Source organism: Papaver somniferum, chromosome 6 (genome assembly GCF_003573695.1).
Source record: "Papaver somniferum cultivar HN1 chromosome 6, ASM357369v1, whole genome shotgun sequence".
NCBI lineage: Eukaryota > Viridiplantae > Streptophyta > Magnoliopsida > Ranunculales > Papaveraceae > Papaver > Papaver somniferum.
The window spans coordinates 145143858-145215946 of record NC_039363.1 but is presented as its reverse complement, the minus strand read 5'-3'; the positions used below and the strand labels follow the sequence as shown (position 1 = coordinate 145215946).

Here is a 72089-nt window from a genome sequence, read left to right as displayed (position 1 = left end):
TCACTGTTAACAGACTCCGTTTTGTGTGTGATCGATCATTAGTGGATTTAAGTTATGTTGTGCAGGTACAAAAGAAGGAAAATTGAAGATTTTAAGACAAGAAGATTTTTTATTATTGGTTTTCGTATCTCATAATTTTTGCACATATCTTGATCATCTGGGATCCGAGTTTGATCCGATTTATCTTTGATAGAATTGAACATATAGTCGTTTTGATCGACAACTATCATTTGGTAGTATTCTTCAATATCCGAATATGATAGTTGTGAATCCGAATCTAATTTACTGATTTGGATAGATCTAACCCGACAAAGGAGGTTACTAGTTTAAACGGAAGAGCCTTTGTCAAAACTCAATGAATCTTTTTCTAAAAGATTATTGGAGTAGTTACCAAATAGCTTTGTTCCTTTACTGTTTGGAAGACGATCAAAAGGAGTTGGGTGCTTAAGACTTTACATCGATAAAGCAACTCAAGATAGTGATTTTTGTCTTGGGATTCATGTGTGTGGGGTTACTGAGAGAACTACGTAACTAGAGGAAGATTAATTGGTCTAAACTATATGAAGTTTGCTTTGTTCTTTATATAGCGACTTAATTCTGAGAGTATTCAAAACTGGACTAGGTCCCGAGGTTTTTCTACATTTGCGGTATCCTCGTTAACAAGATCTTGTTGTGTGATTTACTTTTACTTTCCATAATTATAATTTTTTAATTATAATTAAAAGTAAATACACTAGTACGCTAATCTTAATCACTTGACATTGATCTTATAGTCAATAGGTCTTGTACTGTAACTATTGTCAAGTGAATACCTTGTTGTTGTATTGCCTCGACTTTGTACATAGACGATCAAACTTAGTATCGTACTTATAGGTTGAAATGAAAATATTGTTGTGTACTTGGGTACCCTCGTCATTTCAATTGGTATCAGAGCAGGCAAACACGAAAATATCTAACAATTGGTGTTTGATGCGATCCAACCTATACGATTTGAATCAATGACTGATTCAGTTAACATACTATCAAGATTAGATGGTCTTCAACGCGACTTATTAGCCGTGAAAGAAAGAAATTATGTGCTACATACAATGTTAGAAAACAAGTTGAGCAAAGCAAGTTATTTGCTGAAGAGATTACCGATATCTTGGTTGGTAAGAAACTTGTCAAGAACCTTTGAAACTTTTCGAATATGAGTCTCTTTTAAGTTCTAATATGACAACTAGTTATGTAAAACCTAATAATTCATTCTCTCATAAAAGACTGAATGAAAAAGGTAGTCACACAGAACATCTTCAAAAAACATGTAAAGTTTTTAATCAGAAAGTTTGTTATACAAAAACTATGATTAGACGTGCTAAAAAATTGTTTGGTATATTCAAAAACTTTACTAAATCTCAGAAAAATCATTCTAATGTTTTCTCTAAGAAAGGACATGTAAATTCTGTTCATAATAAGGGTCCTGTTGAAAGTTGTCTAGGTGCTTTTGCACTCAAAACCACCTCACTATTTTAATGATTTCTGGACAGTAGTTGTAGTAGACGTATGACAGGAGATCTCTCATGGTTTATAAAGATAGAAGATTATAAAGGGGGATCTGTAACTTTAGGAGATGGAATAAGCTACCTCATCAGCAATAAGGGAACTATCAGACTTCTAGGTATTCCTGAAATCCATGATGTTGTCATGAAAGACAACCTTCTTTCAATAAGTCAAATTTATGATAAAGGTCACAAGCTTATATTCAATATTTTAAGGTGTGATATTGAAGATAAGACTGGGAAGATAATCTTTCGAGGACGACGTAGTATGAATAACTGTTATCTTCTTGATCTTGATATACATTCTAATTTGTGTTGTAACCTGACCCAAGTAGAATCAACTCACTTATGGCATGAACATTTTGGTCATATCAACTACCAAATGCTTGGTAAGCTCATTAATCGTGAACTTGTCAGAGGCGTTCCTAAAATAAATACTAAAGTAGAAGGTGTACGTGGTGCTCGTCAAAAGGGTAAGCAAGCAAAAGTTTCACACAAACTTTCTCGAGATATAGCCACTTGTGCTCCTATCTATATTACTCATATGGATATTTTCGGTCATATCCAACAAAATATGGTTGGTGGTAAGAAATATGCTTTAATAATGGTTGATGACTACACTCAGTTCACCTTGGTTTCTTTTCTAAAGAACAAAAATGATACTCTTGAGGAGTTTAATATTATTATGAATAGAATTCAAAATGATCAAGGTCGCAAGCTAAAGAAAATAAGAAGCGACCGTGGTACAGTTTCAAAGATACAAAGTCTATGAATACTGCAATTAGTTAGGAATCTATCATCAATTCTCTGCTCCCATTATACCTCAAGCAAATGGTGTTGCTGAAAGAAAGAATAGAAATATTCAGGAGATTGCTAGAGTAATGATCCACAACAAAAATCTACCACTAACATTCTGAGGAGAAGCTGTTTTATAGCTTGTTATCTCATAAATAAAGTCTACTTGAGATTGAAAACTCTCAATACTCCTTATGAATCATGGTATGGAATAAAACCCAATCTAAGTTATTTAAGGGTTTTCGTAAGAAAATGTTATATCCTTAAGGCCTATTCCTGCACACATGCCAAGCATCAGATTTTGCCATATATGCATCCACTATGGGTATGCCAAACTGCCAAACGTATATGCCTATATGTCAATTATAACATATAGGCATACACGACAGACTTTCCAGTGAGCGATAGAGTGTCCATCGCTAGATGGTCAAAATATCGCTCGCTAGTCTTTCCAGCGTCAATGAAGGTCACTATGTCGCTCGATGGCCTGATCATCGCTTATCAGTTCCTCATCCAACGGCTACCATTCCCCCCATCCCTTTTATAAATACCTAATTTCAAACTCATTTCAACCCACACAAATTTTCTAAATCTCTCTAGAATTTCTCAATATCCAATTATTTTCATCACTCTTCCAATTCCTCAGAGAGCATGGCTGATAATATAAACATGGTTGAGTTCGTAGCATACGAACATGCTGCCGAGAATCAAAGAGTTGTTAATCGTGCCAATATGGAAAGTGAAATTAGGAGAAGTCAAATTAGGAGAATACTTTAGGAGGCGATTACCAAAATTCACTACTGCGGAAGATGAATGTATTTACAGGAATTATATTTCTTTTACTAAGACTTTATTCGGAGATGCATTACATCCCCAAACATTTTGGCAAAATATTTTTAGGAAATTTCAAGAAAAAACAATGAACCCCAACAATCGTGATGTTTCAGAGTTTAGTCATCGCTTCACCATAATTAATCAGGAAGTTACTAGGTGTATTGTTCTACTTCAGCAAAAAGATCCAAACATGAGGCATGGTGAAACCATGATGGAACTTCAACAAACGTAACCTGCGGAATATCGTCACATCGACGAAAAAAACTTCCAATTTGGAAGTTATTTTGACATTTTAAGATATTTTCCCAAATATTGTCAAATATTTATGTTTTAATTTCTTAATTGTCCACTTAAGTGTCTAAGTATTAGGTTTTAACATTTGTTTAAACTATTAGGTTTTTAATATTTTTCTAAGTATTAGGTTTTTAATGTATCTCTAATTAAAATGTAAGATTGAATTAAAAATAGAATTAAGCTTAATTTTTAACAATATTCGTCAAATTTTCAAATTCATTAAACTTCGATATAATCATTAATAGTCATTTCACAAGACATAAAACTAGACAATAATAATTTGAAATATAGACTTTAAAAAAAAATTGGGATAATGTTCTTTATCTTGTTAATCTTCTTTATTTCACAAAACTTCCAATCAATGCGCTCATGAACAGAGTTTCCTTTGTTTATCTTCTTCTTTGGCTTCAAATTTGTTTTGCCTTTATTTTCCTTGCCTTGAACTTTTCTTTGCCTTTTCTTAGTTGCGGTTTTGACTTGGTTAATATCCAAAACTTGAAGACTTCTTTGCTTCTTACCTATTTCTTTATAACTATCACATCTTCTTAATGAAACCTTCAAGCACTACTCCAGAAAAATCAAGTTGTGTTGCCGAATCAAGTTGGGTTTGAAATTGTGCTATTTGGGAAAATTCGAAAAAATAAATTAGATTGGGAAAGAGAGAAATAGAGAAATTTAGATTAAGAAAGGGAGAAATAGATAAAAAAAATTGTGTAAATTTTTTTTTGGGTAAGTTCTGAGTTTGAAAATTACCTATTTATAGCAATAAACAACTAGATGTTGGCGCTAGAGTCAATATCGACCGATATTCATGACAGCGCTGGCGATATTGTCAATATCGCTCGCTAGAAACTCGATCGCTCTGTGGTTTTCCCATAGTGGCGCAATTCGTTTCCCATGCCGCCTGGTATGCCAAACAATTTTTCTTTTTGGCATGTGCATAGGATTAGTCCTAAGGACAAAAAACATAGAGGGAAATTTAATTCTAAAAGTGATGAAAGAATTTTCCTTGGATATGTATATGATAGCCGTTCTTTCAGAGTATATAATCTTCGAAATAAAGTTATGATGGAATCAATCAATATAGTTATTGATGACATTAGTGACTTTAGACAAGATAATCATATTGGAGCTGAGTTACCTCCTTCAGAAACTGCAAACAAAACTCAACGAGGAAGAATCTGCAGTTATGCCTACAACATGTGATCCAAATGATAAAGATGACACTGACAATGTTGTTGAAACCCCTAACTATATTGAAAGTGAAACTCACAAACATACAAAGTGGCACATCTTAGACATTATGAAGAAGATATCATTGGAGATATTAATGCCAAGGTAACGACTTGCGGGGAACTTCAGAATGTTTGTCATTACATATGTTTTGTTTCTTCCATAAAGTCGAAAGATGTCGAAGAAGATATTAATGACCCTGCTTGGGTGAACTTAATGCATGAGGAACTCAATCGGTTTGAAAAGCAAGGATTTTGGGAACGCGTTCCAAAACCAAAAGAGGTCAATATTGTCGGGACAAAATGGATCTTCAAGAATAGATAAAATGAATATGAAACTGTTGTTCGAAACAAGGCCAGACTCGTTGCTCAAGGATATTCACAAATCCAAAGTATTGATTTCGATGAAACCTTTGCTCCGGTAGCTCGCTTAGAATAAATTATACTTTTACTTGCTTATGCTTGCAATCTTAAATCAAACTTTTTAAATGGATATTAAATCTTCATCTTGTAATGGAGATTTAAAAGAGAAAGTCTTTATTGCTTAGCCTAAGGGATTTTAAGATCCCATATTTCCTGATCATATTTTTAGACTCAGAAAGGCACTCTATGATCTAAAACAGGCTCCAAGAGTTTGATATGATAAATTGACATCCTTTTTACTTTAAAAAGGGTTCTCTAGAGGTGGTACTGACAAAAACTTTTTCACCAAATGGAATGGAAAGAATGTTCTAGTCGCACAAATCTATGTGGATGATATCATCTACGGATCCACTTCTAAAAATCTCACCGATGAATTCTTAAATTTCATGAGTAGTGAATTCGAAATGAGTAATGTGGGAGAACTGTCATACTTCTTGGGATTAAAATCCAGCAACAAATAGACAACAGTTTTCTATCACTAGAAAAATGTGCCAGAAATCTTATTGAAAAAATTGATCTAAAGGAAGTAACTCTTATGGCAACCCCAATTCCCACCACTAGAAAACTTCAATCTGATGCCAATGAAAGATGTGTTGATCAGAAACTTTTTCGGTCCATGGTTGGGGGTATGTTGTATCTAACTGCAACCAGACCAGATATTGTTTTTAATATAGGATGATGTGCTAGATTTCAAGCAAATCCAAAAGAATCGCATCTCAAAGATGTGAAAAGAATCCTTAGATATGTCAAAGGAACCACTGACTATGGTTTATCATACTCCATGGACACAAATAACAGTCTTATCGCCTACTCAGATGCTGACTCGGCAGGATGTGTAGAAGATCGAAAAAGCACCTCTGGTGGTTATTTATATGTTGGCCAAAATCTTGTATCCTGACACAGTAAAAAAACAAAATTCTCAGTCTCTTTCAATCCGTGAAGCTAAATATATTGCTGCCGGCACTTGTTGTATACAACTATTTATGGATGAATCAAATGCTCATTGATTATGACATTAATATTCAACTATAAATATTCTCTGCGGTAACTCTAGTGTTATTCGACTAACAAAGAATCCGGTTGAACATTCTCGTACTAAAAAAATTGATATTCGGTATCATTTTATTCGAGAATTGTATAAGAATAGGATTATTAAGCTAGATTATGTTCCCTCTGAACGAAAACTAGCTGATAATTTTACCAAACCACTAGACAGAGCAACTTCCGAAAATATTATAAAGTCCATTGGTATTTTCAAGATTCATTAGTATCTTGTCAGTTTGGGGTTAAGCTTTTACTATTGGCACGTATTAGCTAAGACCGGTTTTAACCTTTCTCTGGTAAAGGTTGTTTTTGTTGTTGTTCTTTTGTTTTGCAGAGGAAAAACAACTAACACGGGAGAGTTCTTATTAAACTGGTGCTTAATGATAAATATTTGTGGGGAGAGTGGTTGTGGAAACCAAGGGAATAATTATGCTTATAATCTTTCCTGATATGAAAACTAAGTTAATTCTGATCTTAGTTTGTCATGTCAATGAGTAACGTACGACTTTTGTGTTGATTAATCGTTTATCCTGTTAAGAAAAGCTTATTTAATTCCCTATTGTTTTTTCTTTTGCTTAATGAAATTCAGGGCAATTGTTATATTTCCATTTAATGTATGGATTTCTGTGATTCAATTATTTTCGGTTAAGAAAAACTATGTCGATTCTAATTTTATTTGATTGGTATAAATTGTTTTTGCTTAACTAAAAATGAGGTTATTTGTTTAGTCCATTTAATTTTGGATAAGTAAAATTGAGTTAATTCTTAGACTTGTCGAAATTTAGGATTCGATTAATCAAATCTAGTCGATTCCTTGATGAGAAAAACAAGTTAACTAACCTAGTTTTTGTCTCGTCGAAAAGAATGTTCAATTGTTTTAAGAATAATTGGAACCTGATAAGAAAAATTGAGTTAATTCTGATCACTTTAGAGTCTTATCGAATAAAGCGATTATACATACGTAATCGGTTCAGTCTGTAATTAAGTTATCTTAGTTGACTATTCAGACAAAAGGAAAATTGCTCAGGGAAATTGTTTCCTTGATGACGTACTAAAGCAAGATTACTTAGGTAGTTTCAGTTTTATTATTGGTTATCTAAAATGGTATGTGAAACCTTCCTGCTTAACTCTTATAGGTTTTGTTAGAGCATTGCTCGGTTGAACTCGCAAGCGTTGCTATCTCAAGCTTGTTTGTCAAGTTTAGTTGATCAAAACTGTAGTCTCGATTTCTAGTCTACTTATAGCTATGTCTCGGATTAGGATATAATGTATAGTTGATCTTTAGACTTCACGGAGTTCATCGATTGAAGACGAAGATCTACTGAGGAGAGCTTGGGGAAACTTCATCAACAAAAGGTATGTGGAGACTAAAACTTATCTATCACTCAGAAGTCTATTCTATCTCCTAATGAGACTAAGTAGTATAGCTATATAGGATTTTATATTATACACATTTGATATTTCGAGCTAAGTTTATCTCGGTTATCTATTTCTCGAAATATGTGTTGGAAGATTTTTGCTTTAACTATGTTCATCATTGTTATTGACGAGTTTAGTTGAAAACTAAATATTAAGTCAAAAGATGATCATGTGAAAATTGCCTTGAAACATCTTTATATGATTTGTGTGAGTCAATCATTTGATGTTGACTTGGAAAGTTTCGTATTGATCATTCGATCACTTGAAAATTACTTGAAGCTAATAGTTTGTGTGAGACAGCTATTGTCGTCTTCTAAGGATGTTTCAATGATTGAAATGGGAGTTTAGAACAATTGACCATGTCTGGATACAACACGGTATGCATACCTAGTATGTGAACTGTATTGTTATGATTCAGGTCTGGGAACCTTGTTTGCGTACCTAGTATGCGAACGGTTTTACCTGTAAAGGTATGGGAACCTTGTTTACGTACCTAGTATGCAAACGGTTCTACCTGAGTTAGGTCCAGGACTGCTGTTTGCTTACCTGGTTTACGAACGACTGAACAGGCCAAGGTCCGGAGCTGTTGTTTGCATACCTGGTTCGCGAACACAGTGGTTTAAGTTCTAAGATCGGTTAAGTATGATTCTCATACTCATGAACAAAATATTTATGAATTAAATAATACAATCTCTGCAAACTGTGGCTTAATGTTCATGAATTGATTCATGTATAAGTACTTTGTACAATTATGAATCAATCCGATTTTGTTTCAATTGGTTCATATATATTTCTATGAGATAGTGAACAATTGAAGAACTGTATTTGAAACACAATTATATTCATATGATTATATTTCATGATTGATTGATCATCATATTTGATCTAGAAGTGTTAAATGAATATGGTTGAGACAAAAGTGTTTCATATGGATAACTTCAGTTAATTGTTATTGAGCTAACTAAATATACACGTTTAGGTACAGTTACCCATATCTAAATGAAGGTATATTTCATTTGTGTGTAACAAGCTAAGACCATCTAACGGTGGAGATTGATTGCTTTATTTTAAAGCATACTTAGCTTGAATCTTAAATCTGGTTTTCATCTAACGGTGAATAATGAATGCTTTGTTACTAAGCTATCTTAGCTTTGACTTTAAGCAAACCCTGATTTGAAAGACTATATAAGGGAGAACTATAGCAACTGAAAAACCTAATCCCGGCACTGACCCGTGTCCTAGTTGCAAACTAGAGTCGATTCTCCTTTAACCTAGGTTTTTCCAAACCCTATTAGGTTAACGAATTGAAAACTTCATTTGGGATTCGTGAAGCCAGACCCAACTATTTTCTCTGTAGTTGCGTGTTCTGATCTTAATTGTTCTTTCGTGTTGAGTACTATCTTATCTAAGATTTGCTCGAGATTTATCTCCAATAGGTAAGATATAAAAAGTAGCACAATGTTCTTCGTCTCAGACTTTTTGATTCTGCAGTAACTTCTTCTACTACCATATATTTAAGTTATTGTGAGGTGATTCATATTTCTAGGATGCTCTTCAGGAGTATAAGACCGGATTATCAATTGGTTCATGTTCCCCTTTATTTATCATAATACATAACAAAACTTCATATGTACTTCTGGAGGAGACAGATTTATCTATCAGAATGGACTTATCTATGGGAGACAAATTTTTTTATAAGTCTTCGACTTTGGGTCATAGCAACTCTTAGTTGTGGGTGAGAACAGCTAAGGGAATCAAGTCCGCAGAATCCGTCGTGGTTCTAGAGGCGTAAGGAATGCGACTATACCTTAATCGGCGTGAGACTTGGTTAGGGCTCAATTACATTCCAGTTCGAAGTTAACTTGTAGTAGGCTAGTGTTTTTTGCGTATTTATACAGTGTAGTGTTCAATCTGTACTAGGTCCTAGGGTTTTTCTGCATTTGCGGTTTCCTCATTAACAATCAGGCTCACAGATTTCTATCTGTTCGGTTATAGATTGTATTGAGAAATTAAGATTAAGCTCTTTGATATATCTCTTGATTGAGCTCGCTTTTGAGTTGGTGCTCTCAGAATTATCTTGGAGTTTTTTCATACAGACTGCCAAACGAATTATTGGGTGTGGTTGTTATACCCATGCTTTTTCAGGTTGTACAAGTCTTATGGATTTGTAAAATACTTTCGGTTTGCTCCTATGCCCATCCGTTTCTTTGTCATTTTGTGACAAAAGGGGGGGAAATATATGGAGTAAACAAGTGATTTATGATCACTAGGAAAGGATATATGTGCTTAAATTGTTATATCTGACGAAATAGTAAAGCATAGACTAAAGGGGAGAAACATATCATCTTGTTGTGTAGTATTTCATACTATAAATGGGGAATAACAAAGATGTTAGGATTGAATATATACCTTTCTTTCCTTTAGGGGGAGTGAAGCTTTTGTTATTCAAATATAAACAATGGCATTTATTTTTTGAACATGTGCAGGATATTGTGTTGTTGAACTTGGAATCAAGCGTATGAAGAATGGGTTATTTTGTAATTCATTTATCCCCATATGTATTAGAGTTTTGTCACTAAAATTGACAAAGGGGATATTGTCAGACCATTGCTTGGTTGAACCCACCAAGCATTGGTATGTCAAGTTTGGTTGTCATATTTTAGTATCAAAACTCAATTAGAGTCGTTTGATTAAATGTACTAGAATCAACTTCGTTTAGGTTAGACTAGAAAATCTAGGAATGTTGAGACATACAAGTATTACCTTGAAGATCGTGAAGACGTATCGACTACAATGAAGACATCATCCTTTCACTTGAGGTTAATGATAATGACTTGACTTGTTTTCATTCCTATCGTTGCTTTCAATTTCTTTAAGAACATAACATGCGAGGTTATATTTAATACTCTAGTATTAGACTTGATCATTTTATTATGATCAAAGTATCAAGGAAGAATATTTTATTACGAAGTATAACGTTTATCTTTTGAACTTCGTAGATGTGACATCGACATAATTTATGTAACTCGTTACTTGATTATGTATTGTATGTGATTTCATCCTAGGAAAATATGTTTAAAGGAAGTACATATATGAAACTTGTTTCTTAATCGAAATCAATAGGCGTTTTGGTCCGGTTTTCATTAAAGATCCATTGGATGACCAATTCGAACATAGGAAAGAAATTTGGTGAAACCGATCTTGACTTATGTTGAGAATCTTGGTAGAACCGATCTTTACCTAGTTTGGGATATACGGTAGAACCGATCTTGACTTATGTTGAGAGTCTTGGTAGAACCGTTCCTTACTTATATTGAGATAAATGGTAGAACCAATCCTAGCTTATGTTGGGAGTCATGGTAGAACCGATCCTTACCTATTTTAGAACCGATCCTAGCTATTGTTATGAGTCATGTTAGAACCGATCCTTACCTATATTTGGAGAATTGATAGAAGTGATAGTAACATATGTTAGGAGTCATGGTAGAACCGTTACCAATCCTCTACATTCACATATTACTTTATCGTTTTGTGTGAGTTTGGAATTAGGGTTTGCTAAATAGGAAAGTTCCAGATGTCAACATAATTTGAACATGAATATGTTAGAGCATTTCTCGGCGAACTCGCAAGCGTTGCTATCTAAAGCTTGTTCGTCAAGTTTAGTTTCCAAAACTATAAGTCTTGATTTCTAGTCTACTTATAACTAAGTCTCAGATTAGGATAGTAAGTGCAGTTGAGCTTTAGAGTCCACGGAGTTCATCGAATGAAGAAGAAGAACTACTCGAGGGAACTTGTGGAACTTCATCAACTAAAGGTATATGGAGACTTGAACTTATATATCACTCAAAAGTCTATCTGCTCCATCTCCTATTTGAGACAAAATTCGTATTGCTATATAGACTTCAGTTATACATATTTGCTATTTCGAGACGAGTTTATCTTGCTTATCTATTTCTCGAAATATGTGTTGGCAAGCTTTCGCTTTAGCCAAGTTCATATTTACTCGTGATGAAAGTCATATTATTTCAATAACTTGAAAATCGCTTTGATGCTAATAGTTTGTGGATAACAACTATTTTAACATCCTCTAAGAAAGTTTCAATGATTGAAATGAGAGTTTAGAACAAGTAACCAAGTTTGGATATAAATTAATATAATGTGTTTCTCACATTTGGGTAAAAGTCCAAAACCGGGAACCTAAAGTATGTGTACCCGTACGTGTACTGGCGGTTGTTGGAAATCCGGGTAAGTATGCGTACCCGTACACATACTGGCGGAAGTTTCACGTCCGTGAATTTCTGCTGGATTTTGAAAGTAAAATACAAACTCAATCCGGTTACTTAAGTACGCGTACCCATTTTCATACTTAAGCAGGTTAATTTCTGAAATCGGTTTGTTCATGAACTAAAACATTTATATAATAAGGAATGCAATCTTTGAAAACCGTGGGTATAATGTTCATGAATTGATTCGAGTGAATCAAAATCGATTTTGCTTCGATCGTTTCTTGTATACTTCTATGAGATCTAAGCAATTGAATAACTATCTAACTAGTTTCATTTGAGTCATTTGAACTAGTTATGGTGAATATGAATAAGGTTGATATGAAAGTGCTCATATGGCTAACCATTGATTAACTATTGTTGAACCGACTAAGTGCACACGTTTAGGTACGGTTACTCAAACCTAAATGTACGTACATTTCATTTGTGTATAACAAGCTAAGTTCGACCTAACGGTTGAAAGATATTAGCTTGAATATAATCAGGTTTTCATCTAACGGTGAATATTGAATGCTTTGTTACCAAGGTAACTTATATTGCAAACTCTGATTTGAAATTTATATAAAGGAGAACTCTAGTAACCGGGGAATATAATCCCCACACCTCCTGTGTGATACTAGTTGTATAAGCTAGAGTCGATTCTCCTTTAACCTTAGGTTTTTCATGAGACCCTGTAGGTTAACGACTTGAAGACTTCATTGGGATTGTGAAGGCAGACCCAACTATTTTCTCTGTGCGTGACCTGATCTTGTTGTTTTCTATCGTGATTGAGTACAATTGTAAGATTTGCTTGAGATTTATATCTCTGATAGGGAAGATTGAAAAGTAGTCACAAACATCTTCGTCTGATTGTTTGTGATTCCACGATATCTTGTTTCGTTAATCGATTAAGATAATTGTGAGGCGATTGATAATACTAGGCTGTTCTTCGGGAATATGTCTGGTTTATCAATTGGTTCATGTTCACCTTGATTTATCAAAAGACGGAACAAAAACTCGTAGGTGTATCTGCGAGAAACAGATTTATCTATTCAAAAGACTTTTCTGTGTGATACATATTTGTTTATTAAGTCTTCGACTTTGGGTCGTAGCAACTCTTAGTTGTGGGTGAGATCATCTAAGGGAATCAAGTGCGAAGTATCCTGCTGGGATCAGAGACGTAAGGAACACGACTGTACCTTGATCAGTATGAGATTTATTAGGGCTCAATTACATTCCAGACCGAAGTTAGCTTTGTAGTAGGCTAGTGTCTGTAGCGTCTTAATACAGTGTGGTGTTCAAATCTGGACTAGGTCTTGGGGTTTTTATGCATTTGTGGTTTCCTTGTTAACAAAACTTCTGGAGTATGTGTTATTTCTTTTCCGCAATATATTTTGTTATATAATTGAAATATCACAGGTTGTGTGTTGAATTGATCAATTGGTAAATCCAACCTTTGGTTGTTGATTGAAATTGATTGATCCTTGAACATTGGTCTTCGTTATCGTTCAAGTTATTTCTCTTATATTCAATCAGGCTCGCAAATTCTTATTTGTTTGATTGTGGATTGAATTGAGAAATTGAGATATAACTCCTTGATATACTTTTCTTAAGATTGAGTCTAACTGTCTAGTTAATTCTCTTGAAAGTATATTGGAGTTAGTCCATACAGATTGCTAAGAGAAATATTGGGTGAGGTTGTTAGACCCCCGCTTTTTCAGAATATAATTCTTATCTTTTATTATTCAAAGATATTCCTTGACACTCAAGGTGATCCCAAATCGAAATATTAAGAATATTTTAATTAAGATTTTCGATTATATGTTTTTGATTTTCCAGCATTCAAAACATATCTCGTAGAAAGTTATATTAATTAAGTGCTATATTTTCTAATGAGAGATTTCGGAATTACAGGTTGGATACTAGTTGGAAATATGAAAACTAAAATTATGTACTTATTGCATATCTTGAGAATATTTCCGGTTTTGGATTTTCCTTGTTGTCCTAACAACCTTGGTCTATAAATAGTTGAGTTTGCATGAATCCTAAGAGCCAAGCAAACTTTATTTGTGTTATTTCTGGTGGAGCCGTCTATCCGAAGAGGAAAGTACCCTAATTAGGCGAAATCTCTTACATACGCTCATTTAAATACTTATGTGGGATCAAGAAGCTTTACGAGTATCGTTGGTTGGAAACTAGATAATTGCGTTGTTATTTTAGTTTTTGATTATTGATTTGATTGACTAATGATTGTTGAAACTTTGATTTCACCTCGTATGATTATTCTTGAGAGCCGTCTCTTCGGACATAAGGGTCATTCAAACTAGATCAAAGTATTGACGGGATCTTCAATACTATTTTTATATTTAAAGACAACTCGTGATTATCTATTGTTAACAAACTCTGTTCTGTATATGATCGATCATAAGTGGATTCAAGTTGTCTTGTGCAGGTACAAAAGAAGGAAATTAAAGATTTGAAGACAAGAAGATTTTTTGTTATTGGTTTTCGTATCTCGTGATTTGTGCACACATCTTGATCATCTGGGATCCGACTTAGATCCGATTTATCCTTAATAAATTTTATCATATAGTCATTTTGATCGGCAACTATCATTTGGTGGTATTCTTCAATATCCGATTCTGATAGTTTTGAATCCGAATCTAAGTTACTGATTTGGATAGATCTAACCTGACAAAGGAGTTTACTAGTTTAACAGAAGAGCCTTTGTCAAAACTCAACGAATCTTTTTCTAAAAGATTATTGGAGTAGTTACCAAATAGCTTTGTTCCTTTACTGTTTGGAAGACGATCAAAAGGAGTTGAGTGCATAAGACTTTACATCGGCAAAGAAACTCAAGATAATGATTTTTGTCTTTGGATTCACGTGCGTGACCAAATGATCATAGAGGCAAGGATACTGAGGAAACTAAGAAACTAGGGGTAGATTACATGGTCTCAACTATACAAAGTTAGCTTTGTTCTTTGTATAACGGTTTAATTCTGAGAGTATTCAAAACTGGAATATGTCCTGGGGTTTTTCTGCATTTGTTGTTTCCTCGTTAACAAAATATTATTGTGTGATTTACTTTTACTTTCCGAAATTATAATTGTTTTATTATAATTCAAAGTAAATACACTAGTATGTTAATTCCTAATTACTTGACAGTGATCCTATAGTCTGAAAAAGTAGGGGTCTAAAAACCACACCCAATATTTCGTTTAGGCAATCTGTATGGACTAACTCCAATATATTTCCAAGAGAATCAACTAGACAACCAGAATCAATCAAGGAAAATACATCCAAGAGTTATATCTCAATTTCTCAAATCAATCTGCAATGAAACAAATAAAAATCTATGAGCCGGATTAATATGAGAAATAACTTGGATGGTACCAAAGACAAATATCCAAGCGTCAATCAATTTCAATCAACAACCAAAGGTTGGATTCACTAATTAATTGAATTGCGCACAACCTGTGATATTTCAATTATATAGAAAATATAATGCGGAAAAGAAATAATACAAATACAAGAAATTTTGTTAACGAGGAAACCGCAAATGCAGAAAAATCTCGGGACCTAGTCCAGATTTGAACACCACGCTGTATTAAGCCGCTATAGGCTATAGCCTACTACAAGTTAACTCCGGACTAGAATGTAATTGAGCCCTAACCAATCTCATACTGATTAAGGTACAGTCGCATTCCTTACGCTTCTGAATCCCATCAGGACTCTACGCTCTTGATTCCCTTAACTGATCTCACCCATAACTAAGAGTTGATACAACCGAAAGTCGGAGACTTGATAAACAAATATGTCTCACACAGAAAAGTATTTTGAATAGATAAATCTGTCTCCCACAGAAATACCAACAAGTTTTTGTTCCGTCTTTTGATAAATCAAGGTGAACATGAACCAATTCATACACCTAAATTATATTCCCGAAGAACAACCTAGTAATATCAATCGCCTCACCATGATATTAACCATATGGTAGCGGAACAAGATATTGTGGAATCACAAACGATGGTAAGAAGATGTTTGTGACTATTTTGTATCTTACCTATCGAAGATTGAATCTCGAGCAAATATTAGAGAAGATAGTACTCAATACGATTGAACAAAGTAATATCAGAACACATAATTACAGAGAAAATAGCTGGCTTCAGAATCCCAATGAAGTCTTTAAGTCGTTAACCTATAATGGTTTTAGAAAAACCCAGGTTAAAGGAGAATCGACTCTAGTCACAACTAGTATCACACATGAGGTGTGGGGATTAGGTTTCCCGGTTGCTAGAGTTCTCCCTTATATAGTCTTCAAATCAGGGTTTGAAATCAATGCTACCTTGGTAACAAAGCATTCAATATTCACTGTTAGATGAAAACCTGATTAGATTCAAGTTGGGGTAACAATTTTCAGCGGAAAATAGAAATCGGGGTGAGTTGATGAGAGAGACGCGCTCTGAGAATCCGTAACTAAAATCAGTTGACTTTTTTCTTCGAACTTTTAATTTGCAGGGTGAATTTCAATACTGAATCTAATGACAGGTGTTGATTTTCATACAAATTTTTCTTTCTTATCATAAATATGTCTAAATTAGATTTTTTAGCTGGTAATTCATCAAAAAATAGTTCGATTGAAAATCATGCTAGATCGAAAAAATTTGAAACAACTTTTGATTTCTCAAAAGTTTTTGTAGAAGAAAAACATGGTGATGAACCAGAGGTTTGTATCTCTGATGATGATATTAATGAGTGTCTAGAGGAACGGAGGTTCAGTCTTATTGGTAGATTGGATTTTTGAAACTTTCTTTAGAAGTTGCTGAGAAATCACTTCGAAGTCAATGGGTTTTAAAGGGTGATTGTAAAATTATACCTCTGGGTAAGTTTTTTTTTTGTGATTAAACTGGATAATATAAATGATAAACATTATATTTGGTCTCAATATTGGGAAGTTGAGAAGCAGAGCCTGAGGCTTCGTAATTGGGAACCTAATTTCAAAACGGAGAATAAAAAAACCTCAAAAACTTTTGTATGGTGTCATCTCCTTGGTTTGAGTCTTGAATACTGGAAGGAGAAGATCATTATGGATATTGGCAAAGCCTGGGAAGACCTGTGAAAGTGGATGATACTACTTTAAAAAGGAAGATTTGGTACTATGCTAGTGTATTGGTAGAAGTAGATCTTAACAAAGAAATTCCTGATAAAGTATGGGTGAAGAACAAATATGGTGGTTTCTTACAGAGAGTTCAAATGCCCAAAACTCCAAAATTATGCAACCATTGTAAAGTTGTGGGGCATTACGTGGCTGAATGCTGGGTAAAAAGAAAAGAAACAAATCAAAAAGAAAGTGAAATGGCAAATGGTGCTAAAGTGGTCAATAAGTTTAGAAGGAAGAATAAAAACAAAGAAGATACTGAGATGGTAATTGGTTTTGATATTTGTTATCCATAACCAAATAATATAGCAGGCAATAGGGGGGAGACATTACTATCACCTTCTTTAGTTCAGATTGAGGAGAAAATGGAAGAAGCTGAAATACTATCTAGTAGATTTGAAGCTCTTAAAGACCATGAAGACAATATGTTTAGTTCTCAATAAGAATTTCCTCCTTTGGAAGTGGTGAAAATGCTTGAGATAGGATCTACTTCTAACATAAATGTTGTGAATGTGATCCCACCTGTGGTGAGAAAGGAAATAATCTTAGAGGTTCCAAAAGTGTTAACTTCTCAAGGTAAGCCTGTTATCACTACAAAAAGACAAGTTTCATGGCAAAAATGATGCTGGGAATAGGGGCCCTGCACCCCCAATACCTCCTTCCAAATGAGAGTTTTATACTGGAATGTCAGAGGCTTGAGGAGAACTAAAGCCAAAGACAAATACAGAGTTTAGTTAAGAATTTTAGGCCTTCTTTAGTTTGGTTAATTGAACCAAAAGTTAGTGCTACTTCTAAATATTCCAGAATACTGAGGATAATTGGTATGAAGTGTAAGATAATTCATAATAGTAGTGATGAGAGAACGAGTAATATTTGGCTATGCTGGATGATGTCATTTTGTAGTGGTAAGTAAATTGTTCGTTTCTCGGACTTGTTGAGACTGATTTCAGATTTAAAAATAGAAAACAATAAAAATAAAGAAAATATATACACAAGGTTTGTCACAATGTCGAGAGATTACTGAGACTCAGGATTCCACCAAACTTCATATCATGTGGTTCAACAATCAATTCTTAGACAATTATAGCTCTAGTTTATTGACTCTAATTCTTTGTCAGGGTAGATTTTAAAAAGATTAACTGTATGTCACTAGAATGATGCATCAAAAGCACTTAGACCAAGCATACATCATCATACGAAAACTAATTAAGAAAAATCATAAAACGATTAAATTAATGCAAAAGTCATAAAAAGAATTAAATATAATTACCACACACATGAAATATGGCTTTCTCCGTCATCCCAGTGTTGGGGTTTAGCTCCTCATATCGAAAACACGTTCAAAAGATTTTTCCATTGCTCATAAGGTGTTTACAAAGGTGAATAGACTCAAAAGGAATAAAACAGTTCAATCGCAACGTCTATATGCGTTGCAGAACGACTGTTACAAGGGGAACAACAATAATAAGACTGCGGTAAATAAGTTTGTCTTCTCAGTCGTAGTTTTCGCGACCGTCTTCGCTGGTTCAATGTTCTTCGTGCCCTTCTTCTTTGGCAGCAGCAGAGAACTTCTTTGCAATTATTTTTCTTCGTTCCTGAGCCTCTTGTTGGCTCCCCAACTCCACCTGCAGCTACCCTAACACCTATGCTCGGTACCCAAACTCTCCACAACCCCCTGAGAGTCTAATCGATGCTTTAATGTATATCACATGACCAAAAAATCCGAGAATATTTTCTTCTCTTTCCCCGGAAGTTTCGGCCTAAATTCTTTCCTTAATTATCTCTTATACGCGTCCTCCAAGTTATCTGATCTTTCCATCCTCTCCGTAGATTACCTACGAACTCGATAGACTCAAATCTCCTCATAATATCTTCTTCCAGGACGAGTACTACATGCCCTGTTTTATCGAGGAACATATAACAACTTCCCTTTTTTTCACGATTCTTACCCAACTACCAACCCTGTTCGGACATAACAATTCCAGCAAATCAATACCAGTCCATATCCGGGTCCAAATCCAAGAAAATATCGACCCAAAATCCTTCCAAAGTAATACACGGTGATTGTATGGTTACGCAGGTAGAGTTGTATTTTCCCGCCAAATTTCAAATAGGAAACGATGAAGTGTCCCTATCCAACTCCAGGGTTCCTTTAACACTTGGGGTGTCCTGGGTGTAAATAGCAAGTGGTTTCCCCTTAGTAATTTAGTACCCCTTATCCAAAATGGGGGTCCGTATAGTAATTTTCTCCCACGAGCGCAAATACCACTTTTCGAGCCAATTTTCCCGCACAAGCTTATTTCTCCAAAAACACCTACAAAGACACAAAAAGCCATAATAAATACAAAATCGAGCACTAACAATATATACAATTGAGATTATATCAGACACAAAAATGTGTCTATCACTGGAGTGCATCCATCTCTGATCCAGTGGTGGTTTCAACAACAAGGCAAGCAATTACAGTTAAGATGGGTGAAGTAATGGTGACTGGTGTGCATGGTGCTAACCTAACTATATATAGAAGAGAATTATGGCAAGAACTGGAAGCAATGAGCTCTTTTAATCTTTCATGGCTTGTCATTGGAGATTTTAATGTTGTTCTTAGTATTGATGAGAAAAAAGGTGGCAGAGTCCTCTAAGAATTTCAATGTTGGAATTTAATAATTGTATTAATTCATGTGGCTTAATTAATGCCCCGAAGTCTGGTCTGGAATTCTCATGGTGCAACAACAGAGCAGGGATGACAAGAATACTTTGCAATTTAGACAGGGCAGTGTATAATGATAAATGGTTAGAAATATATCCAAACTAGGAACCAGAGGGATTTCTGATCATAGCCCACTGTGTGGAGCACATACTTCAATTCCAAAGCCTCATAATACTCCTTACAGGGAATTAAAGGTCTGGATAACACACAAAGATTTTCTGAAAACTCCTATTTTTATTATCATGACAGAGTTTAAAAGTTTGAAGTTAATACTGAAGAAGTGGAATTGGGAAGTATTTGGAGATATAAGTGCTAAACTTTTCAAAGATGATAATGATGTAATGTAAGAAGCATTAGCATCTGACAGAAATTCATATGATACAAAATTTTTGAATGATCTTGTTACTTCCAGAGGAGTGTAAGAAATTATTACAAGCTAACATAATGCAATTATTTTCCAGAAATCAAGAACTAAGTGGCTGAAAGAAGGAGCAACAAATACAAGATACTTCTACATTATAATGAAGATCGGTCAAGCTCAAAACTCAATCACTGAACTTGAAGATGAGAATGGAAATATTGTATCCTCACGACAAGAAATATCAGAAATTTTAGTAAGAAATTATGCAGATAAATTCAAATTTTAAGAAGTCCAAATTTCAGATAACATAACGAGGGAAGTTCAGAAATTCTTTCACAAGGAGATAGAGCTATTATTGATTTAATACCAAGTGCAAATGAGATTAAAGCTGTTGTGTATGATCTTGATCCTGACAGTGCTCTAGGACCTGATGGATTTGGAGGCTGGTTCTATAAAAAATGCTGGGAAATCATTGGGCAAGATGTGATAGCTGTAATTCAATACTGCTGGAAAGGATGCTACATACCTAATGGATTAAACTCCAATTTCTTGGTATTGATCCCTAAAACTCATAATGCAAAGAAAGCTAGTCAATTTAAACCAATTGGTCTCTCAAGCTTCTTTTTTAAAATCTTCACCAAAATTATTACTATGAGAATTAGTAGCTTGATCAATAAAATTATATATCCTAAGCAGGGTGCTTTTATAAAAGGAAAAATTATTCAAGAACAAATATTCTTAGCGTCTGAAATGGTGAATGAAATAGTGAATGAAATGGAAATAAATAGAAGAGGTGGAAATGATGGGATGAAAATAGATATTTCACAAGCTTTTGATTCTCTTAGTTGGGAGTTCTTATTTAAAGTTATGCAGAAACTTGGTTTCTCTGACAAATGCATATGTTGGTTAAAAGTGTTATTCAGATCAGCAAGAATATCAGTTATGATAAATGGAGGTCCTTCTGGTTACTTCTCTGTGGATAGGGGCTTAAGACAAGGAGACCCATTGTCTCCCATTCTTTTTATTACTGCTGAAGATGTATTAAGTAGAGATTTATGGTGGAGAATAAGTTAATTCCATTGGTAAATAGGAATTGGGTATGTCCAACTCACTTTTTTTTTGCAGATGACATGTTTTTATTTTGCAATGGAGATAGAATAAATGTGAGAAGATTAATGCAAACACTAGCTGACTACTAAATATCCTCTGGTCAAACAGTAAGTGTAATCAAGAGCAAATGCTTTATAGGAGGTACAACACAGCTCAGAAGAGAAGTAATAACTGGAGATTGTCAAATTTAGTTGGAAAGTTTCCCAGATAAATATCTTGGTGTAATGTTATTCCATGGCAGAGTGAAGACAAACCATATATGGGAAAGAGTGATTTTAATTAAAACAGTTCTCAGCAGCATACCCATATACAACATGTCAATCTACAAATGACCAAAGAGGGTGATAAGAGAATGTGAAAGAATTATCAGGAATTTTCTTTGGACTAATGATCCAAGTTCAAGAAAACTTGTCACTTTAAACTGGGAGAAAGTTTGTGTACCATTTGAAGAAGGAGGACTGGAAATTAGGAGTTTGGAAGTGATTAACAGAGTTTTATTAATGAAACTTGTCTGGAAGATTCAACAAGGAAATGAAGAATGGGCTCTTTTGTTTCAATCCAAATTCAAGATGAAAAATGGTGAATGGATTACTTATCATAAACAATTATCTATTTGGCTGGGATTAAAGTGGGTAATGTCAGATGTCAAAACAAATTCCAAATGGGTGGTGGGAGATGGAGAAGATGTTCATGTCTGGAATGATATATGGATTAAAGATAAAGCTCTGAGCACATTATTTATAGGCAATGAATATATTCAGCAACATAAAAATCAGAAAGTTAGCTCTTTTATCACTAATAAAGAATGGTACATTCCCTCTGAGATGCTATGTTTTTTTTATACTCGTGAGTTGCCAGTAATAAATGGAAGAAAAGACAGGCTTATATGGAGTGGGACTATCACTGTGGCTTCTGCAGCTCAACGCATAAGAGGTAAATACCCTGTCTTGAATACTTATAAAAAAAATATGGAAAGCCTGTGTACATCCAATAATATCCAGCAATGTGTGGAAGCTTGCTAGGGGAATTTGTGCAACTGATATAAAGCTCAAAACAAAAGGATTTCAAATGGCTTCCAGATGTTATCTGTGCAATCAAGAAGAAGAAAGTCTTGATCATGTTTTATGGTTTTGTAACTTCAGTCTCAACTTATGGTGTTAGATTTGTGACATTTTCAAATTCAAGAAATTTACTTCCTTCCAAGATGTTTTGGGGATGGCAAACCTCAAGAGTTCAGTGATCCAAGAACTATGGATAGCAGCAGCTTTCATCATTCTAAGAGAAATTTGGTTCACAAGGAACATAGTGGTGTTTGAAGAAGAATCTGAAAGTATTGATCCGGTAAAGAATAAAATCATATTTCTGACAGGAGATTGTGAACATAGATTAAAGGGAAAGATGAGAAATGCAGCATATGATCTCCAGATATTAAGCTTCTTTGGTATTAAATATAGACAAACTTATAATTGCACAGTGGTAGAAGTATTCTTCACTCTTCCTAAGCCCCTTAAAATACTAATATGCTGTGACGGTTCTAGCAAAGGAAATCCAGGATTGGATGGATATGGTTTTGTAGCAAGAACGGGAGGAAGAGGAGATTTTTCGATAGCAGTTGCTGGTGGTCTAGGGGTTGCCACTAATTACTTTTCAGAAATAATGGCCATAGTATGTGATGGGGAATGGGAAATGCAACATCAACATATGGAGGTAGTTTTCAAATCTGGTTATAAAGATGCAATCCTTTCTTTCCAAAAAAATGATTTGCCATGGTTTATAACTGCTAGATGGAACAAGATATGTGACAGCATCGGATGCATAGATTTTGTCCACTGTTATAGAGAAATAAACTTTACTGCTGATAAAATGGCAAAGGAAGGTAGTGGAATGAGTATGGGCAGTGTCAAATCTGGTTCTAGAGTTCCCATTTCAAACATACTACAGGTTTTGCTAGTAGATTTCATTTTAAGTATATAACCTTTAAAGGTTTTTTTGTAATATATTTTGTATTGATCACTGATTAATAAAATTTTACATTGATTGAGCAAAAAAAAAAGATTAGATTCAAGCTAATATCTTTGAACCGTTAGATTGAACTTAGCTTGTTATACACAAATGAAATGTTCATTCATTTAGATATGGGTAACCATACCTAAACGTGTACACTTGGTTGGCTCAACAATAGTTAACCAAAGTTAGCCATATGAACACTTTCATATCAACCTTGTTCATCTTAATCACAACTAGTGCAAATGACTCAAATGAAACTAGTTATAGAGTTGTTCAATTGTTTATGTTCTCATAGAAGTATACAAGACATAATTGAAGCAAAATCGATTTTGATTCACTCAAATCCATTCATGAACATTGTAGCCACGGTTTGCAAAATATTGTATTCCTTATTATGTGAATGTATTTGTTCATGAAAAAACCGATTTTAGAACTTAACCCACTCAAGTATGCAAACGGGTAAGCATACTTAGAGTTTCGGACTTGGTATGTCCGCCAGCATGCGAACAGGTATGCATACTGTCGTTCACGACCGAACTCAGTTGAATTAGTATGCAAAAGGGTAAGCATACTAATTTCCCGGACCTGAACTATAAAACCAATGCGTATATGGGTATGCATACTGTTCCCGGACTTCAACTGTTAAACCAGTACGCATACGGGTATGCATACTATGGTTCCTAGACTTGGAATAACTTGCAATAGTTAGCATACAAGTACGCATACTGTGCTATATCCAACCAATGGATAATTGTTCTAAACTCTATTTTAATCATTGAAACATTCTTAGAAGACGGGAATAGCTGTCTCACACAAACTATTAGCTTCAAAGCAATTTTCAAGTGATCAATAGATCAATATGAAACATTCCGAGTCTACATCAAATGACTGTCTCACACAAATCATGTAAGATATTACCAGGCTATTTTCACATGATCATCTTTTGACTTTCGTCAAGAATAAAAGATGAACTTGGTTAAAGCGAAAGCTTACCAACACATATTTCGAGAAATATGTAAGCGAGTTAAACTCAACTCGAAATATCAAATGTGTATAAAGTAAAGTTTATATAGTTATACGAATTTTGTCTTAATAGAAGATAGAATAGAAAGAGACTTCTAAGTGATAGATGATTTCAATTCTCCACATACCTTTTGTTGATGAAGTTCCACAAGCTCCCCTTAGTAGTTCTTCGTCTTCAATCGATGAACGCCGTGAAGTCTAAAGCTCAACTACACATTTTATCCTAATCCGAGACATAGCTATAAGTAGACTAGAAATTAAGACTTATAGTTTTGGTAACTAAAATTGACAAACAAGCTTGAGATAGCAACGCTTGCGAGTTCGACCGAGCAGTGCTCTAACATAGTCAGTCGGTCTTGTACCGTAACAATTGTCAAGTAAATACCTTATTGTTGTATTTTCTCGACTTTTTCCATAGACGATCATACTTGGTATCAGACTTATATGTTGAAACGAAAAGATTGTGGTGTATTTGGGTACCCTCGTCATTTCAACACAAGGTTCAAGTATTTTCCTTCGATACTCAAGGCGAGATCTCGAAACCAAAACTCATATATTTTTTTAGGATATTCAAAAATATATGCTTACCATATCCCAGAGGTTTGCATATCTCCGGTTTTTATATTAGTAAAGTATTTTTTTTGAAGCATTAGTAAAGTATATGTATGTGTGCGAGCTAATATTAGTTGACAATTAAGAGTGATTTCAGTTTACGAGTTGGAATACAGTTGTTATTATATAATTTCAAAAAAAAATATTCTTCGTATATCTTTGAGAATTTCGGAAATGGAAATACCTTGTCTTTCACTCAAGCCTTGGTCCTAGCATTATAAAAAATGGAGAATTTATTCTTACGAACTCATCCCTTGACACATTACCTAACCGTTTTTATGGGAAGCCAACTCGTCGATAGAGACGAGTAATTTAATTAGGTGAAATCTCTTGTGTTGCCTTCATTTGAAGTCTTCTTTGGAATCGAGAATCTTTTAGTAGTACCGTTGGTCGGAAACTAAATCGTAATGTTATTTTATTTTTTTAATATTGATTTTTGAATAATGGTATAATTTTTCTAAATAAATCAGACTTGGTTATTCCATGATCCTTCTCTTCTTATATAAGGACACCCAAGTTTTTTTGAGGATTGATTATTACAGATCTTTTGATTTAAGATCTATGGATAGAATTCGTGTTTATCCAACGATAACAGACTCCGTTCTATGTGTTATTGATCATTAATAGAAATCAAGTTGTTTGTGCAGGTTATACTTCGAAGATTTGACGACCAAAAGACTTTTTCTTTTTGGTATTTTGATCCATGTGATACTTCGTTTACACTTGATTCGTTGGGATCCAAACAAGCAGTTTATTTTGGTAGACATCAGATTTGTTGAAACATAAAATAGATTATGTAGTTGTTTCTTTCTATATTGTTTGGATAAAGTTTTTCACTGAGAAATATTATTTTATAATCTTTTTCTTAGTTTGATCCTTGACCAAAGGAATTTATATTAAATAAACATAAGACTTTATATTCAAAATTATGCCTGATCGTTGTCGGATTTGGGAGGTATACAATGAGGTGGTTATCGAAACAGGTTAGTCCTTTACTGTTTCGGGTTATGATCCAGAGGAGTTGAGAGCAAAATTCCTCATAGCAGATGAAGCGATTTGAGATAATTGACTCTATCTTGGGATTCATTTGCATAGACCGGATTGGTTGTAGGTGCATGACACTGAAGGAACAGAGCAACTAGTAGTAGTTTACTTGGTCTCAAGTCTCAATTATACGAATTTGCGGTAGCCAATTTGTATAACAACTTAATTCTGAGATATTCAAAACTAGACTAGGTCCCCGGGTTTTCTTGCCAAACAATTCTCCTCATTAGCAAAATTTTGTGTGTCATGTGATTTACTTTTACTTCCGCATTATATTGTTTATATTTATAATTGAAGTATATACACTTGTATGTTAATCAAAACTTGGCACAATCACATAGATTGGTTCGGTCATGAAGGTAAACTGTATACCAAGTTACATCTTGTTGAAGTAATCTTTTGGTAGTTATTGATTTTGTAGGATTGTACAAGGTACGTCTATAGTAGGTTGATAGGAAAAGATAGAGGTGCACTTGGTATCCTAGTCATTTCAAACCAAAACGGTATTGGTATTGTGTTGCGTGATCATATAGGTCATTGTGGAGACATCAAAACATATGTAGTTGAGTCTCAAGCCCTCAATAGGGAAAATGCGTGGGAGTTCGTGAAGTATTAAGCTTGGCTAAGTCAATGCAACTCTACAGAGTTCAAGTGGAAACATATGCAAAGTTATAGTTATTTCAAACAATAACAAGTGATGTTCCTCTGAGTCATTGGGAGAGCATAAACATCATCAAGGAATTAACCACCTTTTATTAGAGCTTCATTTATGTTATTTTTCTTTTGTGAAGATGAAGACAATCAAGTAACGACACAATTTCTAAAAATGTTTAAGAAACTACAAGTAATTTTGAAAATAATGATTGTTTTTCTTCTCTAATTTGCTACTTAGAAATCGGAACTCTATTCTTTTAATTAATAAATGTTTTTTATGAGTAGAAAAGAAATTTTGAGGAAATGAAATGGGTTTGTATAAAATTTTGGGATGTGATATACAACGGCTACAAAACCCTACCGTAAACGGCTAAGTGATGACCTATCGGTCATCTGTTCAATAGTTGCTCGATAGTTGCTATGCCTCTGGATAATTATTATCCTTTTTGATTTTGCTATATGGTAGATCTTTATTTATCGATCCACGTGGCTTTTAAAAATCGAAAATTTGGAAACGGAATTTCCCTTGAAAATAAAATAAATAAAGTTGCAAATTAAGTGGCATGGCATATATTACAGTGTGATGACGACTGGTAGTTAACACGCCGTTTTTAGACAAAAAGGAGAAAACGAAGGCATTGACAGTAAGTGTTAGGTTCAGACCTAAGCGGTTAGACAGACCCAACACACCTCATTAAATCTAGGGTTTTTGTAAGACACATTTACTGTGTCAGACCACTAAAAAGAGTACAGTAGTAGTAGCAGTACTTTATAGATTAAAATTTTCGGCAGAAGAAGAAAAGAAGAATTTACAAAACAAAAATTCTTTTCTATTTTTTAATTCCAGAAACCAATCATTCACTTCCAGCGAATTCTAGGGTTTTACAAAGACTACTTGTCTTGCGCCGATTAATCGCTTTCTAATTTTGATTTAGCCAAAAAAAAAAAAGAGAAAACTTTCCTCAAGGTTTTTAATTTTGATGGCTTATCACTCGATTTCAGGTGGTCCTGGATCATGGTCAGGATCAAGTTCTAATTCAGGTCTTCAGTTCCTGAATTCCCCTTTTGGTGATACTACTTATACTAAGGTATTTGTTGGTGGATTAGCATGGGAAACACAGAGTGAAACTTTACATCATCACTTTCAACAGTTTGGTGAGATCTTGGAAGCTGTTGTTATTACTGATAAGAATACTGGAAGATCAAAAGGATATGGCTTTGTAAGTGTATTTTTTCATCTTCTGTTGTGGGTTTATGTTACTTTTTCATAATCCTGATCCAATACTGACACCTGTGCTTGTTTTTCTGGTTATTAGGTTACTTTTAGTGATCCTGAAGCTGCAACTAGGGCTTGTTTAGATCCAAGTCCTGTTATTGATGGTAGGAGGGCTAATTGCAATTTGGCTTCGCTTGGCCGGCCTCAGCAATCTCCGCAGCCAGTCGGTATAATTCTTCAAAACCCATGTTGTGATTTTTGTTTTTGTTTTTTCGTACTTTTCAGTTTCGATTCGCTTGGAAATGACTGTTACCCTTGAATTTGGATGATGAAATCATTTTTCTTGCTATTTTTTAAAATATTTAAGCTTATGAAATTTGCTTTGATTTATAATTGAACCAGGTACTTTGTCGTTACAAACTGATAAAACCAATTTACTGTATATCCTTGAAGCTGATATACCTTGCCGTTTGGTTTGCTTCCTACAGGAACCATGAGGGCAGTAACTCCCTTCTACGGTGGAGTGCAGGGTCTCCGTGTGCCGTACATCGCAAACCCCACTTACACCCAATCGGTTCCATACAGCTACCAACAAGGGTTGCCATACCCTCCATATGTGTGAGTCATGGCTTCCTCAAACAGAGTTTTCTCTTTAATTCCGACTCCTGGATTCCATTTGGTTCAATTTAATTGCCTCCCATGTAAAGCATCATTTTATTTATTTTTGTAAGGTTTGAGGCCTCATGAAGTTTTATAGAACGTACTTAAGCTGTACATGTTTCTTAATGTGTTTCTATGTGTTGCAAGGAAAACCTTATTCTTCTTCCTCTCAGTTAATGAAATGTTCTCACTTGGATGCTGTAATTTTCTTTTATCTGCAGATACACAACATATGGATCAGAATACGCCTACCCTCAGGTTAGAATCTTCAGAATCACGTCTGGTTTCTCATTGCACTTTTTATTTGGGAAGGATAACGACGGCAGCACTTGGTTATTTTCCTGCCATATGATTTTCTCAAAAGTTGACCGTTCTTTTCTCCAGGGTCTCTATAGTCCTAATATGGGGCAGCATTACCTTCAGATGCATGGAATGCCAGGGGCTGTTAACTCGACTATATATCCATATGGTCAATTGCGTCAACCTCTTTCTAGCCCTCGTGCGTACACAGCAGTTCAAGGTTATACAATGCCAGGACATCATCTAGTGCAATTTGGCGGTTACAATGTTGATGGGATAACTGCAGCCCGTGTTCCTACGCTTACAGTGCCATATCCCACAGGCAAGTATATCTTTGTGGGATCATATCTATTCACAAGTTGATTCATTGATTTGTTTGTGGTGGTTTCTTAGAGGGGAAGGGAGGTGAAATAGTAGTACTTTTCACATTTAGAATGGTAAGCTGTAAGCATGCATCCTTATCTGGCTAATGAGATACTCTGAACTACAACAGCTTGTGAAGACAGTTTTTGCTCCAAATGCTTGTTTCATTTATAATTTCAACTGAGTACTTGCTTAGAATCTGAATTAGGTTAGTTGATTGATATTATCAGTTGTAGCGGCACCACTACCAGCACAGCCTCGGTTTATAGTTCCTGCTCATTCTCCTAAGTTAACGCATGATAGCAGTTCTGGTCAAACGACAAATTGAGGGGTAGATTTGAGATGAGTCGCATCTTGAGGTAGAATAATGTTCTGTTACTCCTTACTACAATTGCCAATGTGTTTGATTTTCATATGTTTCTTCTATGTTTGTTTTTGCAGGTGTCCTTTAATTGCAGCTAAGGCTAAGAGCACCAGTTCTGCTACGTAAGTGGCAGGCTTCAAATTCTAGCCTGCAAGTCATCATCTTTGCATTCTAAAAGGTAAACTAATACTTGAATCTGTATAGTAGGCATGTGACGTCTTTATGATGAGATGGTCCTCCCCTGTGCTAGTAGGAGGAAAACATCAGTAGCTTATCCTCTAACTACGGATAAGCTATTTTTAATTTTGCAGGTCAGTTCGTAGTCATGGTCACTGAGATACCTCAAAGTCAGATGTCGGAGTCACTTCAAATTCTGGAGGAGCCAGAAACAGGGAAGAACCCAAATTCTGCGGTAGTGTCTGTAAAAGCACTCATGCCCTGCCAGGAATCAAAATGACTGGGCGGAGATAATATTTATCGCGACAGCTAGGGATGCTGGAAGCTGGTTTTCAGCAACCTTTGATGATCTGAAGTGAGTACTTCAAAACACATTGGAACCAAAATATGGTTTCTGTTGGTCTTGAGGCCCAGGAAGGAAACAGGGTCTTTCATAGAGTCTGTTATCGTATATCTTTTTGTCTTGTTGGGGGAATGGAGAAGGGTCTGTGTTCTCTATGTAACAACTCATTTGTAAAAGCGTAGCAACAGTAGTGTTCATTTCAGGGTCTGCGTGGGTGGTGTGTGCATGTGCATGTTAAGGGCTCTGGCTGTTGGGCAAGGTGTTTCACAGTTCTTTGTGTCTTTTAACTAAGCATGAAACAACTGACGGGAAATGGAATATATATAATTCAGTTCTGAAAATATCTATTTTCAACATGTTTTGCTATTTTAAATTTTTCTCTTCTACGTGTGGTATACTAATTTCTAAGAGAAGCAGCCTAGTGAAACAAGTACAAGTTGTAAACAATTTATACTGCAGGGTTGTGCTTAGATGGCTGCAAAGCTATCGAATCCTTTTGAAAGATTATATATACTCAGATTGTTTGTGCTGTACATTAAATTAAGAAATACGTTTTTGGCTTTGGCTAAATCTACGAAACAAAATAAAGAAAATCTCGGGTGGACTCACTCTCTGGCCAGCCGACAAATATCAAAAATCAGACATCCAATGTCAAGAGATCATAATTTCATCATCACTATTGGACCTATATAAGATAGGAACATGTCCCTTAACACATACTGCACTTCTGTAGAGCTGTGCTCACTCTTAACGAGGTCCACAATTAGTGGGAAAACACGAGATGCATGTTTGCTGAAGGAGTCCCTCTCCAGCCCACACAATGCTCTCAACCCAGACAAAACTAAAGGTGTACGCGCTGCCAATTCTTCCTTCTTTGCTGTACCCAGAGGAAGAGTCCAGTGTAGTACTTTCTGATGATTTTCTGCTTGCTGCTGTTTGAATCGATTGCTTCCTCCACCTTGTGCACAGCTTAGGTATATCTGTATTGCTTTTTCACATATGCTTATAAGTGTAGTTTCTATGCCCATCTCTTCAGAGAGGGATGGGTTGTTTGACAGTAATGCTTTCAAAAAGTTGATATAACTTTGGTACGATTCATTTTCAAAGTGAACAGTAGGTGGGTCTGACACCTCCAGCACAGAGCACACTTTCTGCAGTTTCAGCTGTACAAGAGTTTGAGAACTAAGTTCATGGGCATGCGATGCAACAGATGAGAACATCTCCAGTAGAATTGTTATATTCCCTGCTGTCAAGGATTGTTGGTGCGTCTGATATAGCTCAGTTATTACCTGAAAAGATGGAACAAAACAACATTGTTCAAATTATTCCAAATAAATCTTGTTGCAGTGCGCTTGCGAGAGAAAGTACCTGAATTATAAGGAGCTGTACAGCTATATGATCTTTCATTCTAGAAACAACATAAGAAGCTGTTTGCAATATATCATCCTCAAGATCATCGCTGTTTAACCCATGGTCTGAAAGTAAATCTGCATCTGTCTGGGCTTGAGTGAGATAAGGTATGTCAATGCTATCCATGGTTCTGACGACCTTCAGAAATCCAGGGAGAGTTGACAGAGCTGCTTCTTTCAAAGAAGAAAATACACCTTTCCATTCATCTTCAGACAGCCTGCTCCCCAACTCAGCTGCCAAACGCACCAAAGCAGCAACACCGACACTAGCAGGGGTATGGCCATGACTTAATATTAAACTAGTAAGTACCGAGACAACAGTAGGTAACTGAGACCGGACCACATCAAAGAAATTGATGAATAGATCCACTAGGCATTGTGATGCCACAGTACAAGTTTCAGAACTCAACATGTGACCCTCGTGGCTTTGATATCTAGAAGGTGACTGACCATCGCTCTCATCTTGTATATCTCTCTTGCCTTGGGTGCCGCTGAATATGGGAAAAATAACAGACTTGAATATACCAATCCAAATCGGGCGTGAGAAAAGATGTCCATGATCCTTCAGAATGTTGAAAAGAACCTCCAGAGCACTCTTTCTGATAGCGGGTCTTGGATCAGATGTTAGTTTTGATAAACCTGAAAAGCATTTGATGAAAGATGCATATGTCAGACATTACAGTCCATCTTGAAAAATCATAAATCATTAACATGAGACATTTCATGGAGTTCAAAGCCCATCGTGGAACTGCTTGGATAGTCAAATAGGTCCACTCCACTTTTGCTCTAAACAAGAAGTATCTTACACTTACTCATACATACTGCTAGGTGGCTAATTAACAATTATGGAAGAAATTTTTACCCGTAAGCAAAGGGGCCCAAAAGTAAACATGATCATCCTTCTCAGTGAGTGTATGCTCGTCTGAAGTGTCTTCATTTTCTACCGGACCAGATGGATCACCTTCCTTGTTTTTCTCGTAGCAAACAAGCCCACCATCGGCAAGCTTGACAGCACAGAATCGAAGAAATGCAATTGCATTGAGGCTAACATCACTGTTGAATCTGCTATTGGTAAAGGTTATAAGGCATTTTACACAATCGGTAAAGGTTGTTGTTTCAGTCTCTGTTATGTATGGGAAATAATCTCGAACTATTTTCTCCATTGTTTCAAAAGCCAATAAGACTATATTCTTGCGTTCATCAGCTGCTGCAATCGTGAAGACCTGAAAATAGAATCACAACTCAATCAATTAAAGAAGTATAATGCATTGCACAAACTAGTAACTCAGGAATATATCCACACGGAATGACATGAACTTAATACTCTGTGATGGATATTTCAATATTAAATTAAAACTAAAGATCTCCACTAACCATAAAAACACTTTTCCATCCGGATTTCACATTATTGACACGGCTGAGGACCATCTGCGAGACACAACGAACAATCAGCTCCCTTATTTCTGCCGAGTTACTTTTCTGCATAACAATCGCAAAAGGCCTTAAGAATTCATTCTGGAAGTTGTAATTTGCCAGCTCTTCACGCTCCAAAAACTTCATAGCTAGCTGTCTCAATGAATCCATCACAAAGATTGCTACTGAGAGATTTTCTGATAACCCCACTGAGACAAAGAAGTCTGAAAGAACATTCCATATGCGATTCCACACCAATCTGATGCGATTCATATTGTAGTGCCTACAGATGCAACGTAATATTTAACAATATAACAAACTGCAGAAAGACAAGGACTATACACTTTATGCATATTACTTAGAACTGCAGAAGAATGCAAAACCTATTACGTAAAAATATCACATATGCTGCATATTACTGCATATTACTGAGCCGTCTCCCTAATCTGAAAAAATTAATAAGATCATGTTTACAGCAACACGTACAAAAGATTACTCGTAAGACGGAAGGATGAAGCTATCAAAGATTTTCCTAACTGAATTTAGAAAATAAAATAAATGTCTTACGCAATTTCAACTATTTTAGTAAGGCTGAAGACACGAGGATCTGTCGGAGACTGCAATTCTACTATGGCTACTTTGCAGAGGGCCTTTACAAACGCTACTATTGCTTCACTGTTCAACCTTGGGCTATGAGCAAATATGTGGTTCAGCTCGAAATTCCCAATTTGGTCAAGCAGATTCAAATTGGAAATAAAGTTATTAATTTGCTCTGGAGTAACTGGTCCACTATTAACTCCAACAGTAGCACTATCATAAGAACCCCCTCGAACAACAGCCATTACAGCTGAATTTTGGAGAGCATTTCCTTTTCCCTTGGCAGATTTCTGCATTTTCTCTTCTGTTTCAGTGCGTGAAGCTGTTAAGAAGGACGCATCAGATGGTGCACCCTCTCCCAAAAGTTGTAAGTGCTCAAATCTAGATAGACATGTTAAGATGTGCTCCCAGGCTTCCTGAAGATGATTACCATCTTCAATAGCAATGGATATCATTGCCTGAAAAAGCAAAGTATATTTACATATATGAATATCAGAGGTAAGGATCAAATAGGACAACCAACAAAAACATAGAGAAACAGTGAAATACTATAAGCAGATTTTCATGTTCATATTCCTGGATGAGGCTGAATCTGTTGGTATTTAAACTTAATAGCGGCGGCTTAAGCTGATAATTCATAGTTCAATTATTTGACACACTTACCTTTACTGCATCAACATTTTTTTGCTTCATATCAGCAGCACAGTGGAGGTACGTAAACTTTGCCACAGATGTAACAAAAGCATCCCGCTGTGTCTGCAATCCCATTACTGCAGTAACATGCACAGCATATCGGAAGCCTTGCAAGCTTTGAAATGCTGCAACTTTGTCATTACTCTGGTCAAGAGTCACACTGAAAGCAGCTAACATTGGGGCCCAGCAAACCTCCACCATAAACCTCAATATTGCTGCATCTGTCACAGAATAGTAGATTGACCTGCAATTTCGATGTTGAGAATTAAAAACTGGATTGATACAGATTTATGAAGAAGTGACCTACAGAATAATAAATAATCCTAACACCATGAGAGTTTTAGAACAAAAGAGGCTCATAGTGCTGAATTAGCAAATCTTTTAGGTTCCACAATTGAATCGGGTGGTACACCTCTCACTTGCAAAATGATGATGAACAAAACCAACCTCATAACCTAGATATACTCCAAAAAAAAAAAAGTCAACCACGGAACATGGTATTAGCAAACTTACTCTGGTGATTTGCCTCTTGTTGCTTTAAATTGCTCTTGAATGTCCCTAATCAGAAGACCGTTTGCTCCCAAAGGTTTTTCTTCAGCCTGCTTCCATGTAACAAGATTGAGAATACCTTCGAGGCCTAGTAGCTTATTCAAGCTGTTCGCCTGTTTGTTCTGTGGGGCAGAAGATTCAGCCTTCATCTTTATTTCATTTTTCACAATGTGATCATATACGGAGCCCAGATACTCCTCAGGTAGATCTTTCCCGTCATCTATCCCTCGGTTATTGCGTATGAAATCAGCTTTGGACATCTATGAACATATTACCAAACATCAAAATTCCAATACTAATAATAGTTTCAAGATAACTTTCATCTCCGTAGTAGTAAATCTTCTCAAAAATTACGATAGTAATTCCTAGAATAGGAGTTAGGTTAACACAATCTTTTGCATTAATATATTTGTTTGTCATACGTTTTCAGTTTTAATTTCCAAACGAAAAGGCTTCTGACAAAGACACATAATGCTTCTAGATATACTTTGTCCTACATAAATTATTCCAAGAACTAGACTCATGACTACAGTTCAAGACTTGCTCACCTTGTCTTTTACCATGTTGTTGTGTGCATCTGTATTGAGCATTATCACAGAATAAGCAAGAACATAAACAGTATCTGCACTTGTAAAAGAATTTGGGTTACATTTACAATAGCGCTCTGCAAACTTTTCCATGATTCGGTCAATCTTCTGGGCCTCTCCTGGCAATCTGAAGCCTTGTAAAAAATATCTTATTGCTTCACCAAATTCCATTGCTTCAAAATTAAATGAATCGACATAGGCATGCATTACTTTCAGAGAGAAGTCATCCCTTTCACCCAAATAGTCTCCTATCATGGTTTCATTCAGGCCTGAAGTACTTTTCAAGAATGAAGCAATTTCTTCGGGTGAGTTACCAACTTTCTTTGCACTTATTAGAAAATCGATTCCCTTGGAAGGTTTTCGATTGAATAAAGCAATGCCTTTCTGCATGTAAATTATTAAGTTGTCAGTGCACATCAATCATAAGCTAAAAAGCATCACATTTTATCTCTTAAAGCTAAGACTAACCTGGAATTCTATTTTAAAGGCACGGCGTTGCTCAAGAGTAGCAGCTTCTGAATGTTCAGAATTGGTTTCAGAATGCAGGTCATAATCAAGCCCAGTTCCTTCTTCTCCATGTGTGCTATGAGACTCTGTTGACATATCACTTTTTGGACTCCTTGGTGGATTAAAGTCATCACTTCCCAACTGTTGGTCCATCCAAGCTCCCATGGACTTGATGATACAAACCAAACACTTAACAGCTTCAAGCCGGAATGTCATATCTTGCGCTTGAGACAATGTTGTTGTAGACCCAGTTGGTGGGCCTAAAGCAGTCTTTAGAAGGCCGTTCACAGTCCTGCAAATATCTGATGGAATTAAAAGGCTTTTAATAGATTTTACTTAAGACTGCTGCGTACAAAAGGCAAGAAAAGTAGGGAAATGTATGGACTAATTGATAGAATTTACATAAGTGTGGCCTCTTGAGCCTTCCAATACATTTACAGCCAATGGGTATGACTGACGTAGAGGGATATCAGTGCAATCCTATACAGGTTATCTAAGAAGCCTTCAGGAGTGGGTCAGAGGTATTTTCTACTGGCCATATCTGCAGTTCCAGTCCCAACACATTCCTGATTGGGTACTACAACTCTATTTTCACCCAAATTATATTATGACTTCTCTAATTATACAATTTCAAATATGAATCTTATCATATTAAAAAAATAGAGGAGATCCTGACTGAAGATCGGTACCAATTTAAGGAAGATCTTCTAGAAGCTCACGGCAGACAAACCCATCCGATTTTGAAAGGGCATTTGATATGGTGATAGCACCAGCAACAAGAGCATGAGCCAAGATCAGCTACAGCTCGAGGGGTTTTATTTTTCTTGAAGATCCCAAAGGAAGTGAGGGACCCATTCTGATTTGGAACCCTCATGTCTGTTTTGGCTTGTGGGTGTCTTGGACCTTTTGGTCTTTCTCAGAATATCTTGTTGGTTAGTTCGTTATATTTCTTGAAGTGCTAAGGCTTAGAAAAATTTCCCTATCTTGCAGGCACTTGTCAGTCATGGTATGAGTAAAATCGAAGGAGTTTCCAGGAAAAGCAAGGAGTGTTGGGCTATCAATGGATTGTTAATGTGTAAGATAATTATTTTGGGATCAATCAAATGTCACTTAAGGATATAGATAGACAGTATGAAGCTTAGAATATCTTCAGGTAGAAGCTGGACTTTGTCATTTACTAGATAAGCTATTTCTAACAAGTGTACAGTTCAACAAAAAAACAACTTGAAGAAACACAGGGGCAGTAGGAGGATACCTTTCAAACAGGTTTGGTGCTTCCACATCACAGTCATAATTGACAAACAGGTCGATGATGATTTGTGGGTCCTGGGAGATCTTTTCCAGCAAGTTGAGAACTATCATTTTCTGTAAAAAACTGGGCTGAAGCACATTTTCAAGCACTCTAAGAACAAGCATGGGGAAAAAAACACCAATTTCTGCCTTCAATCCTGATCTGAACTTTGTCAACAAGCTCATGAGAATAGAACATAGGAGCTGGAAAATACTCATAACAGATAACGCACTATTCTTCAGCAACGATAAACAAAGAAACTGCTTGACGCTAATGAGAAACCTGTGCCAGGAGAAGATCATGTCAATATCTTCATCCAACTACATGGGTTATTTCACAAACTGTGTTCTGTTTACCCTCAAAATCACGAAGAATACAAAATGTAAGTCGACAAATAACGCAACTTCTGGAGTGCATAAAACATTTATGGTCTCTTAACAGTGACTATCAATATTAGCAAAAATAATAGACTTGCCTTTCATTAGTTCGCCAAATCGGACCACCATTATCCATCAAAAGCTTTAAAAGCTCCAACGAAAGAACTTTTCCCCTGATGAGCAGTGGGTCTTCAGGATTCTCTTGAGTCGCAAACTTCATAGAAAATTTGCACAAGTTTTTGAACAAGTGAACCCCATCTTCCCTTAACTTACTATCCCCACCACCTGATTCGACTACTTCATTTGACTTCTCATTTTTCTCAGCACCATCACCACCCTCGGACTCAGCCTTGGCCTCCGAAACAACATCAACACCATTTTGCAATTCCTTTGCCTCCATGACCTCATTAATAAAGCTTTGAACAAACTGAACCAAAGTCCATTCACTCAAATTCTTATCAGAAAACTCCAACATCTCATTGACAGAAATAGTTCTAATTTTAGCATCCATGCTATCTTCTTCAACCCTAGTAAAAACAATCAACACAATCTGAGCTAAAACCACTTTAGCACAGATCTGATTAGTCCCACTCAAACTGCCTAAATACACATTATAACATGTTTTCACAATATTAACCAAACAATCTCCTCTAATTATCAGAAAAGGAGACCGAACCGCTGATACCAACACTTTCAATACAGCTAGTTCAATTCCTTCATCTCCGAGACCGCCACACTTGCATATCGAATCAACAATTCGATACAAAACTGATGATTGTTTTTCATTATCGATTTCGCCTCGGATTAAACCTTGAGAAAGTAATTTGAAAACACATTCTAATGCTGGATCAACAACTTTAACAGAACCAGTATCAATTGCTTGAATTAAAGGTTGGAGAACAAATTCAGAATCAGAAAGAGAGAATTCATGAATCGGTGAGTTTAGATTTGTTTTAGGATCTGATGATGATGATGTATCAGTTAATGTTTCTAGCTTGTCTAAAACAGATTTACAAGATGATACAAGGTTAGTATGTTTTCTCCAAGCTACATTTTTAATGATCTTATCTAGTGATGGACCTAGTATTCTACCAGGTCTTGAAGTTCCACCTAGGGTTTGTGATGATGACATTGTTTAGCTCTAGAACAGAAGACAAAGATAATCAAATTGGAATCAAATTTTGATAGAATTTACCGAGATCTGGACGATTGGAGGTGAAGAGATAGATCCATTAATTCTAAGGTTTCGGGAACTTTATTCCTCCATTTTTTAAACTTGAGATTAAAGCAGCCATGAAAGCAACAGAAGAAGAAGAAACGTTATTCTTCTAAATTTGTTCTTTGTCTTTGAGTCGTGCTTATGATTTTGACTTTTTCGCTTGAATCGCATTGGAAGAAGGGTAATTTTGCCATTTTACTGATTTTGGTAGGTAAGAGCAACTGAAGTGGTGCGATCAAAACCAAAGATCAAAGATAAAAAAAAAGACCAAATTTTGGGTTTAGTCCGTGTTGTGACGCAACGGTACATGATTAAAATTTCGTCAGGCGGACTTTAAAAGTCCGCCCCATTTTTTTTTCGTAAAATTTCATCAGGCGGACTTTAAAAGTCCGCCCCATTTTTTGTAACTTTCATCAGGCGGACTTTAAAAGTCCGCCCCATTTTTGGTAACTTTCATCAGGCGGACTTTAAAAGTCCGCCTCATTCTTTTTCTTTTTTATTTAATTTGAATTTTCATCGGGCGTAATTTAAATCTCCGCCCGTTAACAAGCGTACTTTAAATTTACGCCCAGCAACAAGCGTACTTTAAATTTACGCCCGACTATATTAGAATTTGGGATTTGGTCGCGACCATATTTGGTCTGGAATTTGATCTTTGGTTGGGATTTGATCTTTACTCCGTCCCACTGTGTTACGATCTCATCCCAAATTTTTGGTTATACTCGCCCACTGTGGATGCTCTAATGAAGCTCATTATGGTCCGAGGACCTTGCCCGTGGCCGTGGCTGCTATAGGCTCAGCTTTAAATCCTGTCAATGTCCAGATACGTAATTGTTGCTTTGCCACTCGCATGCACGAACAGTAGACTCAGTTTGTGTTATTTGTTTAGTCATCAACCACGACGGACTATAATGACCAATTCCAACGCAGAATATCACCAATTTGCACTTGCTTACAGCAGACATTTCAAACGAATCTGTAAATAAAATAATGGATATACATGCTAAGTAAAGTCTGAAACTGAAAAGTACAGTGAAAGTCAAGAAATAAAGGACAAAAAGTTTAATTATGTCCGCATCAGAATCTCTTGGAAGAGTGTTCCTAAAGCTGTAGTGTATTTTCTAATTAATTTCTAGAATTTATTTTTCTCTTAAAATTCCTAACGAACAAAACTTAACTTTGGCAACTATACTCTTAGGAGTTAGGACACATCAAGGCTTAGCCTGGTTAGCTGTGGGGAGAAAGCAAAATCCGGTAAAAAATGTGGAAAGAACTCTGTGAAATTATGCAGTGGTAGCAGATGGTGATTCTAAAGTAGGCTGATCTTCTTTATTGAATGCTTCCCAGTCGATTTCCCTCAACACTTTAATTCTTTCATCTAATGTTACAAACCCTGCTTCAGCAGCAACCACACCACAGCTTCCAGCTTTATGGAGTAAGATGATGCTGGAAAGTATGTCTGGCCCATGGAGTTTTCCTGTCAGCAAAACTCAAGAGGCATGAAAAGAGATTTACCCTGTGCCATATATAAACATGAGAAATGTAAGATATTATCACTAAAAGTTAAGATGACTGGAGTAGGAAACTATGAAATGCTTGAAAAATCATCTCCTATTATCTATAATAAACAAACCTTGCGTTTCGTCGATTTCCCAAAGTTCTTCACCCAGTTCTTCCAACCAGCATGACCTTCTTCAAGTGCCACACCCAGCTCTCCACTGTCATAAGCAGCGAGCAAGCTGGTGGCAACTTCCGAAAGCTTGTCTTCTAAAATAGGTTTACCTTCAGGACTGCAAAATATAAGAACCACAAAACACACCATTATATTTATCTATAGTTTTATGCTGAACAGTGTCCATCTCAAGCATGTAAATAATGAAAACACATTATTAAGTTTAGCTTGCAACTGTGTCTTTTTTTTTGGAAGCATTGCAATTGTGTCTAGCAGATGTCACGATCATTAATGTGATAATAAACGCGAAACATGCAAACACCTGGTCGAAGGGTTTTCACCATCTAAACTTTGCATGATCTGTAGTTAAACACCGCCAGTTAAAACAGATAAGCAGAATTCAGAAGAGAAAGAGAAAGACGGACATACCTAGCTAAAGTAGCAAATAATGGATAGGAGAGCAAATTTGTGAGTGCTTTGTCTGCATCCGGTACTAAGTCAATACCATCCTTGAGCAGTTCGGCAGCTTCCTGTTTTAGGAGGAGGATTAGCACATAATCACATATAAAGTTTGTATGTACACCAAGCAATTAAGATTCTTACGTTCACAAACTCTCCTTCTGATTCTGTGACGATGCCAGTGGTTTTCCAGCGTTGAGCCAAAAACTTGACAAAATCTCCGGACGGGAGAGCTTTTAAATGTTGACCATTCATCCACCTTACATTTACAAATTATAAGCAGAAAAACAATGTGACTTCAGCAAACAAACGCGGTGAATCACTATGCTAAACTGACATGGTGACTCAAACAAGAAAGTTGGAACCCTAAACTAATTTGTGGCAAACGAGGCAACAAGAAGCTCAACAACCAGTTGGTTAAACAAGTCTGAATGGGGGACTTCAGCAAAATGCAGAGAGAATCGGAGACAATTTACCTTAGCTTTGTTAAATCAAAAATAGCTCCACTCTTGTTGACACGATCAATAAATGAAAAAGAATTCTCATGAAAAACTAAATCACAACTAACACGAGTTGTCTATTTGTTAGTTATTTATATTATACATCATATCTCAAATCCTTTCCATTATACCTTACCCACTTTACTTGGCTGCAACTTAGTTTTCCAGAGTAGGTGAAAAAGCACACAGAAGATCTGCGCAAAGTAATTCTAATCAATCGTTGTTTATCTGTATGAAGGCCATGACCAGCAAACTTATTTGGCTCTGCTGGGAAGAACTCTGTTCCATAAACAAGTATTTCATTGAGAGAGATACAATACTTTGAATTTTGTGGGAATTATGGGTCGGCAGGTTCCTTTGTTAATGCATGGAATCACTTATCACTGTATAACGTTTCTCTGTGCTCTGTAAAGCAGTAATCTACATAATATCGAATACCTTATTAAACCACAGTTGTTTAGATTGGGGACTTATCAGTGAAATGTGTAATTTTATTGGGCCCTATTAAAATTATTTTTATTCCTATTATATAAGGAGTCAGACTGGAATTTAGGCTTAACCTAATTAATCCTAATGTGGTTATTGACATTCATCGCATGTTTGCAGAATTGGTGTTGCAAATTTATTGATGGTTGGTAACTCTTTCCTATCTACTCTTTCCTTTTTTTTACCATTTTCTTTGAGTTGTCGATTAAGGTAATGTGAAGCTCATGAATTCTATTGACAACCAGTGGTACGACACAATGGTGTAATGCAGCTTATGGGGTTATAGCAAACAAAGTTACTATTTTGAAACCGGTTATGTTTGACGACTTTCATTTTCATGAACTTGGTTGTTGTGAAAAAGAATGTGCTAGCGAAAGAGAATTATATGTTAATAGCGTGGCTGAAAATGAGGATGAGATTGCTACTATTTTTTAATCTTGAGAAGATATTTCCAGGTAATGTTGTCGTCTTGCACTGCAACGGGACACAGACAAATGTAAATAGGAAAATGTCAATTCTTAGTTAATCTGAATACATGTTTAATTTTCGTTAATTGGGTTTATATTTTTTTCGATTGTTGAGGTTGCTGAGTATACTGTTTTCTTGGTTGCAAGCTAGCAAGGGGTTGGATTCACTCATGGCGTATACAGATAAAATTGAGGGTGTTGGCTCATGAAATATCGCACCACTCTCATCCACGTCAGGAGCTGCAGAAATGATCTTTTTGAAGATGACAGAATACAACTACTAGTTGAATGTGTTAGAATTTGTACTTCTAATTGATTTCAGTGCTCTAAGAAGCATCTGTAATTAGAAATAGAAATACTAACTCAATTTCTTTTATTAGAAAACCCAAACGAGTTCATCACCAGTACGGTGACGACCTTTCCATCGTGTAGTTGTTGAAGGTAAATTCATCACTTTCCTTTTTTCATTTGTTATTTCTACCCAACACCCAGAATATACTCGAGTTATAATCACTTTCCTTTTTTTTATCGGTGTTTCTTCTTATATGATCATTAACTGGAAATAGTATGCAAATCAATCTCAATATATTTATTAGGCTCAACTTTGTTGTATCATTATTAGTCACCCGATCTTATAAAACTATGAACTTGGTGGCACATCTAGATGAATGATAAACTTTGAACCAAACCTTTACTTCAAATATGTCTTAATTTCACTAACCTGCTCCATTTTGTTTATTCATGATCAGCTACCATCTAAGAGGAAAAAGTTAAAAATAAAAAACCAATCTCATCTGAAGTAGATGTTGTGCTAATGGCTCCAATAGATTGCTTACTGCAGAGCTATTGCTGGATACTTTTTCTCTGAGATGAAGAGAATGAAAGTATATGTCATATAAGAAATCCAAATCCCAATCATTTAGGTGAAAAATAAAAATGAAACTTCGGTATTCTTTAATTTAAATTCTTTAGATATATTTGTTTATTTCTCTTCTATTCAGTTGATGACATAACAAAATGGAGATCTTAACAGTAACAACATTTTTTTTTAGGTATGTATCAGGATATTTAAGGCTCAAATAGAGGCTGCAGACTTGGATAGGTGAGTGCTTTGTTGGGTACGGAGCTGAGGGTTAGAAGCCGACTGCTCTTGATTCATGGATATTCTTTTAAATGCTACAAGGTCTAATTCTGTTTTGCTTTCATGTATTTACTTTTGAGCTGGTAGTTCAAATTGAACCTAAATGAAAAAGAATTCTCATGAAAAACTGAATCACAACTAACACGAGTTGTCTATTTGTTAGTTATTTATATTATACATCATATCTCAAATCCTTTCCATTATACCTTACCCACTTTACTTGGCTGCAACTTAGTTTTCCAGAGTAGGTGAAAAAGCACACAGAAGATCTGCGCAAAGTAATTTTAATCAATCGTTGTTTATCTGTATGAAGGCCATGACCATCAAACTTATTTGGCTCTGCTGGGAAGAACTCTGTTCCATAAACAAGTATTTCATTGAGAGAGATACAATACTTTGAATTTTGTGGGAATTGTGGGTCGGCAGGTTCCTTTGTTAATGCATGGAATCACTTATCACTGTATAACGTTTCTCTGTGCTCTGGAAAGCAGTAATTTGCGTAATATCGAATACCTTATTAAACCACAGTTGTTTAGATTGGGACTTATCAGTGAAATGTGTAATTTTACTGGGCCCTTTTAAAATTATTTTTATTCCTATTATATAAGGAGTCAGACTGGAATTTAGGCTTAACCTAATTAATCCTAATGTGGTTATTGACATTCATCGCATGTTTGCAAAATTGGTGTTGCAAATTTATTGATGGTTGGTAACTCTTTCCTATCTACTCTTTCCTTTTTTTTACCATTTTATTTGAGTTGTCGATTAAGGTAATGTGAAGCTCATGAGTTCTATTGACAACCAGTGGTACGACACAATGGTGTAATGCAGCTTATGGGGTTATAGCAAACAAAGTTACTATTTTGAAACCGGTTATGTTTGACGACTTTCATTTTCATGAACTTGGTTGTTGTGAAAAAGAATGAGCTAGCGAAAGAGAATTATATGTTAATAGCGTGGCTGAAAATGAGGATGAGATTGCTACTATTTTTTAATCTTGAGAAGATATTTCCAGGTAATGTTGTCGTCTTGCACTGCAACGGGACACAGACAAATGTAAATAGGAAAATGTCAATTCTTAGTTAATCTGAATACATGTTTAATTTTCGTTAATTGGGTTTATATTTTTTTCGATTGTTGAGGTTGCTGAGTATACTGTTTTCTTGGTTGCAAGCTAGCAAGGGGTTGGATTCACTCATGGCGTATACAGATAAAATTGAGGGTGTTGGCTCATGAAATATCGCACCACTCTCATCCACGTCAGGAGATGCAAAAATGATCTTTTTGAAGATGACAGAATACAACTATTAGCTGAATGTGTTAGAATTTGTACTTCTAATTGATTTCAGTGCTCTAAGAAGCATCTGTAATTAGAAATAGAAATACTAACTCAATTTCTGTTATTAGAAAACCCAAACGAGTTCATCACCAGTACGGTGACGACCTTTCCATCGTGTAGTTGTTGAAGGTAAATTCATCACTTTCCTTTTTTCATTTGTTATTTCTACCCAACACCCAGAATATACTCGAGTTATAATCACTTTCCTTTTTTTTATCGGTGTTTCTTCTTATATGATCATTAACTGGAAATAGTGTGCAAATCAATCTCAATCTAGTTATTAGGCTCAACTTTGTTGTACCATTATTAGTCACCCGATCTTATAAAACTATGAATTTGGTGGCACATCTAGATGAATGATAAACTTTGAACCAAACCTTTACTTCAAATATGTCTTAATTTCACTAACCTGCTCCAAATTCTTTAACCTGCATATTTTTTTTGTAGTTTGGTAGTTTAGATTTTGTGTTTCTGTTCTTGGTTTTCATGTGCATCGATTGTGACTTATAAATGGAGGACTTCGTTTAATAAGATGGAATCCGACCCTGCATACTATGAAGGAATAAACACTATTCCTAACTGAAGTGAGTTAGTGGTTGTACATCTACTCTTTACTGCTTTTAAAAGCATATCTGATAAGATATGCTTTTGCTAACCCAATTCAAGCTACGAGAACACGCTATTATTTGTCTCTATTCTGCCAATTTGCTGAAGTTAGTACAGTTGAATTCCTTGGAGCAACTTATACTGAAATATAAATCATTGGAATATGAATCATTGGAGCAACTTATACTGAACTTCGATAACGGTGTCTAGAATGAACTCCTTAATTGTGTTTTTGTGCACTATTTTGATATGCCTTTTATAGGTGTAATGCTAACCCTATATCATGTTCTAACTTTTATAACTGAATCACGTCATGGTTCTTTGACTCCTTCATCTGCCCAGGTTGCTAATTTTGTCACTATTAAGAACTCAGTAAATTTCTATAGTTGTAAGGGATATCCAGTCGGCATAAGTCAGAGGCTCAGCGGTCAAATTCTGTAGCGGAATCACATCATGGTTCCTCGACTCCTTCATCTTCCCAGGTTGCTAATATCTTCACCACTAAGAATTCAGTACATTACTTTGATTTTAAGGGATATCCAATGCGGCAGAAGTCGGAGACTTAGCGGTCAAACACAATAAACATCAAGAAACCAACAAATGGACTGCAATGGTTGATTTCCATGATATAAGTGTCCACGTGATATTGTGATCAAGGTGTAAAGTTGCAATTATCAATTTCTCATATTTTATAACCCATAAAGCCATTATTAACTTGGAATTTTCGGTTGATTAGCTCTCTCAAATCCATTATTAAATTTTCCAGTCTTAATTTCTTATTCGTTCCACAAAATGTGTCCACTCTTGAGCCAAGGGTAACCGGTGGGAAGAATGATGCGTAATGGTGATGAAGTTCACACTTTTAAAAAAAAAAATTAGGACAATATATGACAAAGCTACCCTGATGAACTTAAACACACGCAGATGTGCTGAGTTACAAATAGATATTCTTAAAAAAAAAATCAAAAACAAAAAAGAGCAAAAGTAAGGAACCCTGCCAATTTCGACTCAATTTTTTGGTTGACAAATTTGGCATGATAAACTTAAGCCCGTGCAACACACGGGTTAAACACTAGTAACAATGAATTACATAAAAATTCCACAAACCTGGCGAACAAATAGTTAAACAAAGCTGTTCTAGCTCCACCAACATGTAAATTTCCAGTAGGAGAAGGAGCGAAACGAACTCGAACTTCTCCTTCGTCTTTCTTACGGAAACCAGGACTTGAAATTGAAGCGGCGATAATAGAGAAGTTTCTGCGGAGAGGGAGTGGTTTGAGTTTATAGAATGATGAATGACGAATGAATGGAGATGAGATATCAGGTAAATCCCTGATTCTCATCCATGGTGATCCTACTAGAGACGCCATTTTTTTGTTTCAGCGAAGAAAGTCTGAATCTTCGAATGGATAGAATGACGACTGGGGAATCATTTTATACCGTGTCGTTGGGTACACTCACACTCGGTTTACACCCAGCGTCCGATGCGTAAACAACCCAACTTCAAAGGGTAGGGAGGGTACTGAATCCGAATACTTGTCCCATGAGTATATTTAATAGTCCAGACTCCAGAGGAACATCCCTCCTTATTTGTAATTTGTTTGAGCCAATTTATCAGATTTTTTGTTGGAATGTGTTCCAAAATTCAAACTTTGGACAGCGTTTTAATAAGTAACTAGAATAAAATAGTAGATATTGAAAAAGAAAGATAAGCTTTAATAGAAGTTTTGAAAATATGAGCTAAAGAATCAAAGATTTTCCACATTATAATGCATTATAGTTTCTGTTCAGTCCAGCACGCTTTGTAACTGCTCATATTGCATTACATTTCTATTCAATACCATTGGCGGTGATATGTCATACAGGATTCCACCACACCTTTTGAGACCATCCAAACTTAGGATCAAAATTATGTTTACCCTAGGCGAAACTTTAAGCACTCAGGAAAAGGCTAATCGCAACAATTTTCTTACAGTTGATGGGTCCGAAGACCAGAGATGCGGCAAATTACCACACCAACGATGTTGTTACTGATGTGCTTGTAAGCGTCAAGTGTTCTTATCCGGTGAAAGCCAACGCGAAATGAAGAGGGTCACCAGTTCAAGCTCCTCGACAAAGTTCACCAGTCCTAGCTCACCAGTATCTTGTATACTTGAAACAATTCGCACACGCATTTTACGATGTGGCAATGAGCTCTGTTTTTCTAGTTGCCTCGCTATCCATTTTGGGATGAGGCTTAGACGGGAAGATGAAGACAGTGGATGCAGTAACAGATGGATGAAGAGCAGCAGAATACCTAACAGAAGTCACAGTAACCCTTGGCAGCTGCTGTGGGCCAGAGGACAGAGGGACAAGCCTGTAAGTTAGGATATGCTCAGATTTTGGCAGGATAAATATGGTGTCATTGTGAGATCCAGATAACAGAAAGCTTTGGGAATCTGCCAATGAGTACTTGATTTCTTGTAGCAACTTTGTCTGATTCTGTATTCTCACACAGCATGTTAAGGGATCTCCAAGGATGCCATGAGGAGGACACTCCAAACTAACGACTAATGGTGCCAATTCCACATTTACATCAGGGAGCTTGTGTCTGGTCAGAACCCCCGCTTCTACTCCTGTTGTGCTGGAAACAGGTGATTGTTCTTCTAAGTTGGATTCCCTCATCCATGTAAGACGTACTTCTCCCAATGAGAGTTTTGGAGAGTCCACCTCCGGAATAACAGAGAAGACATGCTTGAACTCTTCACCTGGCACGAGAAGAGGAAGGTCCTTGGGGCTGCTCCCACATCCCTGTTGCACTGTGCATGACTGATCAATCTCATCTTTGCCCGCTTCGATGGAAATGGACACCAATCGCAAAGGGATCTCGGCACAGTTCTTCGCACTTACAATAAGGATATTTTTTTCTTTAAAAGCTAAGGTTGCCAACTGATCTGGACCAGGAGCTGCCTTTATCTTAGTGAGCAATAATGGGTCGCGACGGAATGGAAGCATGAGTTGGTGACCAATTGCAAAAGCAGTTTTTCCTTCAATTTGCAGGCTTTTATGGATATTGACCTTATTTGCAGAAGCTTCATTGTCATTTGACAAGTATCCCAAGGACACATACAGCATCACAGGTTTCGGTTTGTGCCATTTAATTTCTAATTTGCACGACCAGGACTCTCCGATGCTCAGGAATGGAACTGAAAGCAACCCAAAAGATTGCTGAATATTCCTTATCTCGTCTGGCCCCATTTGAGTCTCATCTTCTCCATTTGGTCCCCAAACATTAAGAAGTTGCACATGGTGACTATCCATAGAAGATGGCTCGGTTTCCCTTGGACTAACCAAACCACCCCCTCTTGCATCTACTAGGTTTATTTTCAATTCGGCAGAATGTACTGCGTGACCCTTAGAGACCACAGTAACAGGAACCATGAACCTCTCTCCCACTAACGCAGAGCCAGTAGCTTCTAAGAGAAGATCAACTTGTGGGTCCAGTTCCTCGACCTGGATAACTTTCTGACCTGAGAATGAAAGAGCGGGATCCTTTGTAGGGAAGGTCTCCACACGGTCCTCAAACTTCCAAAGAGGCAAATCTTCCATTGAGGCAGGACTTTCTGCTCGACAACAGATACTAAAGTGGGGACCCATCCTTGCTGTCACAGAAACACATTCCAGCTTTCCACTTTGTTCTGAGTTCATCATACACAGGTCAATGCAGGAAAATCAAATGTAACACAGTGAGAAAAACAAAAAATTAATTTAAGACAGTGAGAAGAACAAAACATTAATATAACGGAATTCATGGACTCTAAGCCTAAGGAGGTATACCATCCTTGACTTTGTCTCTGCATTTGCCCTCCTCTGGTATTTAAGTCATGGAATTCAAACCGAGGGGTTGGAAATTTCCACATTGTGTGAATTTTGCTTGAAGACCAATTAGCTGGATTTCTAGTTTGAGAGACAATGGCATCTGTGCCTTGTATAGATCTCTTAAACCAATTCTACAATGACAATGCAGACAAGATTAACTTACCGGATTTGATGTCATATGTCAACCGTAGCCACTTATTAGTAATTAGAGCCAGTGCTGGAGCAATCTCTGTACGAAACCTGTTCGCTAGAAGTTAATCCTGTCTGTGGCTTTTGAGCATTGTTGTGAAACAAGACTGAATTAATCTAGTGAATTGTGAAAGAAGTGACAATGTAAATAAGGTAGATGAACCAGGCTTAACCACTGTGTCGTGAAAAGCAACAGAAGCAAGAAGCACAGCTCTAAGGGGGCTAACAAGATCGATCTCGAGATGAAGGGGTTGATCCACGGTTACTTCAAGAGACTTGATGGAAGAGGAGCTCCTTTCACAAGCCCAATAACTTCGTTGTGTGTCATTTCTCTCTGTGCAAGAGTAGCGGGACATGTGGGGCCACATTTTCCTTTGCCCTCCGAAGATTGAGTCTCATTGCCAGATGCCACAGGCAGAGCAGCCATTTCAAAAGAGTACTCGATGAAATCTTTCACTGATTTCAGTCTCCTTGAGCACTCTCTCATGTAACCCAGGGCCTCCCAGAGCAACGTCACCCAACCCTCTTGCCTGTAGTAACTCGCGACCCCATCAAAAAGCTGTTTTGCGTTACTGAAGTCACTGAGTGCAAAGTATTCTATGGCCATCAGATTACGGCAGCAGCAGGCCATTCTTTGAGCTTTCAAGCTACTGTATGATTCAGATGACTTTTTGAACAAAGCAATAATTTCATAGGAATCCTGAAATCTCTTTCCTTCTGCAAGGGCATAGAGGACGTACTCTGTATCAGCAAGACTGCAAAGCCAAGTTCGAACAATCAATAACTGGAGACGAAAATCACCAGCAAATTCTAGAGGACCGTGGAAGACTTACTGCATCTCAAGCGCATCCCCATGTTCAAGTAAACGAGCAAATTGACCCACATAAACAGATGGAATCACAGATTCAGAACCACTTGTAATTTCCTTCCCTGTGGGAACTGCAGAAGTTTCCGGCGCAGATAAAGCAAGCTCGAGAAAAAAACTCTTCTCTCTCAAGTAGTGTGCAGCCAGCTTTACCACAAAAACATATGTGATCATAAGGAACAGAACTTTCTCATATGCATGCATATGCTTGAATAAATCTAGAGGGCAGAGGCCAATATTAAAATCTAAGCAACGGTACAAGGGAGCGTACCACCACGCACCTGATAATAGTAAGCTGGATAGAATTCCCATTCAGTCAAACTTCTCTCCAGCATGCCAGGTGGGAAAGAGGCAGTGTTTGGAATGGAAGCAGAGCAAGTCTCCAGCAATTGTGCAAATACTAAAAACTGTCTGCTCACCCATTCCCAATGAAGAAATACCACTTCTGGTGCTCCAATAAGCTTTTTGTAGCATGCAATGTGTTTCTTGAACCATGTCATAGCTTCTAAGACCTTGCCACCATGCAACAACAAGGTTGATACCTTAAAATGCAATTGCTCTGCAACAGTTTTTATCTCAACTAGACGCTGAATCGGGGGCAGCCTTGTTGACACGCCGATCATCTACCAATAAAAATCAAGCAACTTAGTTTATGAAAAAGAAAGTGACAGATAAACACGAATGTAAGTCATGATAGTTAAATACACTAGCATCAGCTGCAAAATTGGAGAATTGAAAAGATTGTATGTGTAAACCATTAGATACCAGTAGAAGTCCACATAATTGATCTACAACAATTTCTTAGAGTATTTGAAAGATACCTCTCTTAAAGTATGATATGCCTCTTCATAAAATCTCAAAGCCTCAACCCAGTCTCTCCGAAACTCTGCGTATACAGCAACCTAGTATGTCATAAATTTTCAACACGAAATCAGCAACTGATAAATCCATCACTTGATGGCAAGTCTCAGTTCATCAAGCATAATAGAAATACATGATGAAATTCAACCGCTGTAGAGATGGATGAGAAAGACAAATGCTTGCCTTAAAACAGTATCGGACATTCAACTCCATAAAGTTGATGTTCTTCTTTTCGATGCGTGTTTTAATCCTTCGTCCTTCATCCCTGTAATATGTATTTGCTAATTCAGCAAATATGCTCCCCAGCCTGCATAATATTTCTAGAGGAGATTATTTTTCTGTTTCTGAGATTCGACAGCCAAACTAAACCAGATTGCAGATAAATAAGATATATCGAAACTGAGGCATGCCTGTTAAGAGATTCCTTTAGTTCCGAAGAATCATTCTGCGCAAAGGTAAGAAGGTACTTGGAGTCAATTTCAGCACGTTTCCTCAGAGCAGTCATACGATCTTCGCTGGCTTCATCTGCATTGAAAACTTAAGTTCATAACAGGATCTAAGATTTTTATTTTCCGTCCAACGAAGTATTCCTCGATCAGAAACACAAAAGTACAATAACTATTTAACTGTGATCTAAGAACATATACATGCATAAGATACAGATAATGAATAAGGGTGTAAAGCCAGTTACCTTTTACACTAGACTGAACGATCACCACTATTAGTTTGATGTTCCTAGCGCGGACAGCAGCTCTGAAACAAGTGAAGGAAACAAAAAGTGATGGTAAGTGTTAATTTGCTGAAAGGCTGAAATACATACTGCTTCAACCACACAAGCTACCAGCAAAATGAAAGAAAACTTATTATTCCCAACAGGGAAGTTGACAAATCCATACACAGAATGAATAGAGTAAAACCAAGTAGGTACATATACGAGAAGCTTAAAACTTTGCTGCTGACAATCAATCAAAATTCCGTCTACGTAATACCAGTTTTATTCACTATGAAAGCTTACATGTGATAGTGAGTTAACCAATAAATGACATTGTGCACGACACAAATTCACTATGACCAAAATGTTGAACATATGGACTAAAGTCTGAACATGGGACACAAAAGCATTGTCGGATTTCTCCCACCACCCAAGTTAATGTCCCGGGATAGTTTTTGCTTCCTCTAGCTCTTTCCAGTTATATTAAACATCCATTGGTATTTTATATTGTTGGCATTACACATTCATCTATGGCTGCAAATTCCTCCCATATTATTGTAACTTAATCAAGCTTCAAATGAACTAAAGTCCCCAACATAGTAACAACTCAAATCGAATGTATCTTCTTAGTGTGATAAATTCAACAATACAGCATTGCATTTTAAAGAAATAAATAAATTGTGAATGGAATACCATACTTCAAGTTATCTAGATCGGTGCAGACTTGCATCCACTGAGTAGGATCTCCAAAAACATGATCAGAACCAAATAAAGCAGCAACGACGCTAGGAATTTTAGTTCTATGTTTTAATAACCAATCCTTTTTCAAAATTCCACCTGGATGATGAGTAGATGAATCTAGGGTTTCTTTCTGAGTCTTTGATATTATAGAGATCTTTGAAAAATCAGGTAATGCTAATGTATTAACCGGTGGTTGTTCAGAATGAAGATAAGTTGATATTGTAGAATGAAGTTCCGGTAATCCTACAAGTGATACTAATGAAACTGGTGGAGTTCGTAATTCTTCTCCGTAATCTTCCATATTGATAATTCAGAGTTGAATATATGGCATATAGATAGATCTATTGAATTGGGAGGGAAATGACCTGTGGATCGGCAATAGTGGTGAATCTGAAGTGACAAAATTTGATAAATTATAGGAACAATTAGGGTTTCGATTTTATGATATTGACAAAATGAATTTGCTAATTCTTCTGCTTTCCCTCTTTCAGGGTTGTTGTTCTTATGCCGAGTTCCTAACCATTAACAGCTCGGGCTGTGAATGATTCGGTTTGCTTAACTAGTTAGCTTTCCACTCTTCTGGTATCGTTGAGCGAATGAGTCCTGGTGGGCCGAGAAGGTTAGCTTGTCTACCCACCCTTGTTTGTTTGGACCTGACTAAATATTTCTATCTAAATCGGCTCCAGTCAGATGTCTGAGTTTTTTGCCTTGTATTTGTTCACATGCTTGATTCACTATCTGACTTGCTAGAGCATGCTTTCATATCTATAGGTAAACTAGTGTTTGAGAACCGAAATTGTCATAATAATCCTTGGTAGAAGTAGCATAATATAGTTGTTAACAACAGAATGTTGCCATGTAATTTTTGTAGAAGCGCAACCTAGGTTAAATCTATATGGCTCTTGCACCGGATTACTTAGAATAACCACAACTCATAAATACTAAATTTGAGTGTCTCTTGCTCCAAGTTATTTAGTGAAAAGGATTCAAAAAATGGCTCTTGCGCCTTTGATGATAGGAGGAATTTTGATGGGGTAAGCCTGCGATAGGACGCTCTAGGATGCTTGATATTGTGAAGAAAATGAATGTTGAGATTGATCCAGTTGATAACATGTTGGAAGATGGAGGATGAAAACTTTAACCAGTACTTTTTATCACTGATATTCATATTAATTTACTTGCTTTATTATTATTTAGCTATAATCACAAACAAAACCCCCAGTTTTCATAAATAATCAAAATAAATTGATAACCCATATCTCCCTAAGGATCAAACTTATTCTTGTTACTATATATATCATATTTATATTTGTGAAGTAGAGAAATTGAAAGTAATTTTGCTTGGCTGACAACCGATCAAATTTTGGAGCCGTTGTCGGGGAGGCATAGGGATTGTTATTTTGTTTTTGAATCTCTTATTTTTAATTTTTCTTTTTTAGAATTGTGTTTCAGGTACCTATCTCCTGGCTCCTAAATCGGAACTGAAACAAAAGCATGTTAGGGATCCACGGATCGGAATAGAGACTTGTAAGAGAACTATTCTCAAAGATAAACCGAAAGCCAAACAATATGAATCAATGGGTCATGTGAACCATACAATCAAGGACTTAGATTCTTAAATGACATCAATATTTGAGATCAAACCAAGGTTGATCCATGAGCTACCAAAGTTTCATAGAATGGCTAATGAAGATCCAAACACGCATCTAATGGATTTTCATAACATAGTTGTTGTAACAAAAATGCTTCTGCAATAATCCTCGAGATTCATGTATGAAGATCAAATTTAAGCCGTCAGATGACTCAGCAGTGTTCCTCGTGATACACTCTTGGTAGATGAATAGATTTTACTACTTGTTGAATCAGCTCCTTATCTTCAATAATTGTTGGTAAGTGAAAGTATGGAGGGTACCTGCAAAAGACACTTTGATGTCTCAATGAGTAAGAGCGCTAAGCAGGTTTTATGGAGAGAGAAATATTAGAAATGTGTACCTCTTTGGTTGAAATTCCTCTTCTATTTATAGGGTATGGAGGAATTGTATCCAGTCCAGTTTTCGTCTAGATACATTTCGAATATGTATGTGGACAAAATGCACTCCAGATTCATCCTGGTCAAAACCATTTTCCTTATTTTTAGGATCTACAACCTCCAGGTTATACCCGGTCTTCTTATTTCCCCCCCCCCCCCCCCCCCCCCCCTCTCTGAGGTTCTGCAACCTCCAGAGTTTGAATATACCTGGTCTTTATCCGATTCCTCTTTTTTCTGGGGATCAACAACTTCCAGGGTTTGAATGTATCTGGTCTTCAACTGATTCCTCCTTTTTCTTGGGATCAACAACTTCCATGGTTTGAATGTACTTGGTCTTTAAGTGATTCCTCATTTTTCTGGGGATCAGCAACTTCCAGGGTTTGAATATACCTGGTCTTCAACTGATTCCTCCTTTTTCTGGGGATCAACAACTTCCAGGGTTTGAATGTACCTGGTCTTTAACTGATTCCTCCTTTTCTGGGGATCAGTAACTTCCAAGGTTTGAATGTTTACCTGTTCTTTAGAAGCTAACAAATAAGGTTAATAGCTTCCAGTGGGCTTAGACATCAATCCATGAACCAAACAAATGTCTTATTTGGGCTGAAAAGTTGTTAAGCCCACTCAATATGAATGGGTTGAAGAGTTGTTTAGCCCACTTAATGTTAATGGTTCAAACATCAGACGCTCTTAATTCCCAACTTGTTAGTGGATTAAGAAAAGTATCCTGGATTAGCCGTTTCGCCATTGTTATCTTGACTCCCCCAAGTTATACTGCAGAAGCTATGAGTGTATCTTCATGTAATAATATCGAGCTCCAAGTTGTAAAATTCATGTGAATCGATCGCTCCAAAATATGATGCTCCACCATCACTTATATATATAAGCTCAACATTTTTTTTTATTTTTTTATTTTTGGCGCACCAACTAACATTTCAAATAATTCTTGTGGGTTGGAATGCTGACGTCAACATAGTTTCGTACTTCCTTATGACCAGCTGCTTTATCCAACAAAAAGTGTTGACTAGTCTTATCAAAGGAGAACAAGATATATTAAAGAATACTGATAAGGATTATTTAGTTTTCTGCTCCTTATTTCTTGATCCGCGCAACAGCTTTGACCTCTCTTTGCATATAAATAATTGAGGATTCTTCATTGCTTCTGTACACTTGTACTTTCTTTGTTTTTTGCTTCGTTCCTTTCGTATACCATATTTTTTGGTTAATCCCGATAGCAACCAAGGTACGGTTAATAGTTAATATCTCCATTCTTTATTGTTTCCATCATCTCTTTATAGATAGCAGTGAAGAGTCTCTATCTTGTTTTGTCTTTTTATACTTGATCTATTTGTGACGTTTCACTGTCTACACCTCCAAACACATATTTTTCTTCAAGTATAGTACTTCATCTTCATAAGTATAATACTTTATAATAATGAAAATGGAGAGGACCACTTCTTTGCACGTTTTTCTTTTTTTTTTACGACTTTTGTAGCTCTGTCCCATATAACATAAAGTATGTTGAGAAATCATTATTTCCATTAAACTTATATGCCTCGTGATCTCTTCTTTGTTTCTTTAATATATTTGACTCCCTTTCTTGGAAATGGTGAAGAAAACTGCACCTCTAGCCTCCTTTAAACGTCACTAGTTTACTGTTTGTTTATTATCATTTTTTATCTGTGTACGTCGATTCACTTTGGGAGTATGACCATCATTGATAACATGGTAGTGTAATAATTCTTCTTTTCGTCTTTTTTAACTTTCATGTCGCGTTTTCACAGATGACTAATGAGAATGACGTTCGAGCTCTTGAATGTGCCCTGAAACCAAAAAATGCAAGAAGGTTATCATAAGGAAGTCCAATGCCACCACCGTCTGCAGAATTAATTCCTTCCTCCAGTGAACCCATGAAGCACAAAATGCCAGTGACGCCTGTGGAATTATTTCCCTTTTTTGGTGGACCCATGAAGCACAAAAATCCAGTGACGTATGTGGAAATATTTTCCTCCTCCAGTGAACCCATTAATGGCACTTCAGATGGCCCTTCGATGGTTCCCGGCTCGCTGTCTTACACTCCCAGTTCACCGTGCAAGTCCTTGGGAGATGTCTTCAAAGGGGTGACTTCGTCTAATATGCGCCCAGAATTCATGGTGATGCCCACAAAGAAAAACATCGTACCAATCACGGAGGATGAATCGAAAATATTTAACACTGTCGTTCCCAAAGGTTTGGCCTTTGAATGTCTCTTGTCAAGGGATCGTGTTGCGCTTTCCATATCTCTGACCCAGAAGAAATGATGGGAATCTGTTTTGAAAACATGTTCCGTTTGTTGGCGTCTATAGGGCGTGTAAATCAAATTCAGAGAACTGCTAACACTGACCGTGAGAGGGTGATCCGGGAAGCTCTTGCCAACAGGGACCATGAGATAGCATTCCTTAAGTCTACAATAACTCTGAAAGATTTTGGGATTGAAGACCTCCGAGCCGATGTAGAAGAATACCATTGATGATGATTTCCTTTCTTTTTTTCTCTTTTTGGACTCGTCCGCTTCTTCGCCTCGGCTTTTCGAACTGTCACGATTTTTCATTTTGGAATCGCCATCCGGATGATTTTTGGATGGAATTTATGCTTTCCCCTTTGTCCGTGATAGCTTTTCCCTTTTTTATTTTTCCGCTCTTGCATAACTATCAGTCGTTGCATACAATTTTTTCAGGTTTCCGACCGGCTGAACGATTAACGAATTAAATATCCCAAACTCATCATAAGGCAAAACATTCTTGTATGCTTCAATAATGAGTCCAGCGCCAACTACGCCAACTACGCCAACTTCTCCGACTTCTTCGCGGAATCGCTGGGTAAAAGCTGCTAAACTTTCATTTGTTTCTTGGCGTAATCCAAATAAGTGACTGTTCCCTTTTTTGTTTCCCAAATTGATTTTGTATTGCTCAAAAAATTCGTCTGACAGCATCCCAAAGTTTGCAATTGAATTTGACTCTAGATGTGAGAACCAAATCAAGGCCTTACCTGTCAATGTTACAGGAAAATTTCTGTACAACAATTCATCGATGTAACCACACAGACACTCTTTGAACTGGGGTTGCACAAAGTTTGATGGAGGGCGGAACCGCCTTATCTCCTCAACGAAAAGTGAGTCCATTGATCTTTTCATCGCTAAGACTTGTAGCCTCTCTTCTCTGGATTTTTTTTGAGCTAACACTTGCTCAATCGTTTCTCCTAGATTTCTTTTATTGAGTTCTCAATCCGTGACGAATATCCTTCGGTCTCTCGATGGTTCATTTATGACTAACTCCTTGTTCTGCCTCAATTTTGCTTTCTCGTGTCTATGTTTCTTCAGGCGTCGGTTTTCGTCATAATACTCCTTCATTTTTCACCCGTCGAGGTACTCCTGTCTTCTTCGATCGTTGAGGTATTGATCCCTTTCACGCATGTTGTTATGCCTATTGCTAGGTCCAGATTGTCATTCCGTCTCTTCAATGAAGTGATTACTTTCGTAGCGATGATTCGGCCTACGATCCTCAGTAGCTTGCCTTTCGGATGATCTATGCCTCCTGTCTCGATCATCCCGCTCCCGTCGTGCCCCCCAACCCTTATGTGAAGGTCGTGCATGCCGGTGCGGAGTGACACTTTCCGAATGTTGGGTACTACCAGTTTGGGGTCTCTTTTCTAGATACACCTTCAGTAGTCTGTTTTCTTCTTCTAACTCTTGTAATCTTTCTCGCATAGTCAAATCCAAGGGTGTTACCCCAGTCCTATCCGCTTGCACAATACGCGAGGCCAAACGAAGGCCCCTATTGGAGAGGGAGTTCGGACGTGAGTTCAGCATATTCGTTTGGTGTTAATTACCACCTCTTGGAGATACATCCAGATTGGCACCATCACTTAAAGGTGGAGTTGCGATACGTACCCATAGATTTCCTCTACTTATCCCGTGGGGATAAGTTCTTGCAGAAGGACACCGTGATGCTGTTGTTACTGGTGACATTTTAACTCCTTATTGAAGTGGATGATCAACGTCGCTATGATTCCCTCGAACTCTTGCATCTGTATTGTTATTCCCATCATTTAGATTTGCCTGCGATGCTGCCATGGATCTTGATATTATTATTCTTTTAGAATCCTTCTCTGCCACATGGTGGGCGCCAAAAGATGTTGTAGCAAAAGTGTTTCGGCAACAGTCCTCGAGATTTATGTATGAAGATGAAATTTAAGCCGTTAGATGACTCAGCGGTGTTCCTCGTGATACACTCTTGGTAGATGAAGAGATCCTACTACTTGTTGAATCAGTTCCATATCTTCAATAGTTGTTCGTAAGTGAAAGTGTGTGCGTGTCGGGGGGGGGGGGGGGGGGGGGGGGAAGGGTACCTGCAAAAGACACTCCGATGCCTCAATGAGTAAGAGCTCTAAGCAGGTTTTATGGAGAGAGGAGGATTAGAAATATGTAACTCTCTGGTTGAAGTTCCTCTTCTATTTATAGGGTACGGAGGAACTGTATTCAGTCCAGTTTCGTCTAGATACATTTCGACTATGTATCTGGACAAAATGCACTCCAGGTTCATCCTGGTCAAAACCAATTTCCTTATTTTTAGGATCTACAACCTCCAGGTTATACCTGGTCTTCTTCTGTCCCCCCCCTTTTCTGAGGATATGCAACCTCCAGGGTTTGAATATACCTGGTCTTTAACCGATTCCTCCTTTTTCTGGGGATCAACAACTTTCAGGGTTTGAATATACCTGGTCTTCAACTGATTCCTCCTTTTTCTGGGGATCAACAACTTCCAGGGTTTGAATATACATGGTCTTCAACTGATTCCTCCTTTTTCTGGGGATCAGCAACTTCCAGAGTTTGAATGTACCTGGTCTTCAACTGATTCCTCCTTTTTCTGGGGATCAGCAACTGTCAGGGTTTGAATATACCTTGTCTTCAACTGATTCCTCTTTTTTTCGGGGATCAGCAACTTCCAGGGTTCGAATGTACCTGGTCTTTAACTGATTCCTCCTTTTTCTGGGGATCATTAACTTCCAGGGTTTGAATGTTTACCTATTCTTTAGAAGCTAACAAATCAGATTAATAGCTTCCAGTGGGCTTAGACATCAATCCATGAACCAAACAAATGTCTTATTTGGGCTGAAAAGTTGTTAAGCCCACTCAATATGAATGAGTTGAAGAGTTGTTTTGCCCACTTAATGTTAATGGTTCAAACATCGACCGCTCTAAATTCCCAACTTGTTGGTGGATTAGCCGTTTCACCATTGTTATCTTGACGTCCCCAAGCTATGCTGCAGAAGCTATGAGCGTATCTTCATGTAATAAAATCGAGATCCAAGTTGTAAAATTCATGTGAATCGATCACTCCAAAATATGATGCTCCACCATCACTTATATATATAAGCTCAACATTTTTTCTTTTCTTTTTAGAGCACCAACTAACATTTCAAATAATTCTTGTGGGTCGGAATGCAGACGTCAACGTAGTTTCGTACTTCCTTATGACCAGCTGCTTTATCCAACCAAAAGTGTTGACTAGTATTATCAAAGAAGAACAATATATATTAAAGAAGACTGATAAGGATTCTTTAGTTTTTCTGCTCCTCATTTATCGATCCGCGCAACAGCTTGACCTCTCTTTGCATATAAATAATCGAGGATTCTTCATTGCTTCTGTACACTTGTACTTTCTTTGTTTTTTGCTCCGTTCCTTTCGTATACCATATTTTTTTTGTTAATCCCGATAGCAACCAAGGTACGATTAATAGTTAATATTCTTTATTGTTTCCATCATCTCTTTATAGAGAGTAGTGAAAAGTATCTATCTTGTTTTGTCTTTTCATACTTGATCTGTTTGTGACGTTTCACTGTCTACACCACCAGATGCATCTTTTTCTTCAAGTATAGTACTTCATCTTCATAAGTATAGTACTTTATAATGAAAATGGATAGGACCATTTCTTTGCACGTCTTTTTTTTTTACGACTTTTGTAGCTCTGTCCCATATAACATAAAGTATGTTGAGAAATCATTATTTCCATTAAACTTATATTCCTCATGATCTCTTCTTTAGTTATTTAATATATTTGAACTCCTTTTCTTGGAAATAGTGAAGACAAATGCACCTCTGGCCTCCTTCAAACGTCACTAGTTTACTGTTTGTTTATTATCATTTTTTTATCTATGTACATCAATTCACTTTGGGAGCATGACCACCATTGATAACGTGGCAGTGTAATATTTCTTCTTTTCGTCTTTTTTTAACTTTCCTGTCGCTTTTTCATAGATGACTAATGAGAATGACGTTCGAGCTCTTGAATGTGCCCCTGAAACCAAAAAATGCAAGAAGGTTCTCATAAGGAAGTTCAAAATGCCACCACCGTCTGCAGAATTAATTCCTTCCTCCAGTGAACCCATGAAGACGCCTGTGGAATTATTTCCCTCTTTTGGTGGACCCATGAAGCACAAAAAGCCAGTGACGCCTGTGGAATTATTTCCTTCCTCCAGTGAACCCATTAATGGCACGTCAGCTGGCCCTTCGATGGTTCCCGGCTCGCCGTTTTACACTCCCAGTTCACCAGTGCAAGTCCTTGAGAGATGTATTCAAAGGGGTGACTCCGTCTGATATGCGCCCAGAATTCATGGTGATGCCCACGAAGCAAAACGGCGTACCAATCACGGAGGATGAATCGATAATATTTAACTCTGTCGTTCCCAAAGGTTTGGCCTTTGAATGTCTCTTGCCAAGGGATCGTGTTGCGTTTTCCCATATCTCTAACCAAGAAGAAATGATGAGAATCTGTTTTCTAAACATGTTTCGTTTGCTGGCGTCTATAGAGCGTGTAAATCAAATTCAAAGAGCTACTAACGCTGACCGTGAGAGGGTGATCCGGGCCAACAGGGACCATGAGATAGCATTCCTTAAGTCTACAATAACTCTGAAAGAATTTGAGATTGAAGACCTCCGAGCCGATGTAGAAGAATACCATTGATGATGTTTTCCTTTCTTTATTTCTCTTTTTGGACTCGTCCGCTTCTTCGCCTCGGCTTTTCGAACTGTCACGATTTTTCTTTTTGGAATCCCCATCCGGATGATTTTTGGATGGAATTTCTGCTTACCCCTTTGTCCGTGATAGCTTTTCCCTTTTTTCTTTTTCCGCTCTTGCATAGCTATCAGCCGTTGCATACAATTTTTTGAGGTTCCGACCGGTTAAACGATTAACGAATTGAATATCCAAAACTCATCATAAGGAATAGCATTTTTGTATGCTTCAATAATGAGTCGGGGGGTGGGGAGGGGGTGGTGGAGAGTCGGGGATACCTGCAAAAGACACTCCGATGCCTCAATGAGTAAGAGCTCTAAGCAGGTTTTGTGGAGAGAGAAGGATTAGAAATGTGTACCTATTTGGTTGAAATTCCTATTCTATTTATAGGGTATGGAGGAATTGTATTCAGTCCAGTTTTCGTCTAGATACATTTCGACTATGTATCTGGACAAAATGCACTCCAGCTTCATCCTGGTCAAAACCAATTTCCTTATTTTTAGGATCTACAACCTCCAGGTTATACCTGGTCTTCTTCTGTCCCCCCCCCCCCTTTTCTGAGGATATGCAACCTCCAGGGTTTGAATATACCTGGTCTTTAACCGATTCCTCCTTTTTCTGGGGATCAACAACTTTCAGGGTTTGAATATACCTGGTCTTCAACTGATTCCTCCTTTTTCTGGGGATCAACAACTTCCAGGGTTTGAATATACATGGTCTTTGAACATCAGCACAGCAAGGTACCTGGACAGCTCAAGGAGAAGATTAGTTTCTTGCTAGAAGCTAAGAAGTTCAGCTGCACTACACAGCAGCTACTAAAACAGCAAGTTACACTAAAATGCAAGAATGCAATGCATGATGAGTATGCTAGAATGAAACAATATGCAAAAGAGTATGCAATGATGCAAATGAACTAACATGCAAAAACAGCCAAGAAAAATTCAACACAACACAACCAAGTCCCCGGCAGCGGCGCCAAAAACTTGGTAGGCTCTTAAAGATGTACAGAAATAAGAGTAAGAGGATGCCTACAGTGATACCTGCAAGTGCACAGGGTCAGTTGTAGCTTGTGTGCAAGAACAGGGTCATTCCACAGGGACTTGGGAGTGTGCAATGAAGTTACACTATGCTGATAATTGATGCAAAACTAAATGCAAGGTCACAAGGCTGCAGTGACAGTGAAACAGAGATGGTAAAACATCTAACCAAGGCTATGAGCCAAGGGCAGGGAAGGCAGTGCACTGATTTCAGTGCACAACAAGATGTGAAGTGCAAAAGCTAAATAAAACAGCAAGGAAAACTCAACTGAGCAATAAGAATAACAGAATTAGAGTTGCAAGTGACTGTAAAAACAAATTGTGGGCTAAGCTACGGCTTTGAATCCACCCTTGTGACCGAGCCAAATAATGTAATTCTAGGTTGAATCCCTAATGGAACTAAGTGACAGTTAAGGCCAACTTAAGATCCTAAGCATACAAAAAGGGAATAGCAAGATAATCAGCTTGCTCAACTGATGTGCTCCTAGTATTGACTGTCTTTTGACAGTACAATCAATCACAAGCACTAGTGAGCACTGATTTCTCCCATTGCTCAATCAATTCAGTGAACTAAGGCTTCTAACCTAACATTCCACTACCTAACAGTCCACTAAAGCTTCATCTGAGCCTCAGCTAGTGAGACTTAGCTCATGACTAACATGCTAACACAAACATACATCATACAAGATAATTGAAACATGAATTCAAATATTGAACATAAACAGAGCATTGAACTACAACCCTTGAGACACTGGCTATTCCAGTGCTCTTGGGTGACACACTGGCTAGTCCAGGCATAGTTAAAATTACACCCCAAGCACTCAATTTATACATGCAAGCATAATCCCCAAAATTCCCAAAAATTAGGGTTTCACCAAAAGTGAAATTAAAACTCACCAACTCTCTGAAAATTGATTCTGACTTCGACCCATTCTTCCCCTTGGTCCTTTGATCCATTCCCATGTGTCAATTGCTACTCTAGACTCGCCTAATCGATTGATTTTTCTTCTAGGGTTTCAGAGAAAGGTGAGAAGAAATATCAATCAAATAGGGGGCTAGAAAGAGGGGGTGATGATGTTCGAGCAGGTGGAGTTGGTGGTTTGGTTGATTTGAGAGGAGATGGTGGTGGTTGAGGTGGTGGTTATGGTGATGGCGGACATGGGTTTTCTCTGCAGCGGAGTGGAGGAGAAGATGGATTCGATGGAGAATAGGAGAAGGGGTTGTTTGGTGCGGGGTATAGGGTTAGGTTGTTCGAGTGTGAGGCGGGCTCATCAGATTTCGATGTTAGGCGAGTGATAGGCGTTTGATCGATACATCTGAAATGCATCCAACGATAAGATGGAACATAGCCTTCAACGACCGTCGGATGAAGAGATACAACGAAACTAACGGCGTGAGATGGAGTTAGGTGCTGTAGTGTTGGTCAGGAATTTCAGACTTTGATGCACGAAGAGGAGGCGACCGTTGGATGATGATATGGATCCAATCTGACTGCTACATGAGAAGTGGGTTATGGATTTGGGTTTTGGTTTGGGAGATAAGTTGGGCTTGGGATAATTCTGAGCCCATTTCTTCTATAAGAACAATTTCTTCCTCTTCAAGCCCACTTCTAGCCTTTTGGTCTTGTGCACAACATTCTTCGCGGCTTCCTTGTGTAATTCCTCCCGGCTTTTCACCACTTTTCTGCTCCGCAACTCATCTAGTCTTTATTTACAACCTAGAAATACAAAATTAATTAATAAAAATATTTATTCTTGAAAACAATGAAAATACAGAATATGGGATAAAATGTAGAATTAATGCACAAAAGATGAGTTAAATGCCAAGAAAAATATATAGAAATATGCACTTTTTAGCACTCATCAAATACCCCCAAACCTGAATTTTACTTGTCCTCAAGTAAAACAAAACTAAGGAAATCCTACCTATACCACTGTCGCTGGTCTTTCGAATGAATTTAGCATATGCACTAAGCCTTTTAAACCACTAAGTGTCCCTAGTGGACGAGTGAAGTCTCGTGAAGGTTTGCTTAGAACGTACCTACAAAGTTCTAGGTCAAAATATAAGCTCATATTCCATCAAATGTGACATGTGCGAGACAGTTTAAGCTCACAGCAAAATGGAGATGTCAATCTAGCTATCAAAGGCACAATCCTAGCACTGATAACAAATAAAGACATGTGATAAGAGTGTAAAGTGTATCTACACATGTTTCTAGAATGACCTGAAGTTATGACTACTAACCACCAAGAGATAGTTTTTAGGCTAAGAACCGAATTCTAAGCCAAGCTAGCTGTCCGGCTTTACGAGAATTGTGAATGTTCACCCAATGAGTTGGTGATATTTCAGTTTACCCGCGTTATACATCGATGGCTGCACTCTCCTTGCTTATTACAAGACTATTTACAACAAAAAGATGACTCTTTACATGACTCTTATTTACATTGATTACTCTCTTTTATTTTTGGAACAAGAGAGAATATTGTCTTTAACATGACAAAACATGGAATAAATACTTGATTGATTTTTTTTTTTTTTTTTTTTTGATTTTTTGATTTTTTTTTGATTTTTTTGATTTTTTTTTTTTTTTTTTTTGAAGAAAAAAAAACTTTGATCTTTACAACATAGTGACACTTTTGATACATGAACAAAAAGAAAAACATAATTACATGACTCTTAGCAAGAGGTGGCCCTTATCGAATGCATCCGGTCAAATTCTATGGTTGCTTTTCTTAACGTATCCTCCAACTTCTATCCCAGCCAACCAAAGAACAAGCTAGTCAAGTCTCATTCAGTATTCTAAAGTGATTGGCAATCTAACTTCCTATCAAACACCTTGAAGATCGAGGCTATACATGTATTGGTAGATCGTGCGCGTGCAAGTTTCTTATCACTATGTGAATTGTGCTAGAATCAGGGTGCCTAAATATCTAGACTAAGAATCCTTATGTTTACATACATGCACAAGAGTCAAAATTTCAAGGTAAATGAGCTCCATTTTTATGATTTTTTTATTTTTTAATTTTTTTGGAATTTTTAATTTTTTCAAAAAGAGGGAGTTCTAATTTCAATTATAACATGTTATCGTGGTATCTACTCTATACCCCCAAACCTAAACTAAACATTGTCCTCAATGTTTCAAAAGATGTAAAGAATTATAATACAACATATGAAAAGGATTATGCTGAGTAGAGAAAAAGGAAAGAGAATACCCGATTTCGGCGAAAGCAATATTAGAACTCCGTTATTCAAGATAAGAATCCAACATATGTCAGCCGAGATCATATTGGATTAGAAAAATATGTACAAAAGAAACAAAAGATTTAACTAAGAAACTATCTACTATCTACTAGATTTTATACAAGAAAATTTGGTTTTTAATGGGATTGGACTTTTTGGGAAAAATTTGGTTTTGTCGGGAGACATTTGGTTTTGATGGGAAAAAGAAAAATTTTGGTTTTTAGGGAAACATTTGGAAAACTTTGGTGTTTATGGGAGAAAAACATTTGGTTTTTAATGGGATAAGGAGACCAAGCCCACTGTTGGGTTTTGCGAAGCCCAGCTACGTTTTTGAAAAACAGGCCCACTGCTGGCGAGTAAAGCTCACTGTTGGTTTTTGGAATTTTGAAATTTTGGCCCACTTGAACTTTGGTTCAGGCCCACAGTTCAGAAACAAGCCCAGGTAACAATTTGAAATTTGGGCTCTTAAATAGCCAAAGGTCGAGGCCCAACTGGGCTTTGAAAACGTTTTCTGTTTTTTGGTCAAGCCCACAGTGTAAATGTTTAGTTTTCAAATGGATGTTAAGCCCACAGTCCCAGAAATTTAGTTGGGCTTTGGCTAGCTACTAACTAAAATATGAGGCCCAACTGGGCTTTCAAAAGTTCAGTTTTCTTTAATTTAAACAACAGGCCCAAATTAATCTAAAACCACAAGCCCACAAGAAATTAAACAAACAAGCCCACAAGAAATTAATTACAAACCCAACAGAAAGATGGAAAAAATTATTACAAGCCCACAAATTAAAAATGGAAGCCCACAGGTTGGGTTCTCTTAATGGGTTTAGGCTTACTTGCTTAAGCACAGCCCAGCTGCTCAGTTTGGTTGCAAAAGCCCAGTTGGGCTTTGGATCATCCTAAGCTTTGGCTTTTCTGAGGCCTAGTTGGGCTTTGGTTCAACTTCTTCACCTTCTGCAGCTTACAGCCCAGTTGGGCTTTATCTTACACCAGCTGCAGCAGCTTCAGTGGCAGCAGCTTCACCAGTTCAGGGCTTTGCACCAGCAGCAGGGGCTTAGCAGCAGCAGCAGTACAGTTCAACAACAGCAACAGGCAGCAACAGGGGTAGTTCAGCAGCAACAGGCTGCAACAGCAGCCACAGAAGCTCAGCAGCAGTAGCAGGGGACCAGCAACACAGGCTCAGCTCAACAACAGCAGCTGTAGCAGCTCAAGGCAAACTGCACATCACAACAGCCTTTGAACATCAGCACAGCAAGGTACCTGGACAGCTCAAGGAGAAGATTAGTTTCTTGCTAGAAGCTAAGAAGTTCAGCTGCACTACACAGCAGCTACTAAAACAGCAAGTTACACTAAAATGCAAGAATGCAATGCATGATGAGTATGCTAGAATGAAACAATATGCAAAAGAGTATGCAATGATGCAAATGAACTAACATGCAAAAACAGCCAAGAAAAATTCAACACAACACAACCAAGTCCCCGGCAGCGGCGCCAAAAACTTGGTAGGCTCTTAAAGATGTACAGAAATAAGAGTAAGAGGATGCCTACAGTGATACCTGCAAGTGCACAGGGTCAGTTGTAGCTTGTGTGCAAGAACAGGGTCATTCCACAGGGACTTGGGAGTGTGCAATGAAGTTACACTATGCTGATAATTGATGCAAAACTAAATGCAAGGTCACAAGGCTGCAGTGACAGTGAAACAGAGATGGTAAAAATCTAACCAAGGCTATGAGCCAAGGGCAGGGAAGGCAGTGCACTGATTTCAGTGCACAACAAGATGTGAAGTGCAAAAGCTAAATAAAACAGCAAGGAAAACTCAACTGAGCAATAAGAATAACAGAATTAGAGTTGCAAGTGACTGTAAAAACAAATTGTGGGCTAAGCTACGGCTTTGAATCCACCCTTGTGACCGAGCCAAATAATGTAGTTCTAGGTTGAATCCCTAATGGAACTAAGTGACAGTTAAGGCCAACTTAAGATCCTAAGCATACAAAAAGGGAATAGTAAGATAATCAGCTTGCTCAACTGATGTGCTCCTAGTATTGACTGTCTTTTGACAGTACAATCAATCACAAGCACTAGTGAGCACTGATTTCTCCCATTGCTCAATCAATTCAGTGAACTAAGGCTTCTAACCTAACATTCCACTACCTAACAGTCCACTAAAGCTTCATCTGAGCCTCAGCTAGTGAGACTTAGCTCATGACTAACATGCTAACAAAAACATACATCATACAAGATAATTGAAACATGAATTCAAATATTGAACATAAACAGAGCATTGAACTACAACCCTTGAGACACTGGCTATTCCAGTGCTCTTGGGTGACACACTGGCTAGTCCAGGCATAGTTAAAATTACACCCCAAGCACTCAATTTAAACATGCAAGCATAATCCCCAAAATTCCCAAAAATTAGGGTTTCACCAAAAGTGAAATTAAAACTCACCAACTCTCTGAAAATTGATTCTGACTTCGACCCATTCTTCCCCTTGGTCCTTTGCTCCATTCCCATGTGTCAATTGCTACTCTAGACTCGCCTAATCGATTGATTTTTCTTCTAGGGTTTCAAAGAAAGGTGAGAAGAAATATCAATCAAATAGGGGGCTAGAAAGAGGGGGTGATGATGTTCGAGCAGGTGGAGTTGGTGGTTTGGTTGATTTGAGAGGAGATGGTGGTGGTTGAGGTGGTGGTTATGGTGATGGCGGACATGGGTTTTCTCTGCAGCGGAGTGGAGGAGAAGATGGATTCGATGGAGAATAGGAGAAGGGGTTGTTTGGTGCGGGGTATAGGGTTAGGTTGTTCGAGTGTGAGGCGGGCTCATCAGATTTCGATGTTAGGCGAGTGATAGGCGTTTGATCGATACATCTGAAATGCATCCAACGATAAGATGGAACATAGCCTTCAGCGACCGTCGGATGAAGAGATACAACGAAACTAACGGCGTGAGATGAGTGTTAGTTGTGCTGTAGTGTTGGTCAGGAATTTCAGACTTTGATGCACGAAGAGGAGGCGACCGTTGGATGATGATATGGATCCAATCTGACGGCTACATGAGAAGTGGGTTATGGATTTGGGTTTTGGTTTGGGAGATAAGTTGGGCTTGGGATAATTCTGAGCCCATTTCTTCTTTAAGAACAATTTCTTCCTCTTCAAGCCCACTTCTAGCCTTTTGGTCTTGTGCACAACATTCTTCGCGGCTTCCTTGTGTAATTCCTCCCGGCTTTTCACCACTTTTCTGCTCCGCAACTCATCTAGTCTTTATTTACAACCTAGAAATACAAAATTAATTAATAAAAATATTTATTCTTGAAAACAATGAAAATACAGAATATGGGATAAAATGTAGAATTAATGCACAAAAGATGAGTTAAATGCCAAGAAAAATATATAGAAATATGCACTTTTTAGCACTCATCAGTCTTCAACTGATTCCTCCTTTTTCTGGGGATCAACAACTTCCATGGTTTGAATATACCTGGTCTTCAACTGATTCCTCCTTTTTTCCGGGGATCAGTAACTTCCAGGGTTTGAATGTACCTGGTCTTTAACTGATTCCTCATTTTTCTGGGGATCAGTAACTTCCAGGGTTTGAATGTTTACCTGTTCTTTAGAAGCTAACAAATCAGGTTAATAGCTTCCAGTGGGCTTAGACATCAATCCATGAACCAAACAAATGTCTTATTTGGGCTGAAAAGTTGTTAAGCCCACTCAATATGAATGAGTTGAAGAGTTTTTTAGCCCACATAATGTTAATGGTCCAAATAATAGTCATGGCTATGCTACCAAAGGATAAATCTTTTACCGCGATAACCCTCGCTGTTTCTAGCGCCAAACTGTAACCGCTAAAAACCCGATTGACGGATCTAGCCGGGTTTGCGGTACGCATCATCGAAATGGGTATTGAGGATTAGTCGTCCTCAAGTACATAATCGATTTCTACTTACACACATCATGATAATCAAAATAAAGATGTAGGAAATGTAAGTGCTGAATAAGTAAATGACACAGGTAGATTTATGTGGTTCAACTATAGCCTACATCCTTTGCTTGGGTGTTACAATGTTTTATGAACTGATGAAATAAAGATGATACAAGTGTGTGGTACCTCTCCTTTTTTTTTTCTTGAAGAGATCCACTTTTACCCACAACCTTTCATTCACTCATTCATATGAGGAGTGTGTCACACGAGAGACACTAACATTTTTTATTTTTCCTGAAGCATGAAATAAAGGAACATGATCAGGTGCTCGAGGAAAAATCACTTAAAGAGACACACGAGGATAAAGATAAAAAAAAATATTCTCTCTGTTTTGGAAAAGAGATACTTTCATTTTTTCATTTTAGCCTAAAAATAGGCCAAATTTAAAAAAAATGAAAGTATCTCTTTTTCCAGAAACGGAAGGAGTATTTAACATGGTCCAAAAAAACGCTCCATCACCTAGTCACTCAATGGTAGAGTATATTTAGCATTTCAATCCAAAGCTGTTGTCAAGGGTATTAGTATTAGCTACCAATACTTGGACAGAGGGAAAGTGGAAACAATTTGAGCCTTCACCCTCTGCTATAACACACAATTATTCCTTCAATTTACAGGGAGTACATTTGGACTTCTTATAGCAAACTGCAATCAACCCAAAACCCAACCGACATAATCCCAATCAAGATACATACATTACACAATTATCGAGGCATATTCATGTGAACCATGGTATCTGAATTCGAACCATAGTGCCCTGAATCAACTGTATACATACTGTATTGCGCAGAGTTACCAGCTGCTGACCCGGTTACTGGAACACTATACAGGTCTGTCGGTTCGAACTGTGAGCTCAATTTCTTTTCGGGATTTCGTTGATGAGACCAAACTTGATTCGGTGCCCCTCTCAAACTTTCAAGCTCTGTTGTTACTTGTCTCACTGTTGGCCTGTCTTCACCGCTCGAGCTAAGGCACCTTTTTGCAAGTTCCGCTACTGCAATGACTTGTTTTGGAGTCCCCTCATTGAGTACTCGAGCATCAAGAAGTTCAAACAATTTATTTTCTTCCACGAACGAAATGAAGTAAGGGCCAAGACTTCTTTGCTTTCCAGATCTCTCTTGAGAAATGGGCATTTGTGCCGTCAAGAGCTCTACAAGAACTACACCAAAGCTATAAACATCGCTCTTCTCTGTCAGTTGGCTTGTGTCGAAGTATTCTGGATCCAGATATCCTAAAGTCCCCAGTACCAGTGTGGATAATTCTGTTTGGTCCAAAGGAATCAACCTGGAAGCTCCAAAGTCCGCCACTTTTGCATTGTAATATTCATCTAAAAGTATGTTGGGAGACTTGACATCTCTATGAATAATGGGTATAGAAGCTGATGAGTGTGATAAAAGATTTTTTGGTGGTTGTAGTAATGATGATAAGGGGTATCGTTCAAACTCGAACTCGTGAAGGTAATGGATTTTTAGATTTAAAAATATATATACAAATATTGACAAATTGGTAGAGAGGTACTGGGACTAATGATTCGGCCAATCTTCATAACATAAGGCTTAATGATTTATTCTCAACAATAATAGCTCAAAACATATATGGACTCTTATTTTGCCAAAGTCGATTCTCAAAACATTGGTTGTAAATGTGAAGCATGGAACATCAAATCACCTAAGCTAAGCATGACCCATCTAATCAAATAACACCCAATTTAATCAAATCATATTTCAATTAATTTTTAATGCAAAAGTCTTAAAAAGAATTAATAAAATTACCCATTTATGAAGCTCGGCCTCCTCCGTCGCCCCAGTGTTGGGGTTTAACTCATCATAGTAAAAATGCTCTCAAAATATTTCATTGATGCTCAAAAGTGTTTTACAATGAAGAGAAATACAAGAAATTGATGTAAAACAGAACTATGCGACCCACAGAAGACGTCCAGAATCAACGACAGAGCTGAGTTGCTGTTGTCGTTGAAGAACTACGACCCACAACCGACAGTCGATGTTGCTGTTGATAAACGACTGCTGCTGAGAGTCCGTTCTTCGTGTTCTTCAGGCGTGTTAATGGCAGCAGCAGCAGGTAACTTCTCTGCAACTCCTCCTGCGCCTCTCTGCTCGCCTCCAAACCTCCCCAAACTCTCGACAATCTTCTCTCACCTCTCTCCACCTCTTATATACTTCACAGCTCCAAATAACTCGCTTAAATCTGAGTTTATCTCCCCTTTTCCTTTCCCTCAAGTCTCGGTCTTCTCTTCAACTACAGGTCACGAATATCTG

General features: G+C 37.1%; 3 protein-coding genes and 2 pseudogenes across 5 annotated transcripts; 1 reads left to right on the top strand and 4 right to left on the bottom strand.

The window, feature by feature from the left end:
* Nucleotides 1–27245: 27245 nt before the first annotated feature.
* LOC113289679 (RNA-binding protein 38-like) lies at nt 27246–30300 on the top strand. Of its 2 annotated transcripts, XM_026539008.1 has the most exons (8): nt 27246–27743; nt 27840–27966; nt 28228–28357; nt 28621–28657; nt 28784–29021; nt 29293–29421; nt 29504–29604; nt 29738–30300. In XM_026539008.1, the coding sequence occupies exons 1-6, from the start codon at nt 27504–27506 to the stop codon at nt 29388–29390; spliced, it is 870 nt and encodes a 289-aa protein (XP_026394793.1). In that variant the 5' UTR covers nt 27246–27503; the 3' UTR covers nt 29391–29421; nt 29504–29604; nt 29738–30300. The 2 variants fall into 2 exon arrangements, with proteins under 2 accessions (XP_026394793.1, XP_026394794.1); XM_026539009.1 differs by lacking the exon at nt 29293–29421 and having other exon boundaries at nt 27247–27743.
* A 118-nt stretch (nt 30301–30418) lies between these two features.
* On the bottom strand, nt 30419–38700 carry LOC113289678 (brefeldin A-inhibited guanine nucleotide-exchange protein 1-like). Of its 2 annotated transcripts, none has more exons than XM_026539006.1 (11): nt 37468–38700; nt 36957–37274; nt 35663–35993; nt 35156–35578; nt 34572–34867; nt 34029–34302; nt 33336–33823; nt 32730–33051; nt 32218–32578; nt 31315–31994; nt 30419–31235 (listed from the first exon to the last, which is right to left on the bottom strand). In XM_026539006.1, exons 1-11 carry the CDS (start codon nt 38499–38501, stop codon nt 30606–30608), a joined length of 5157 nt encoding a protein of 1718 aa, XP_026394791.1. In that variant the 5' UTR covers nt 38502–38700; the 3' UTR covers nt 30419–30605. The 2 variants fall into 2 exon arrangements, with proteins under 2 accessions (XP_026394791.1, XP_026394792.1); XM_026539007.1 differs by having other exon boundaries at nt 35663–36003; nt 37468–37696.
* A 1167-nt stretch (nt 38701–39867) lies between these two features.
* Nucleotides 39868–40796, bottom strand: LOC113291621 (annotated as a pseudogene).
* A 6157-nt stretch (nt 40797–46953) lies between these two features.
* LOC113289677 (trafficking protein particle complex subunit 11-like) lies at nt 46954–53040 on the bottom strand. The gene is given in 10 exon segments (XM_026539004.1): nt 46954–48935; nt 49280–49603; nt 49606–50060; nt 50139–50317; nt 50452–50793; nt 50992–51072; nt 51215–51338; nt 51442–51556; nt 51723–51784; nt 52442–53040. Coding segments are annotated over 10 exon segments (3528 nt in total). The 5' UTR covers nt 52786–53040; the 3' UTR covers nt 46954–47433.
* Nucleotides 53041–70517: 17477 nt separating this feature from the next.
* The window catches only part of LOC113291619, a 9480-nt pseudogene continuing 7908 nt past the window's right edge, over nt 70518–72089 (bottom strand).

Bases quoted from the DNA above. Each gene is read 5' to 3' on its own strand.
- LOC113289679 (XM_026539008.1), top strand. From the start codon at position 27,504: ATGGCTTATCACTCGATTTCAGGTGGTCCTGGATCATGGTCAGGATCA. The intron at 27,967-28,227 runs GTATAATTCTTC...TGCTTCCTACAG, and splicing joins GCAATCTCCGCAGCCAGTCG to GAACCATGAGGGCAGTAACT. The intron at 29,022-29,292 runs GCAAGTATATCT...TGATATTATCAG, and splicing joins TACAGTGCCATATCCCACAG to TTGTAGCGGCACCACTACCA.
- LOC113289678 (XM_026539006.1), bottom strand. From the start codon at position 38,501: ATGTCATCATCACAAACCCTAGGTGGAACTTCAAGACCTGGTAGAATA. The intron at 35,994-36,956 runs GTATCCTCCTAC...AGATATTTGCAG, and splicing joins GCACCAAACCTGTTTGAAAG to GACTGTGAACGGCCTTCTAA. The intron at 35,579-35,662 runs GTTAGTCTTAGC...ATTTACATGCAG, and splicing joins CCTTTAAAATAGAATTCCAG to AAAGGCATTGCTTTATTCAA.